Below are 72,089 nucleotides of genomic sequence, written 5' to 3' on the forward strand. Positions count from 1 at the left end.
TTTACCTTCTAATCAGAGGTGATTCTAGGTTCAAACCTTTAGGGGGGCTCAGCTCCCACTCATAATGTCATGCATGCAGTGCCTTGTAATTAACATTAATGGAATATGCTGTTTGCAAATATTATCAGCCCTTTTCACATTTGGAAACCTCAATTAAATTGGATAAACATTACAATGTTACCTTCAAAAGCAACCTAATTAGTTGGATGAACTATTGTAGTGTCTAAGAATAATTCAGAGCGAATAATCAGAGATTTCAGTCTAATCCAACCATTTAGGGTGGAGCCTTTAGTTATCAAACAAAGGCTCAGTTATTAAAGAAGTTAAAGAACTATTTTTGGCAAAGCAGATAAGATGAGAAACATGCATAACCTTATTTCAGTCTCTCAATCACCAGAGTCCACCAAATCATCAAGCACTGAAAGTATTATTTTTCAGTACAGACACTGGAAAATCACCCTGCCACTCCATAGATCTTTACACAAAGGGATGCACAACCATGTCATGTAGCAGCAGATTATTTAAACCATATATTAACCTTTATAGGCTACTCTGTATTGTCTGTAATGGTTAAATCACATTTTCTAGCTTATTTAGAAAAAGAAACGTCCACTTTAATGGAAAAACAAAAACAGCAGCAACGAGAGTCTTATTATGCTATTAATGACAAAATAGGCTGCTGAAGCAGCAACGCTGTGTGAGTGCACTGTAAAACCATGACATCAGCAACAGGGGTGCTCTGATGAAATTCGCCTAGGCTTCAAGTACTTAAAGGTAGGCACACTAGAACAAGTCAGGGTTTTACAGGAAACAAATGATTGTACTGCAAGTACATCTAGGTACTGTGTAGGTAATTCTCAGTAGGTTGAAATATCAAGGTAAATTTGCAGAAAAACAATCAGTATTTCCCCCATCTTACATTGTGAACACTTTTTGGGGCCTAGGTTGTATTTTGAATTGGATTTATTTTGCCCTTTACACCTTTGTGTATGTGTATCATGCACATGCAGTTATTTAATTATTTTACTATGTAAATTTCATACTGAGAAAAAAAAGTTATGTTTGAGCACTCTAAAAAGAAGTGAGATATTATGAAGTTAGATAGGGTTAACAGTAACAGGAAATATTGTTTGTCTGCAGAAAGTACCAACACATCACACAGTAATTCAATTACTTGTCTAGTACTTTAACAAAACCACAAAAAAACCAACCAAAAAAACCCAAAACAAAACAAAAAACTACTTGGTTACGGTATAATTTGTGTTTCCTTTCTTGCATGAATTTATGTAATAGGTGCTACTTACATTTAATTACAGTATAAGTATTTCTTTTTTTCTGTAAAAGCCTGACTTGTTTGAGTATTTGCAGATAAATATAATTACGGTGTAAATGTACATGTTCAAATAAAATAATTGAAATTCCATTTAATTATAGGTGAATTAGGCCCTTAGTCGCAAGCCATTTTATAAAGAGTTACCAAGATTTGAAAGCAAAATTGTCTACCTACTTTACACACTAACATTTTAAAATAAATTAAACTCACCATTTCACAATTTTGAAAATATTATTTTTTTCTTTCAATGCAAAGACAGCTTTGCAGTTACTAACTAGAGTCTAACTAAGTGAATGCAACATTTAGCAACAGAAGGTAACTTTGTGAAGGTTAGCAAATTTCCAAAGGGGCTATGTCTGGCAGTGTAATAGATGGATTTCCTTTGCACACGCTGCATAAATTGTGTGTCACTGAGTGTGTTCCTGTGCCTGATCAGATGAGCTACATAGCAATTTGACACCACTGATTAATTTTCTTCTTCCTGGCAGCCAGCTGTAATCAACAGGAGCTGACTGGCAGATGAGAAAACACGGCAAGGGTCCTGCACTGTTACAATGTGCCTCTGTCAGCCTACACAGCTTTTGTTCAAAGCACGAGAGCCCGTTGACTGGAGAATTCAAGAATGGAATACAGCTGTATTTCATTGTTCCCTTTCTTGTTTTATATATTTATTTAGGTGTTGTGTGTCTGTGTGTGTTTTGGTTGTGCACTCTAACAAAATTCTTAGATTTCTGTTACTACAAGAATTTAAAATGTCTCTGGATGTTTTAAAGTGTTTCATAAGCTTTAATTGGAAAATATACAGTTCTATGCAACAGTCTGAAATCAGCCATCATATCTTTAGAGTTTGCTTCCAGCAAAGCCTTCCTGTGATTTTTATAGTGGTACCTTTTTACGAGCAACCTTTCAGAAAAACACATGATGTGTTCTGATAAATGCCAAAGATGACACAGTTTTGCAGGCATAAAATAGTAATTTGGACCAACAAGGTTATTCCAAAAAAGCTAGTCATCAAAAACTCGACATATTTTGGCACAGTGTGCAGAGTGTCTTTAAAAAAATGGAGGAAAATGGACAAGTGGCACAAATAAAAACAGTCTCTTAAAGTCACGTTCTTCAGAAAAAGAAAAACTGTTCACTAAAGCCCCATCAGAAATGGTTTAAGTGGCAAGAGTGGCTTCCAAGAAGACATTCTTAAGGAAGGAAAACAGCGAGAAAGGCTGAGTTATGCCAAATTACACATGGAGGAAGTTATGAGAGAGGTTCAACAGTGAGTATCTACAGACATCTGTAAAACACACTGGAAGCTCAGTCATGGTTTTGGGCTCTGCCAGTGGTGGTGGTGGTAATGTTATCAAAATTGATGGAAAGATGAACACAGGATCATCAGAAAAGTACCATCAGACAACCACACTGCCAATGCAGTATAGGAAATTCCTGGAAAGAAAGACACACACAGTGGAACAATATCAGTCATGGAATGGCCTCCCCAAAGTCCAGACCTCAAGTGTGACTGTGTGGGATCATCTTGACAGAGAATGAAACGAAAGGCATCTAACATTCAACATGAGCTTTGATAGTTCTTCAAGAAATTAATCCTGAAGACTACTTAGAGAGATTACAAGAAAGTTCAGATGACTTTGAAGTCTTTTAGAATTGCACAATCTCTCCAATGTCATGCATGTAAACATACATGGAAATACAATAAATCGCTGCACCTGTTTCAATAAAGTGCTGCACTCTTTTCCCAGTTTCTTGACAAAATATAAATGTATTATTATTATTATTATTGCTCAAGAATTTTGCACAGTACTGTAAATGTCATCGAGAGACCTCTTTTAGTTTGACTTTTTATTTGATAATCAATGTTCAGTATAACATGCTTTTACTTGCAGCTTGGTGAAACATTGTTGAGTGACTGATGTACTCACTTAAATAACACAAAACCTTTTTTCATAAGTACTCTCGCCATAACAAAGAACCTTTTGTTCTCTATGCTTAACTATGTTCTCTCCATTTTTTCTCATATAAAGACTGTCATGTGTTTTACATCCCCCCATATTTTTTAAACAAAGGACTTACGATCCTTCCTTGCTTAAATACCAAGTGCCTGTGGGCGTATCAAGTAAAGTCCAGATGCGCTTTAATTTAATTGCTGACTTTTAAAACATGCATACAGTATGTGGAGTCATGTTTGCCATTGTCTCTCTTCTTCTATGTGTTTGTGTGTTTGGTATGGGATGGGAGAAACAAAGAAGACGAGAGATGTGTGATTGGATAAAATGCCATCTATCAGACTAAGAGTATTTGCCAGCCTGAGAAAGGAGGAGAGAAGGAGGAGAAATTGCGTTGCCTTGTCAGGGAAAATGTGGTTTTCAGTAACAATGGCATTCGTGGTACACAATCTATCTCACTAGGCCCTGTGGGGAACGTGTTTGTCTCTTCCTCCAACTGGCAGGGGACAAAATCAATCATGACTTATTGTTGGACTTGCCTTTACACTGTCTCTCACGTACATATCCTCAGTCTACCTCAGCCATCACGAAGGACAAACACACAGCGTAACACTGCACCAAAAAAAGAGCAGTGACTGATATTTGGCAAACCATCGATCAGTCCAGCGGAACATTCTGAAAGCTGTTGTTTGTTTTTTGAATGCCCCACTCATTTGAAACGACTTGCCTTTGTTCTAAAATCTTATGAGACATTGACATGAAAAAGCATAATATGTCACTCCTAATTTGTGCCATTCTTTAGATCTCTCTTTCTCATCCGCTATTTTATACCAGTTCCTTCTGGTACCTCACTTTGGCTTGATACCACTCTCCGACTAACATCCAAGTGAAGGTGAAATAATGTATGAGACTGGAAAAGGGGGATCCGCTACACGTCTCATTATATAACACTGACCAAGAAGCACTGAAGAAGAAGCTCTGTATTTTATTCCCATTTTACTGATGTCCTTGAATTTGACACAGGGTTTTTACATGGGCCAATCACTGTTCACTTTAATGCCACACAGGGTTGGGTTGGATTGGATGAGACAAGAGGGAGGAACATAGCAAAGGCACAGGATATAGTATTCATCCTTGAGTTAAAAATGTATTCAAATTCACTTTAACCAGTTGTTTCGAGCATGTGATATATGTAATCATTATGTAATATCACATTAACTGCCTCTTATCTATTGTTAATCGGTCATTTTTCTCTCCCATAGCAAATAGAATGAGATTGGAATCACTTAACCTTTTATTATTTTCTTTCTCTTCTTCCACACTCACACTCACACAAAAGAGGCAAAGATATACCGACCTTTAGTTATATCAAAAGATACAGTTAGGATCAAAAGGTATGATGATTTTTTATTTTTTTTATTTTGCCTCAGCACACCACTACAGTTGATTTTACATCAAACAATCAAGAAGTGATTACAGTGTAGACTTTCAAGTAGAATTCAAGGGTACGTATTATCTTTAGGAATTTAACCCAGCCCTCTAAGTAATAAGAAATTGACTGACAAGTTTTATGGAAGGATGTAGCCTGTTTTCTCCTTATTTCATGACATTCTAAGTAGATAATAGGACACGGGTTGATTCCAAGTGTGTAATGCTGGAACTCTCAGGAAGTTCCAAAGAGAATGTGATTCGGCTATCATTACGTTGAAATGACAAAATAAACCTATCATAGAGATAGCAAAAACATTAGGAGTGGCCAGATCTACAATCTGGTGCAGTCATAAAAAGAAGGAATGCATGGACCAGCTCAACAACACCAAACGGCCTGAAAGAACACAGTACAGAAAAGTGCATCATTAAAGAATTATTTCCGTTACTAAGAAAAAAGCCTTTACAACATCTAGCCAAGACAACTGTAGTTGTCACAATGGAGAGTAATTCTTCAAATTAGCAATAGGTGGATCTCAGCTTCCCAATTTCAATTAAAGTCAAAAACACAAAAATTACAGGAGAGGAGCAAAGTTCTATGCCAGCTGTTTTATTGAACAGTGTAGCTCAGCAAAACAGAAGGAAAAGCAAAGCTCCCCTAGGGTGTTCGCAGTAAGCGCATGCAGGTAGGGACCAACCCCACGGACAGACAGCAGGAAAAAGCCCCGAGGGCTTTCCCAGGCCCCCTTTTAAAGGTACCAGTAGTCCCACCTCCTGCTGCTGAGTAACTTTCCCACGCGCCCAGGAACAGCAGGTGCAGGGTCAAGTACCGGCCAGAGTTCACACGGGGCCCTGGCTGAGGGCCCGGCCCAAAGTGACACCCCTAGGTTAACCCTTTGCTTTACCTTCTGACAACAGGTCACAACATGGTCAAAGGTCACACATTAGTACAGCAAATAGCATAGTTTTTGTGATAATCTTATGATATCCATGTGAATAATACTCGGCCTAACTACATCAAATATATGAGTTAAATGCATAACATAAAAATAAAATACTCCAGTGTAGGTTTATAGTGTGTGTGTGTGTGTGTACAGGACAGTGAAGATATGCCTCATGAGTGTGCTGCATGACTTGTGGGTGTGTGTGTGTGTGTGTGTGAACCACTGCATGCCTAAAACTCCACATGAAAGTTATTCAGATCGATATATAAGTACAAAAATCCATCATGTTAGATTTATAGGTATACATGTCATACAAAAATCCACTACACAACACTTTGGAGGAAAAAGGCATATCGCTGTCAAAGCCTGCAATCAAGAGATACCTTCATTAAGTAAATACACATTTTAAAGCATGGCGCAAATCCCTGGTTACGCTCAAGAAAACATCTAAAAGTGACTGCACAGTTCTGAACAATAAAATGAACATATAAAACCATGATTAATTTGGACTGGAATGATCAAGAGGTATGGAGAAAGACAAGAATAGGTTTGAGACTAGAAGTATATCACATCATCTGTCAAACATGGGGGAGCGTAGGCATGTATAGCTACCAGTAGAAGTGAGTCATTAGTGTTCACTGATGAACTGCCTGCTGATAGAAATAGTAGGATAAATTCTGAAGTGTACAGGGATATACTCTTTGCTCAGGTCCAGCCACATTTTGCAACATATTTATCTACACACAAATGTTCCATTTAATAGCACACTTTCCAGATACTGAAGACAAAACTATAGGATGAGCAGGTGACACTTGACCCACTCCATTGATCCCCCCAGAAGGCCCTCCATGAACTGCTCCAGGACAATGGCATCCAGCAGCCGCACTTCCCGGATGCTGCAGCCACCTCTATGCTGCTCCAGAGCAGCTTTCTACCCACCCTGCACTCCAGGCCCCAGTGGCTACTGAAGTAGGAAAGGCGTGGTTAGCGTGGTGAAAATCAGCTGTCCCGGCTAGCCTTCCCTGGCACTGTCCCCTGAACCCACTGTTCCACCCCTCCCCTGCAGCTGAGCCACAACACTGGAAGTACTGGATAAAGAAGACTATGGTAAATGTGGGATTACATATAGATGTGTATGTTTAGTTTAATTGCAAGAATGATGTCTGAGAAAATTTATGTTTCAACCTTTTATTTTTTTAACTGAACATCAAATTTCATAATTTAGATTAAAGAACCCTAAAGCTAATTTTGGGCTGGTTTGATTTAGCTAGCCTGCATTCAAAATTATGCTATGCACATTTGAGCCATATAGAGGGACTATGTATAAAAGTCCAAAAACTGCACCAAAACAACATTTGTATTTTCTTGTAAAGTAGGTGAGGCATTAAACTGTTGCAAAAGGTTACAAGGTTAGCAGGCCTGTAACGTGCCCAATGGCTAGCTCTTAGCACACCAAGTTTTAACTTTAACTTCCATTACCAGACCAGTTCTTGTAAAGTTTGTAAAATGCATAAACCTCAGAAACTTTAGAAATTACACCCTAAAAATGTCCAAAGATTTGCTGTCAAATCATCAGAGGTGAACTATTTTCTCTGAGGGTAAGTGTTTGAGTGCATATTATGGTTCTTGATGGGTGTGTTATTTTTGTGTCACAGATGTTTTGGAACTCTATCAACTGTGAGAATTTTATCTTTAATTTCTTCCAAAAAGATTGAGGAGTCATGTTCACAGAAAGTTGATTTGATTTGATCTATAAAAAAAAAGACTTCATAAGAGATTGTTTTGGGGATCAGATCATTCTTCATTTCTAATCACTAATTTTGTGATGACATTTTTCTCTTGATTGCTTTTTTCTAGTCTGCACCAATCTTTTTATGCAGTTCAATACAAAGATTGAACTGTCCTCTTCTGTAGGTTTATTTTTGTTACTGTGTGTATTTAGTCCCTTATTTAAACACTTTCTTCTTTCACAGCTATAAGAAATGAGAAATTGAATATTTTCCTACATTATATTTAAAGAACTCGGATTTGTTTATATATAAATTGATTTGAGGGTCTTTTATAGAGAACAATTCCAATTTTTAACTTTAGTTCTCAGTGTATTTCGTGTTTAAGAGATACTATCAACTCATAAATAACATTTTATTTTATAAAGGTAGCCAGTAATGGATTCGGGGATTACTGGTTCTGGTTGGTTTAAACCAGGTGTGCTGAAACACCTATTGACTCTCTATATATCTTCTAAAGTCAGCCTGAATCCATAAAGGTTCCCGATAAAGTGATGTGTGTTCCACCTGATCGACACCTGTCTTTCTATTCATCCAGAATTGTGTTCAAATCTCCCTGGACTACAATTTTATCAGTATGATAAAAGGCTTTCATTTCATCATTCAAGGAGCTAACAGCTCACATTAAATCATTGTTCTGTGGGCTGATATTGTAACCATAAAGCTTGTGGATGATAAAGAATCACTCTTCTATATTCATAACCAGCACACCCTAGTGACCATTTGCATCTTTTTTTTATTAGATATGACCTTTCCCGAAGAACTGTTAAATAAAATAGCAAGTCCCTCTGAACGTGAACAGTGACAGTGAAACATTATTCTTTCATCCCATTGGTTGGACTGGAACTTTATGCAGTGTTCATTTGACTGAGTTCCTTTTTGAAATGTGCTTTTAGCAAAATAAAAAGATTGCTTTTCATTCAGTATTGTTTTAAAACATGTAATATTCAAAATAAAGAAGATATAAAGATAAATAACACAACAGTCAAGAAGACAAGGTACTTGAAGTCTTCACGGTCCCTAATGGAAGCATCTGAAATGAACATTCCCCTTAAATAATCCTTTTTGTGCTAACGATAAACAACATTAGTAAATTATCTTCTTAATGAACTGTCATTTATCATCTGACATGCATTTTCAGTGTTATATAATTATATCACCCAAATAGTGTGTTTTTCTAAGCTCTACTATGTGTAGGAAAGAAAGATGTATGTGTGAGTGGTTGTAACCTGGGGTGATTTTCAGCTATGGCACTGAGATGAGGTGGTGATTGATGAAACCGCAATACAAGGCCTTTTGATCAAGAGCTCTGGCATCTCTATTCTTCTGCTACATTGTGTGTCGTGCTTCCTGTCAAGATCATTTCAGAGGCTAATTCCATCCTCCTTGTATTGAGTGTGATTCTTGGATGCTTTCCAGATTTGAAATACCTTCATCTGGCTTTTTCCTTAAGAGGGATTTTTGTCGGCCTTTGGTGGAACCATTTGCTGCCCAGGCTGCTAGAGTTGATCTTCATGCTTAACCTTGCGGTATAAGTCATGCATCACACAGTTGTATTTGTCTAGCTATTGCCTTTCGGGATATTTCAATACAGTAGTCTGAAAAACTGGATTGTTATGATGGCTGACTGTGGTCCATTTTTTGCTGAGTGGAATTCTAATATTAGTATATTACACAGTATCTGTGTCTGTATAATTGCCTGCTAGTCAAGCTTGCTAGTGATGCCTAACTGACTCCAACTTGTGATCCTAATGTGGTCACTCACCTCGGGCTCTAATAGGAAGCATATCACCACAAAGCTAAAATGGAGGCTCTAAAATGTGAATACACAAACAAGTGGATAACGACACAGTGGCTACATCTGTCATTTGCAAACAGTCTGTGATATAGATTATCTTATTAGATTATAGACTTGAATGAACTTACTCTTGGTTAGTTGGTAAGTTGGTTGGTGCTTCACTTGCTATGGTTTTGGCTTGTGGGAAATGGTGCTCATTGCAGTTGTTGTGTTGTGTTGTTGCAGTGCTGTACTTTTGTAGAAATAAAATGAAATTTTGCTGATATAAATCTTAAATTCTTTTTGCTGGTGCGTCTGGGCCCTTAGGGTAAAAACAAGAGAATTGAGAATGTCCACCGTGGGGAAAGTAATGCTCAATGTGCTGAGAGATAGAAAAGTTGATGTGATGAAAGGTGATATGAGGGTGAGTGGTAACAGTATAAAATAAAATCAAGATGAGGAGAGAGGAAGGGTTTGAGGGAGGCAGAAAAGCAGGGAGGGAGGGTAGAAAAACAAGAGGCAGGTGTGTGTAAATGTGTGGTGCCGAAGGTATAACAAGGGAATGGGGTGACATAAAAAGAGAGGAACAAAAAGTGGGGAGGAAGCAAGGGGGATAAAGAGTAGGGTGGGGATTGTGCACTTTGAAAATAATGGGAGGTGACAGTGTGAATTACATCACTGCTAATTAATCCACGCTTGACCACATGCACTAACGAGAATGCAGAGACTACACTTTATGTACAGACTACAAAAACACACACAGACTTAGCCTAAAGAGCGCATGAACATGTTAGATGATACACAAAACACACATACATACATTGAAATTTGTTTTATCTTTCATCATAGAGTCTTGCCTTGATTTTCCCATCCTGAGGAGAGCACTGAAGCACTACAGATCAAAAGAAGAAAAATCAGGCTTTTCTGAAGCATCTTTGTTTGTCATTGATTGTTGCTACACTCACAGACCTTCACTTGAATTGTAGTTGCATTTGTAAATGCATAGAACAGCATAAAGTAGACTTCAGGTCTGTTGCCACACCGACAGACCTTCACCTCTGAAGTAAAGGTAAAAGTTGCATGCAATTGCCAAACAATGAAATCAATACTTGAAAAGCATATGGAAATGCACATGTACGGCAGCACGGCAGGGGTTAGCACTGTTGCCTGGAGCTTGCATGTTCTCCCTGTGTTTGCGTGGGTTCTCTCTGGGTACTATGGCTTCCTCCCACAGTGCAAAGACATGTAGTTAGTGGGGTTAGGTTAATTGGTGATGCAAAATTGCCCATAGATGTGAATATGAGTGTGAATGGTTGTCTGTGGCCCTGTGCCAAACTGGCAGCCTGTCTAGAGGCAGGTGTACCCTGCCTCTTGCCCTGTGGTAGCTGGGATAGGCTCCAGCCCTCCGCAACTAAGAGTAAGAGAATATATATACAATGGGTGGATATGTAAATGATACAATAAGGAATGAAATGTGTACTGCAAAAGCGTGTGTGCATCATACATTTAAAAGAATCAGTCATGAGATAAAATCCACATCAACAACAGCAGAGGAGAGAGGCTTTATATTTATAGTTCTAGACATTCCTGTAATGTGTGTACATGATTCTATCCATTTTAACCCTATGTCTTAGGAGTCAGATATTAGCTTGGGCTTTTGATTTACAAAGGTCACTTTGACCTCACAATGTATATATCTATCTATCATCTATCTATCTATATATATAGATAGATATATACACATATCTACTGTGAAGCAGTAATTGCAGTTTCCTCTTCTCTACTGGCTGCACTGAAATGTAGAAGACTTTCAAAAACCGCTCTCCTCTGATGGATTCATAAAGTTATGTAGGTAGCATTCAGGAAATTGCTTTTTTCAGTTCAGTGGGTAATAATAATGGATATTCTTTGCTTAAACACATTGAAATGTTGAAATTAAATAAACAGTTTTTATCCTTCACACTGATTTCTTAGGTTAATATGAATGATTTAAGATAAGAGACGGGACAAGCATATGACATATTGTACTGCTATTGTTAAAAAGCACACACACTCACACTCACACATGCACATGCATGCGCACACACACTTCCATGCCTTTCCTGTATCAAAGAAGCCACCCACACCTAACAGGGTTTGGTGTTACTTTAACACTCTCATTCTAGTCTTTACTTTTACCACAAAATATCACATAAGAAAATAAAAAATATTTTTCTTTGGTGGGAACAATTTAGAGTTTTATTCATTAAAAAAATATTCCATTTAATGAAGCGTAGGTGGAGTCTTCAAATACTACAAGTGTACAATTAAGTTGAAATTGGGTCCAGCTATCAGATTTATTTCTCTCCATAATTCTTCTCAGTTGGTTATCAAAGTATATGAATTAACTTTCAAGCATTTCCAGAGTTTTGTATTCTGTTTGTTTACCTCAACAACTAGCAAATGTCAAGATGGGGCTCTTGTGTTGCACAGGCTCATCAGCCTAAGGTTAAACAATAAAAATGTCACTCCCACTCATTGTGCAATGCATTGCCTTGCAAACTTGGATCCAATTTGGGGTTTTATTTAAGGCCAGTGGGTTCTGCGGTTTTTAATTGAATAATAGACTCTGTCTAGCCTAAAAGGCCATGCCCACAGAAAACGCACACAGTCTGTGGCATTTATTCTGGCATTTCGTCTGTCCAGAGTGCCTGCTGAGAACATGTCCCCCAACACATAGCTGTTATACTCTATAAACGCTTGCTTTCTGCTTTCTCCTCTATGTGCTTGCGGTTATTTATTTTTTTTATAAGAGTCATCTAATGTCTATTTACTTTCACTTCTGTGTTCAGAAAACAGATACAAGCTTGATGCGCACTGCTCCACCCGCACGCATCACCACCTCCCAACTTAAACTGCATTTGACTGTGAGTGACATTCAAGCCTGCTGCTCCGGAGGGAAACTCATTATAGAATGCTAAACACTGCTGTCTAAAGGGCCATGCAGTGTTAATGAGTGTTGGCGGACGATACGACACGTGTGTCCTGTCTGCTTACTATAGCACCAACATACAACTCTGCCCACGACTGCAGATTGGTCCCAACACTCACAAACACAATACAACACACTACCATTTTGCACTTTATTCTGGGAGTGAAATATATATTGCTGTATTTTTTTCAGAGACAGGGTAAATGGCTGTCTGTTTTTACATGGCTTTTTCTCTTTCTCAGTCGCTGACTTGGGACAAAAATTACAGTTACTTGTGAATTACCAAGATTAAAGGTACAAAGTTAAAAAAAAGTAGTTTTGTTTCACAAATATATGTTGTGCATTTGTGCTTATAGGAAAGAAAAACATGTAAAAGATTATATAACAAATACAATTTTAGTAATAATATACCTATATTATTTAAACATGTTACAATATCAACCCAACACATACCATAACTGTAAAAACTAAAAATGATCTCTTTTAATTATGATAGCGATAACTTTATTATGTACAGCATGTTGGCATTACTATATAGAAACAAAGCTATCTGTGATGTTCACATGATGTTCATTGGAGTCTTTATGCCATCCTTTTCCAACATTCAGCTCTATATACTTCCTTTGATCTGCCATCTCCTGATTATGTTTTTGCTGTCTTTTCTCATCTCATCTCACAATTTGCAATAGGTTATGTGTAACAGGTACTTAGAGGGCCACCTGAGAACATGCATGCTGTCAGTAAAGATAGTTACTCTGCATATCACCATGCTCATTTGCTCCTGCTGAGGTGAGTGTGTGGTGATAGATGACACGCGTGCAGGAGAGGAAGCACATGTCAACATACGAACATTCAGGAGAGGGTGAAACGCCTTAACCTACCAATTGGCGTACAGTGCTGTGTTTAGCTTGGTTTACTCCAATTCAATCAGGACCCTCAAAGTGAACTCTTGCGTTAGAAAAAGATTATGATCAGGAAGTAGAGGACTTTCTGAAGAAAAGATCAGAAATTACTGTGAAGAATTAACTCTATCTGAGATTTAGAGTTAGATGAGCTCTCATATCGCTAACTCTCACTCACTCCCTTGCCTATACAATCTCTTAGTCTTTCAGGCCTTCAGTCATTTCTCTGTGGGACTTCAGATTCTGCACTTTTGTAAATAAAATGTAATAAATCTTCTCTGACTACTGTTGGGCACCCACACACTCTCTCTTTTGCCCACACATACACAAACACTCATTTGAATGTTCTCAGACATATATCATCAAGAATATTTTTAGACTGATTGTTGGCTCACATTGAAAACCTCGCCATCATCCCTCTCTCCCGTCTCTTTCCCTCACTTACTATATTTCCTATTTTTCAGCATCCAACATTTCAATTCATACTTCCACATCTTTTTCTCCTCACTTTATTTCTATACACTATATTTGAGCCTTTCCTGAAAGCCGTTTGCCCATGAGAACTAATAAGCCTCACCCATTTAGAGCACAGCATATATGCTTTGCTCCCTGTCTTTTGCTTCCCCTCTCCTTAATGTCTCCCACGGGGAAATTATAGGTTGTGTTGACTGGTTGTTGCACTGATATGTGTCAGAGTTGAAAAATGAAACCCCCCCACCCCCCTTTTTTTATTTTCAGTGGGTGATAATTTATTCATTTATTTTTTTCATTGAATTTATTCTTTGGTTAAGAAGACAGGTTGAATTAAAAAAATGTATCTTTGTTTTTTTTCAAGACATTTATGTAGCAAGTATAAACAAACCTGAACACACTTGCTTACAAAAGCAGTCGTACCCAAGGCTACAAAAAGGCTGAGAGGAGGGAGGGTAAATGGCCCAATATGAAAGCGTATAGTAGGATGGAAAAATGGAATGGCAAGGACCTTCTAATCATAGAATCGCTGGATGTCTGCTTTTTGTAGGGAATGGATGTTTTAGAGAGATCATTTAATGATCAGGAAAGTTGCACTTACTCAGACAGACACACATATAAGCTGAAGCCTCTACACTCCACCTCAGGATGGCTAATATGACTTCCTCCTCCTACTGATTTGTTGTATTTTATATCAAATAGCAGAACATTGGTGACAGTTGCTAGTTCATATCTTTTTCCTTCTATGCATGAACTGCTTGAGCAGCAACTTTGGCACAATACTCTCCACATTCTAGCTTAAATGAAAAAGTGGGGAGTGAAAGATGGAAAAAAGTGAATATTGGTGTATCCTGATTATATTATTATTGTCTTTAATTGGCCAAATGTGCATAGTTAAATTAATATGTATGGGATTCAGATATGTTACAGATATGATAATGACTCAGGATTCTGTTTCTGTTCAGTACTGAACAACTGGGAAATCACACTTTTTTTTTTACAAGACCCTTTTGCCCCTCCAGCTATTATCATGATTTCATCCTTATTTTAAAAGCTCAGCTATGCTTTCAGCCAAAGGTTCAACCTAAGCATAAATCTATTAGTGGGGTAATTTTGGTTCTCACTGGAGTTGAAAATAAATTGCTAGAGGCGTGACTGGAGACCCAATGGGAAAGGGAGGGGGATCCCCTATCATCCTACAGTCAAATTGGTTCTTGGTGATTGTTGGACTTTTTTCCTCTCAGAAATTGTGTATTACTGGGCTTTGTGCATAATACCGGTATGTCTGTCTTAACCATGAATCCAACCACAGCTTAATTGGATGACCACACAAGTACAGCAACAACAATTATGGCTGATGTACAGCACTGTTTTTTTATTTATATTTAGGATCACAGCAAAATTAAAAAAAGATATTAAAGAATATATTTGTTTTAAGAGAAGGTCATTGTTATTGTTAATTCTTGAATATAAGAAATGTATTATTAATGCACATAGTAACACCAGTACTTTTCTTCCTATAACAGCCCTTCTAGTATATAAAAGGATTAACCTCAAGTAGTTGTATCCACACAAAAATCTGTTTCACAAGTCGCCATCTGAAGTGTTAGATGTGTAATTATGTATTTGTGAGGATCTGAATATCCAGATGATATTGTGTTATGTTACGCTGTAGATTATTATTCTGTTTAGTGTAAAGAAAATTACAATTCCAATGACTGGAAATATTAAATATAATATAATGTACAGTACATATACAGTGATGCTTTTTCTGCTTATCAGGCAAAGTACAATTTGCCTCTCATTTTCCTCAATTACTCAAACACAAGATATTGATAGTAACACAGAGCCTTTCCTCAGAAGCATATTTTTACATAGTGAAATTTGAAACTCAACCACCTATGTTCAATATATACATGCAGCTCTAATGAAAACAGAGGAAAACTGCTTTACCATATAATTTCCACATTCAGCTGTCAGCTGAGCAGCAAGGCAGTCTCCACCCTGTGTCTTCCAAGTAGCTCTAAATCTGGGATGGGCGAATGACTGGGAGGTAGATATTATAGCTTTAGGTAAGGCCAGTATTAATATTTAAGGTCCTGTGCCTCTACATTTTATTAGGTGCTCCAGCTTTGCACAGTAATTTACTCAGGGCTACAAAATATCAACTATGTCACTGTGCTTCAGTTCTAAATTGCAGAACTTGTATCCTAATTGACCTTGGGAAGAAGATAAAACAACAGCAGTCAGCGAAGGACAGCCAACACAATAAAAGTGAATGAAAGAGCAACAGCAGGATGTTAAGGGTTGTTTCTTTTGCTGCTGAGTTGAATGATCAGTTGATCATTTAGCTGGCAAACTGTGGAAAACCTCAGTACTACTATAATGTTGAAAGAGACACATGGTTACAGAAGCCTCACCATTATTCAAGTCGAAAACAGGCAAGGAAATGCATGTATTGCATAAAGGTTTACTGTATGTAAATGTAGTTAGTCAACATTTAATTAATATTGGCATGACTGAATATTTTCTCTGTGTGTCATTAAAGCTGACAACATTAAATACAATAGGAAGCCTACTGTGGGCTTTAGTAAAAAAGACATTTAGTGGCTAGGATGGAGAGATGCGAGTCACCTTATTTTCCCCGTGTCTTTTTTTAATGCTTTAAAAATGTATCACCCTGTGCTGTCAGCATTGATTCAGACAAGTAACGCACTGTTTAAGGAGAACTGATGGTTTCTAAAAATTGTCTGCACTTGCTTCACACTGGAACATGAAGACTCAGCAATCATCTGAAAGTGGGTTGTTTGTACACTGCACTCTTCCTTATTCTTTTGGGGACCATTGAAACTCAATGAAAGCTATTTGCCCTGTATTGACTCCTAGGTTCAACTGATAGCTCTGGGTGATGACAGCACACACTGAATGGACCTCTGATGCTCTTTAGATTCCCAAGGGAAGAGGCTTTGTGGCTGACGTGCCAACATATTAGGCTTTTTTTTAATATATTGATTTCCAAACACTGTTTACCTTGAAACATACCACCACATCCTAGTATAGCGAAAAAACCTAACCTAATCAAAGAGCATCAGGAATATAAATACTGGTATATTTTTCTATTTAGAATAGTTACACCTCAGTAAAATTAATCTGCATAGTGTTACAGCTCATACAAAACTTGAAAAAAACAAACAAAACCTTAAAGGGATAACTGGTCGAAAAAGAGAGGAAAATAAAGAAATCATGAAATAAGGGTTTTTCTTTTCTCTTTTTTTTTGTTGGTGGCGGTGATTTGCTGCTTGAACTCCCTGGAAAGATTGTATCCTGTTACATATGATGCAAAACTAACACAGCATTTCATAAAAAGAAGAATATCATACCAACAGTCAAACATGGTGGTGATACTGTGATGGTCTGTTTTGCTGCTTATGGACCTGGATGACTTGGAATAACTGATGAACTTTGAATTCTTCCTTCTACCAGAAAATCCTGAAGGAAAATATTTGACCATCAGGTTGTGACCTAAAGCACAATCCCACTTAGATAATGCAGCAGGACAGTGATCCAAAGCAAACCAGCAAATCTTCCTCCGAAAGGCTCAAACAACAAAAAACAAACAAAATGAAGGTTTTGTGGTAACTTAGTCAAATTCCAGTCTTACATCCAGTGCTGCTCTGGGGCTGTTCTCCTGGCATGACCTTAAACAGGCCATTCATGCTCAGAAACCGTCAAATATAGCTGATTTAGAACAATTCTGCAAAGATTAGTGGGCCAAAATCCCACCACAGCAATGTGAAAGACTCATTGCCAGTTACTGAAAATGCTTGATTGCAGCTCTTGCTGCCAAGGGTGGCACCAGCAGTTATTAGGTTTAGGTGGCAATTACCGGGCAGGTTTGGATATTTTTTTTTCCCCTTAATGAAACAAATTATCATGAAAAAATGCATTCTGTATTTACTCAGATTGTCTTTGTTTTATATATGTACATATATATATATATATATATATATATATATATATATATATATATATATATATATATATATATATATATATATATATATGTGTGTGTATATATACATATGTGTATGTGTGTGTATATAAATAAAACAGAGCCTGCACTACACTTTTGTGTTTTTGTTGGACCTTGTTCGTTACTCTGAAGTGGCAAACAGAGAGATAACTCAAAAGATCACTTCCAGGATATTTCCTGTTTTTAGGTTCTGTTTATTCTCTTCTTCTCCCCCATGCCTTAAAACCATCACAGTACTCTAAACTGATTCAACGACAACAACATAAATAGTCATGAAATGTGAAACTTTGTTTTTACTAGAGCCACTAAAGGTTTGGTAGTAAAACCCCCTCAGGCCATTAAAAATAGAAAGCTCCTCTGTTCTTCCACTTCTCTATATGAAATATTAAAATGAGAAGTATGCTTCAGTGGCCTTCAGGAGTCAGTGTTTGTGGTATTTATTACAACTGCAAATGTCTGCAGACAGAAGAGTGACAGATTATGGGAAAAACTTGAACCTTTGACCTCTACTTTGAGGGAACACAATGACTTAACATTTTGCTGGAATTGTTGTGTCCACTTGACATTTTAAGGGGAACATTGACTACAAATCAATGCAAAGTTGTTCTGAGTGATCACCTTTATTATATGAAGATCAATTCTGTTAAATCCAGAATTGAATTCAAAATCCTGCTCCTCACATACAAGGTCTGAAATAATCAGGCCCCATCTTATCTTAACGACCTTGTAGTACCATATCAGCCCATTAGAGCACTTCACTCTCTCACTGCAGGCTTACTTGTTGTTCCTAGAGTATTTAAAAGTAGAATGGGAGGTAGAGCCTTCAGTTTTCAGGCCCCTCTTCTATGGAACCAGCTTTCAGTTTGGATTTGGGACACAGACACTATCTCTACTTTTAAGATTAGGCTTAAAAATTTCCTTTTTGCTAAAGCATGTAGTTATGGTTGGTTCAGGTGGCCCTGAATCCTCCCTTAGTTATGCCGCAATAGGCATAGGCTGCTGGGGGATTCCCATGATGCATTGAGTTTTTCCTTTTCAGTCACCTTTTTCACTCAGTATGTGTTAATAGACCTCTCTGCATTGAATCATACTTGTTATTAATCTGTGTCTCTCTTCCACAGCATGCCTTCTATCCTGCCTTCCTTCTCTCTCCCCGTCCACCCACGGCAGATGGCCGCCCCTCCCTGAGCCTGGTTGTGCTGGAGGTTAAAAGGGAATTTTTCCTTTCCACTGTCGCCAAAGTGCTTGCTCATAGGGGGTCATTTGTTGGGTCATTGTTGGGTTTTTTTCTGTATGTATTATTGTAGGGTCTACCTTACAATATAAAGCACCTTGAGGCAACTGTTGTTGTGATTTGGCGCTGTATAAATAAAATTGAGTTGAATTGAATTGAATTGAATGAAGAATCCTTTCTATTCTGATGAGAGCCGTCTCTTCAAAGATGGCATGGCCACACATATGCGGCATGGGGGGTCACTGAATGGTTTGATGAGTAGAAGGAGGATGTGAGTCATGTGTTATGGCCTTTTAAAGTCACTACTTTTCAACTCAGCTGAACAGCAATGAGAGATTTTGGAAGATCTGTTAGACAGGGGCCTCCACCACCATTGTCAGTGTTACATTTGTTACAGAACAAATGTAACATTGACATTGAAAACACTTAATGCCTCAAAACCCTACTAAGAATTTTCATGTGGTTTTTTTCCTTAATCGATCATCCATAAGTATACTGTTTTGATATAAATGCCACAACACGATATTTCAGATTTTTATTGCATTCATTTATATATTTATGTTGAAATAATACAACAATTCATTATATTTGGAATCTGTCAGCTTGAAACTGTCCTTATACTTACATATAATAAAGAACAATTCTTCTTCTTGCTGTTGCCTCTTGCTGGTACGTTAAAATGGACAAATTATGGCCCATTACAGTACTTACAACCTACAGAGATTTTTCTGGGACTTGAAAAGATGAAAGAACCTTATATTATTGTAAAAAAAGAATTAAGTTGCATCTGATGCATGTTATTGCTCCACAGTGTGAGGTGAGTTTGCCTTTACGGTAACAGAGACGCCCATTTGAAATAAGCAATAGTGGTTTCACTCCTAAGAGTGTCTGCATAAGAGGCATCCTTTGTGTTCACTCTTGTATCTCACTTTGACACTTTTGCCCCTGACTGAGCATGTATATTCTGAATGAAATGAGCTTAGCACAGCTGTCCCTGTCATGCATCATTCCTCTGGCCACATCCTCACTACTTTATCCATCTGCTCAAGGCCTGTGCAGAGTGTGGATGTGTGAGTGCATGTGTGCAAGCACGTGTGCATATGTAAAAGCTTGCAGTTGTAATCCTCACCCCGCTACATCAAACCAGGTCTTCTCTGTTACATCAGCAATACCGAGGGAAAAAAGCTGAAGCTGCGTGTGTTTTTGCTGATGTTGTGTCAAAGTTTGAAAACTGATGGGCTGTATTTTAAAGGGAGTGACACTAAGAATACCCAAATACTGAACTGAAAGATGAAGACACTGAAAAGGAGGAAAAAAATGTTAGACCTAATGTACTCTAAGATTTTACATAATATGCTTTAATATAAGCTGAAACTCTAGTAGGCAGCTGAAAAATATGGACAAATTCACATCAGGAGTGGTGTTAAAGCTCTTACGATGACTGAAGCAAATGGTGGCAATCACAATCACTGAATGTGCACTAAATCAAGGTAGGTTAAATGCCTAAGTCTGTGTGCTTTCCGGGAACTTGAAACCTACTGAAAGAGCACAAACTGTGCAGAGACACTGTAATAAAAGCTATAATGCATATGAATCCATAAAAATAAGAAAAACAGTAATATGTTGTTATACAGGATTGTGGACATTTTGAAACTATATATTATACTCTATGAAGCTGTGAAAAATACAGAATAACTAGAACATTTGATTAGGGCCCTTATTTAATAAAAACATAAACAGGTACTATATAAAGCAAGAATGGCAAGCATGTATCAGTTCCATGGTATGTCAGATATAGATTAATTAGGATACATTATACAAAAGTATCAGTGGACAGTAGAAAAAGTACATTTGACACAACTTAGAGTATAATGTCCAATTGCATAAATTGTATACTTTGTCAAACAGACATTAAAAAAGATGGAATTATTATTATCCATCCATAAATCCATCATTTCTGCCACTTAACCAGGTTGGTATCACGGGGTCAGCAATCTAAGCAAGATGCCAAGACCACCTTTTCAGCATCTATCTCCTCGAGTTCTGCTGCGGGGACACTGAGGCATTTCAAAGATATTTCATAGATCGAATCTTTCCAGCCACTCCTTTGTGGGAATAATGTAGCTTCACTCTGACCTCTTCAAAGCGTCTTTTTTAACATCACGAAATATTAAAATATTATAAATTCACCAAAATGTTTGTAAATTCTTTTGTGAACATTTTGTGTAGTTGATTAAGAACCTGTCAGTTTAGCTAGTAGATTTTTTTTTTTTTAACAATTTTAGATATTTGTAAAAACCACAAGCATGTGATAATGAGATGATTTAATCTATTATCATATCTGCTTCATTGTCGCAGAGTGTTACTATTCATATCTTCATTTAGTACCATTTTTTTTATTTGATGTTGTCACACACTGGTACTAGATAATAGGCTAATTTGACACAGGTTGTGAAATCAAAGCAAAGCTTTGTTTTTGCATGCTAATAGTGAGCAAAATCAGAGGGAGTTTATATATTACATGCAAACTGACTTAGGATATTATAAGCTACTACAATAGGAAATAAATTCATTTCATTCTTTGTTAAAAAAATGATACATTTTAAAAACTTTTTTAAAAGCAAATGTCCTTGCTTTACTACTTCTAAATCGTCTAAATGTCTAATTATCCTGTTGGCTTTCTTCTGCAACATGCGGTGTTGGTTCATACAAATGACTACTGGTATAACATATAACAAAGGGGTTTCTCACCTCCTAGGGTCCAAACTTGTAGATTCTGAAATATTATAATATTATAAGTAATTAAATAATATAGAAAATGAAATATTAATTAAGTAATTCTGTATATTGTTCATTTTGCAACTATGGGTAGAAAAGACTATTTTGGGAACGAGGAAGTGGATGTCATGTGGGTACCACACAAGGTTTCTGGTGACTTCTCAAGTTCTTGAGATTTTATGATACTTGTTGCCAAATGTAAACCACATGTACCATAACAGTTCATCTGTGGCAAAGACTGTTTTTCTTCTGCTTGACATACCTTCTCCCAGCACACTCTTTTATCCCTTTCTCTCTTTACCCTGCACACTCTCTAAGGCAATATCTTGACGTCACAACACGTCAGCACGCATGCACACACATCTGGACCTTTGCAATTTCACATGACAATGCGCACGCGCGCACACAGATGCGCGGACACACACATGCACAAATGCTTGCACAGGCTCTCACTCTCTAGCACACTCACAAACAATTTCACTTGTTCCTACTGTTCCCTGTGGCCTGTGATGGAACTGACACACTGTCTCTTTTGATCAGTGTGAAACTATTGTCTGACATCTTTAGTGGAGATGTCAGACAGGGTGGGAGGCTGAGGGATGTAATGTATGAGCGGAAGTAGATGGGAGAAAGAAGGGAGGAAAGACGAGGGCAGTAGTGACCAAAAGTGACCTAAAAGTCTTGCTGATTTCTCAATGAAGCTAAGAGGATGACTAAAGGGAGGGGCTGTGAGTAACAAGCCCCAATTTAACTGAATGTATTTTCCCCCCAAGGCATTTGATGGTCACATGTGCAGCTGTGATATATATATACACAGTCACACACACAAACAGACACTCGCCCCGCCAAGCTTCATTGGTTTGATAGTTTTTTCTCCACTGGTCTGCAGCTGGGAGGTCACAAAAATGAGACATGGCTTCAAGCTGTTTCAAAATCCAGTCACACATATACGCCTCCTAGGGCCTGTAATTGTGTGTGTGTGTGTGTGTGTTATATCTCTGTGTTCATGTGTGCAGTATGACAAGCTGTGCATGCTTATGGGCCTGTGTATGTGACACAGAGCATTTGCGAGGGACACTATGCCCAATGTTCTGGAAAGGATGTCAAGAACACTTGACTGTGATGTGCTACCATGTTGACCAGAGCCCAGCTGTGGTGGGAATTTAACTGGTTGCCATCATGTTAATTAGTGTTGTCATGATAATTTAAGTATCTGTCTTCGTGGCCACAGATTGCATAACAGGCCTGCAGTCTTCAGGACACATCTGGAACCCCTGATTGCCTTACAATTAGAATAAATAGAAGAACCACTGTCATCAACATTGAATTGCAAAATGTAAATAACATCTATACTGGCCCTTTGAGATGGGAAGTGAAATAACTACTTGTGGCAGAGGGTTTTGGTGTCTGTTAATTTATATAGGGTGGTATTTATTTATTTATTTATCTATGTATGTGAGAAAATAGGACTCTTGAGATTTAAATCTCTTTTATAAACGGTGTCAAGATAAGCAGCAGATTAGTCAGTGGTTGTTACAAACAGAATATGTGTTTGTGACTATTTAATCGTCACAGTTATCTAAGGGCAAATAAGGGCAGTAATGGTCAGTTACGCTCAGTTACAGCATTTGCAGCCAGATGCGACTGTCACCAAGTCATTAAAAATAACTTCTAGCACCATAATTAAGCATAATTAAATCCTAATTGAGTAAAAGCTTTAAGGATAGTTTCGAGGAACAAGTCTTGTGCGCAAAGTCAGAGACATCCTAGTTCGTGTCAAAGGATGAAGGTCTGAAAATAACAGGAGAGTGACACTATCTGAAAACAGCTGTTGAGTTTAACATGCAATCATGAGTTATTCATGGGATGTAATGAATCTCAGTGCACTATGATAGACAGTATCCAGTATTTGTAATCCATATGGATTGTATATATTACCATAATCCGGCATAGATACTGTATGAGGCTAGCAGCAAGTCCATTTTGGTCACAACTCTCCACTGAATGAAATGTTCATATCTTTTCATTTAGGTGCAACTTTACAAAAATGTAGTAGCATTATTACTTGGATTGCATTGTCATTAGTCAAATGCTGGACTTTCACCACAAGGGGCTGTTAACGTTTTTCTTTTAGAAAGCAGCAGCAAGAAAGTATGAAATTAATGATTAACATACATGTGGAACATATATAATCAGGGAGAAAATACTTAGCTGTTGGTTGTTTGAGCATGTTTCATGTCCCCAACAAGTGTTTTTGTTAAAATTGTGAAGTCTCAAAGGCTATGTTGAGATATTTAAGTAATATCTGGTTAGAATTCGGAGGGCATAATATTTTAACCTGATGGAAAGGTTTTGGGTTTTGTAAATGAGGCATTAGCAAATGCAGTATGTTGTCATTCCATGGTAGTGGCGGTTGTCATTAGGAAACTGATTGTCCCCTAGGAAACTGTCAAAATTTTTATTCCCCAAAAAGTCATGTGTCCACCTAATTATGCAGGAGACATGCACACAGTCTAGGGGATGCAGGTGAGATTAGTTGCCACGGTACAGAGAGCAGGTAAATAACTCCAAGACATCATGTCACGCATTCTGGGTGAAAGAGAAGAAAAGGGAGATTTCTTTAATTCCTCCACCAAGGGGTCGATGGTCCATCCACCCGTGTAATGAGGTCTGTTAGCCAAATGAGCAGCCCTTCAAGTGTAAGTGCATGTGTGAGTGGAAATGTGTGTGAGAGGTGCAGAGGAAAGAGCTCACACAAGTGCATTTAAGTGCATGTTAATTTTTAATGTGTGGACGTGCGCACGCTTCTCATGTTGACGTCTGTCATAACGTCAGCCTGCACAGGTGTTCTTCATACTCACTGATGGGAAGCAGTCAACCTTACATATGTTCGCCTCATGAGTGTACGGTAAATGTTGTTGGGACTTGTCAAATGTATGAAAACATCTGCATCTGTCCTCAGGAATCGGTAGCGATATCATTAGACACAGCACTCTGCTAACATACTGGATCCATGTGCTTATGTAGAGCTAGCAGCTGTAACCAAGTGGGTGTTAAGACAAGAATTCTAATGTAATTTTGCATGAAGAATGTTAACTCTTTTAGTTTAAAATCACGATAATTTAGGATAATTAAATTGTTAAATTTTGCTTTGTCATTCTTGTGATTTGCTCCCAAATACTAATAATTTTCCATACTTTTTACCATAATTATTTATTCAACCACTTTCTGGTGGTTATCTGGGTCTGGGTTGTAGGGGTAACAATTTAAACAGAGATGCCCAGAGGTCCCTTTCCCTAGCCACCTCCTCCAGCTCTTCCAAGGGCACCATGATTCAATTCAATTTTATTTATATAGCGCCAAATCACAACAAAAGTCGCCTCAAGGTGCTTTATATTGTACAGTAGATAGCACAATAATAAATACAGAGAAAACCCCAACAATCATATGACCCCCTATGATCAAGCACTTTGGCGACAGTGGGAAGGAAAAACTCCCTTTTAACAGGAAGAAACCTCTGGCAGAACCAGGCTCAGGGAGGGGCGGCCATCTGCTGCGACCGGTTGGGGTGAAAGAAGGAAAACAGAATGAAAGATACCATATTTCTAAGATGTTCAGGGCCGAGTACAATAACCTCAGTTTTATCTGAATTAAGAAGCAGAAAGTTAGCGGCCATCCAGGTCTTTATGTCTTTAAGACATTCCTGCAGTTTAACTAATTGGTGTGTGTTACCTGGCTTCATGGATAGATAGAGCTGCGTGTCATCTGCATAGCAGTGAAAATTTATGCTATGTCTTCTAATGATGCTGCCTAGGGGAAGCATGTATAATGTAAACAGAATTGGTCCTAGCACCGAACCCTGTGGAACACCATAATTGACCTTAGTGTGTGAAGAGGACTCTCCATTTACATGAACAAATTGGAGTCTATTAGATAGATATGATAAAAACCACTGCAGTGCAGTACCTGTAATACCTACAGCATGTTCTAATCGCTCTAACAGGATATTATGATCAACAGTATCAAACGCAGCACTAAGGTCTAGCAGGACAAGCACAGAGATGAGTCCACTGTCAGAGGCCATAAGAAGATCATCAATCAGTGACGAATAGTAAGATGTTCTGGCTTTGTGGAGGGCTTTCTTATAAAGCAGCAAACTATTTCTCCAGGCTAAATGATGATCCTCTAAATTTGTGACACGCCATTTCCTCTCCAGCTTACGAGTTATCTGCTTTAGGCTACGTGTTTGAGAATTATACCACGGAGTCAGGTACTTCAGATTTGAGACCTTAGTTTTCACAGGAGCTACAGTATCCAGAGTCGTACGTAGTGAGGAGGTAAAATTATTAACAAGATAATCGACCTCTGTTGGAGTAGCGTTCAGATGGCTTCTCTGCTCTATGGTACAGGGCATTGAAGATGATAACAGTGGGTGGATTATATTCTTAAACTTAGTTACAGCACTTTCAGAAAGACACCTACTTTGATAAAGTCTACTCTCCACTGCTGTGTAATCAATTATTGTAAATGTAAATGTTATCAGGAAATGATCAGACAGCAGAGGGTTTTCAGGAAACACTGTTACATGTTCAGTTTCTATGCCATATGTTAAAACAAGATCTAGAGTGTGATTAAAGTGGTGGGTGGGTTCTTTTACATTTTGAGAGAAGCCAATTGAGTCTAATAACAGATTAAATGCAATGTTGAGGCTGTCAGTTTTAGCATCTACATGGATGTTAAAATCACCCACAATAATTATTTTATCTGAGCTGAGCACTAAATCAGATAAAAAGTCTGAGAAATCAGACAGAAACTCTGTGTAAGGCCCAGGTGGACGATAGATAATAATAAGTAAGACTGGTTTCTGAGTTTTACAGCTGGGGTGGACGAGGCTAAGCATCAGGCTTTCAAATGAATTAAAAGTCTGTCTTGGTCTTTCGTTAATTAATAGGCTGGTGTGAAAAATTGCTGCCACACCGCCCCCTCGGCCTGTGCTTCGAGGTTTCTGGTAGTTAGAATGACTCGGGGGTGTTGATTCATTTAAACTAACATAATCATCCGGCTGCAACCAGGTTTCTGTAAGTCGATTTGTTGATCAATTATTAAGTCATGTACTAACAGAGACTTGGAGGAGAGAGACCTAATATTTAATAATCCACATTTCACTGTTTTACTCTTTGGTTCAGATGTGGATACTGTATTGTTCTTTCTTTGTGATTTTTTATGTTTAAATTGTTTATTGCTGGTTTTTAGTTTGTTTTTTGTCTGTTTGGGAGCTGACACGGTCTCAATGGAGATGGGTTTTTGGGGGGGTAGCAGGAGGAGAGAAGCTGCAGAGAGGCGTGTAAGACTGCAACTCTGCTTCCTGGTCCCAACTCTGGATAGTCATATTTCGGGGGGTTTAATAAATTGGTCCATATTTCTAGAAATGAGAGCTGCTCCATCCAAAGTGGGATGGATGCCGTCTCTCCTAACAAGACCAGGTTTCCTCCAGAAGGTTTGCCAATTATCTATGAAGTCCACATCGTTTCTGGGACACCACTCAGACAGCCAGCAATTTAAGGAGAACACGCGGCTAAACATGTCACTCCTGGTCTGATTGGGGAGGGACCAGAGAAAACTACAGAGTCCGACATTGTTTTGGCAAAGTTGCACACCGATTCAATATTGATTTTAGTGACCTCCGATTGGCGTAACGGGTGTCATTACTGCCGGCGTGAATTATGATCTTACTGTATTTACGTTTACCCTTAGCCAGCAGTTTTAAATTTCCTTCAATGTCGCCTGCTCTGGCCCCTGGAAGACAATTGACTATGGTTGCCGGTGTCTCTAGCTTCACATGTCTGAGAACAGAATCACCAATTACCAGAGTTTGACCCCGGCGGGTGTGTCGCCAGTGAGGGAAAAGCAGTTGAGACACATTAACAGGTTGGTGGTGTACCTGGGGCTTCTGTTTAGGACTATGCTTCCTCCTCACCGTCACCCAACCGCCCTCTTTCCCCAGCTGCTTGGGGTCTGCCGGGGAACAGCTAGCGGGGCCTACGCTATCTTCGGCTGCACCAGCTACAGGGGACTGGCTAGCTTCGGGTGAATGAAGGGTGCAAAGCCGAGTCTCCAATTCAGTAATCCTGGCCTCCAGAGCTGCAAACATGCTACATTTGTTACAGGTATCATTACTGCTAAAGGAGGCCGAGGAGTAACTAAACATCTGACACAATGAGCAGGAAAGTGCAGGAGGGACAGGTGAAGTAGCCATGGTGCTAACGAGTCGGCTACGAGCTAAGCTAAGCTAGCGAAACAGTACAGAGACAGTGAGTGAATACTTTGGCTATAAATTAGGTAGTGAGCACACAGAAAGGGTGCTTCAGATGAAGCACGTGAAGATTATACTATGAAAAGGAATGTATCAAAAGATTTTAATTAAATTGCTAAGCAGAAAAGCTACTCAGAAACACCACTGTGTTTGAGCAGGAACAGGAAGTGATACTCTACCACAAAGCGAGCGAACACCAAGTGACAGCGCCACCAAGAGCCACTTTCCCTCTGATAATGTCTTGTCATGATGCAGTGAAAAGACATGATCTCTTCAGTATGTCTTAGGTCTGCCTCTGTGTCTTTTCCCAGTTGGACATGCCTGAAACACCTCACCTATGAGGAATTCAGGAGGCATTATGGTCAGATGCCTAGTACACCTCAGCCCGTTTCTTTTGATGTAGAGGAGTGCTGTCTTAAAACTGAGTCCCCGTAGAATGACTGAACTCCTCCTTCTGTCTTGTAAGGTGAGCCCAGACATCTTTAGGTGGAAACTCATTTCTGCAGCTCTCACTCATGAAGAGGACACTGAGATACTTAAACTTGTCCATTTTGGGCAGCAACTTATTCCCAACCTGGAGTGGGCACTTCACCCTTTCTTGGCTGAGAACCATGGTTTCAGAGTTAGAGGTGCTGATTTTCATCCTAATCACTTCACACTTGGCTGCAAACCCTCCCAGTGCAAGCGGGAGGTCATTGCTCTCCTCTCCAGTATCCTGGCAATGATCTTACCTGGGAGGCTGAGGAGTATTATCTCTCTGAAGTTGGAACACAGCCTTCAGGTCTCCTTCTTATAAGAGGCACCACCACTCCAGTTTGACAATCCAATTACTGTCCCTGACTTCCATGCAATCTTGCAGAAGTGTCTTAACAAGGACAGCCCCGAAACATCCAATGTTTAAAGGAACTCAGGGCAAATCTCATCTGCCTTAGGGGTCTGACTACTGTTAAGTTTATTTAATACCTCAGTGACCTCAGCCACAGTGATTAGCTGCTACTTCATCACCATCCCTTTAAATCCTAACCCGTCACCAGTGACGGTTAGCATTTTTAGCAAGGGTGGGCAACTCCAGGCCTCGAGGATCGGTGTCCTGCAGGTTTTAGATCTCACCCTGGGTCAACACACCTCAATCAAATGATTAGTTCATTACCAGGCCTCTGGAGAACTTCAAGACATGTTCAGGAGGTAATTTAGCCATTTAAATCAGCTGTGTTAGATCAAGGATACATCTAAAACCTGCAGGGCACTGGCTCTTGAGGCCTGGAGTTGCCCACCCCTGGTTTAAAGGGTAAATTAGGCTAGGGTTTAAAGGGTTAAAGTATTCCGTCAACTGTCTGACTAGCTCCACCATTGATGTCAGCAACAATCGGTCTCCACCATAAACAGTGTGGGGCAAAAACTGCTTTTCCCTCCCTGCTGACCAAAGGTCTTGCTCCACAGCCTCACTGATGTCCTCACACGCCTTGGACTTTGTTTCAGCTGCTGCCTTCTCTGGGCCTGTCCATACCTTCAAGCTCTCTCCACAGTGCCGTAAGCCAACCATGCTCGATAGTACGCCTTCTTCAGCTTACAGGTCCCTTTACCTCTAGAGTCTTCCATTTGGTTTGAGGGCCATGGTAGGAATCAACCACGTCCGTATAACTTCCTTAGCAGTGCAGTTATGAAAAATGGTCCATTCATACTCATTGCCTCCCTTGTAATACTGTTAAGGTTCTGCCAGAGGTAGAAGTAGAAGAGCTCCTGGTCCAGGTCATTGCCGGATGGTCCCAGTGCCAAACACTTTGAATATGGGGACCCCAGTCCTCTCCAGCATCTTTCTCTCCCACCTGACCCAACTCACCATCAGGTGGCTATTAGTTGACAGCTCAGCTTCTCTCTTCATCCAAGCGTCCAAGACTTACAGCCACAGGTCTGATAATATGATTACAAAATCAATCATCACACTGTAGCCTTTTTGCCAAGTGCATTTATGAACATCCTTATGCTGGAACACACTGTTCATAATGGGCAGTCTGTGCCTAGCACAGAAGTCCAGTGACAGAATACACACTTGGGTTTGGATCAGGCAGGGGATAGTTATTGTAATATCACTGATAATCTGATATCTGGGCCTTTACCCCACTGATTTGTGTGGGGTTGTTTTAAGAAGTGTGAACATCTTGTTCACTAAGATGTTAAACCTACTATCACTTGGCTCTGTTCTCAACTCTAAGTGCCCTGCCTTCTGTTTCAAGTTTCTAATTCTACAAATGGTGAAGGGAAATGCTCACTTGTTAATGCCAGTAACATACTGTACTTGCTTTACTCCTCCACCACCACTCAGTTTATAGAAATTCAACAGTTCTTGTCCAATAAAAGAGAGCTCATTAGTAGATTCTGTAATTTGGTAAATGACAGCAGGCATATCAACTGCATAAAATTTCAAGGCTCACTAGACTGTTGAAAGCTAAAATTATAGATTTTATAAAAAAGTATCATCCATGAAAATAGTGATCAGAACAGACTAAAAAGGGAAAGTGCAGAACTCCTTCAAGCCCAGTGCATTGTTTTACAAATTTAAAAGATGGTCATCTACCCTAAAATTAAAAACATTCACTCACCCTCTTCCCCGTGATTGAATAATATAAGCCTAAGACGGCCATTATTTTGGATATTTCAAGTTTTTTTTCTTTTCATTTTAGGAGCGTGGCTGGCATCTATCCATGAATTTACTGCTCAGAACTGTACCTTTCCATAATCTTTTAGATCAGTAACCTGATTCCGACACTCTGAAGTCTTATTCAAAGTTATCATTAAATATTTGAATACGTCCTGACTAAAATTAAGTTGCTGAAGACATTTAATCATCAACACAGCACCAAAACATACTATGTGTCTGTGTAAAATACTGGAAAACACAAAGGGCATACATTTATTCTTTATACAATGTGAATGTGTATATTTATAGATGTCAGTGTTCCCCACCTTGTATTAGTTTCTGAATTTCCGTTTTGTTTGGTCGATGTGCAGCTGTTTGTGTTTGTGAGTGTTCTGTCGAGGTAAGCAATTTGTTGTGAGACAGCAGCAGGAATGCTCACACCTACACTGAGTCCTAATGAGGATTTTACTAAACCCACAGAGTCTACTGTGTAACTATACCAGCCCCCGTGGAAGCCTGACACTGCAACTACAGCTTTGTAGTGTGTGTGTATGTGTGTGTGTATGTTGCAAGCAGGAGTTATTGATACTTAAGGGGAAAAAGACAAGACAGAAAACGAAAAGTAGGATGGAGTGTAAGATAGGAGAGGATTAGAGGGGATGGAGAGGAAGAAGTGGGATCTGTAGGAAAGTGAATGCTGGATGGAGCAGGGTTTATTAATATCCATTTGGGGGAGACTGTGCAGGGTCTGCTAATGCTTCTCTTGGCATTGACACAGTTTGGCACCCTGTCTGAAAAAGACTTAGAGAGTGCTTTGAGTAACCCTGAAACACCAAGCAAACAGCTCAAACTAAGAGGGAGAATGTCAGACTTTCATTTTAATGTTTTTTACTGGAACATTAAGTGCTGGATAACAAAATTTCAAATGCAGAGATAATAAAATTAGAGATAAACACATCAGTGTCACACTTGAACATAAGAACATTAATACAGGAATTGCTGTGACCAGTAAATGGGTACAGTAAGGCTTCTTAAAATAGCATGAATTTACAGTGCCTAACAAATGTATTAGACCACCTACTATAAAAACAAGAAAACACTAATATCTTAGAAATTTGTCAAAAACTTGTTTAAAACTAAAGATTAGATTGCTATTTATTTGGCAAATAAAAAACTGAATTCATGTTTTTATACCCAGACAGAAAACTTTGATTGCATATTAGTAATAGCACACAGTGGGCTAGAGGCATGGTTAAGTTAAAGACTATAATTTGTATGCAGCGAAAAGAGCATCTGGTCAGCCAATTACCATCTAATGGTTGCTCTTCATCCAGTGTTAACAGTCTTTTTATCTGCACCCCGTCTTAGCAACACACGCAAGCATAGTCAACCATGTTCACATGCACTTTTCATCTTTATTCAAGCCTTCTAGTTAGAGAATTGGCCTTCTCTCACCATGTGCAATGCACTGTACAATGAACCCCTTTATTTCCCCGATCAGCTGGAAGTAAAGGTTCACATCCTGCCTTGCACTTGTTCTCTATTTTTTAGTTAACCACGTCCTTACCAACCACTCCCCTCTTTTCATCTCCATAAAATAATCCTATCCTTTTTGTTATATAACTGGGCAATTTGAGTTACCCTGCTCCAAAGAAACTTCCTAAATAAAGACACCACACTGGGGAGGATTAAAAAAAGAGAGGGGAAGTAAAAGGGAGGGCTGAAGAGGGAGCAGATTCCTTGCAAACTAATGACTTATTCCTGAAGATCAAAAAGGAAAGACTAAACAGATAATTCCCAACCAAAGATACTTAACATTGCATAGTCAGTCTCCCATTCCTCAGCTAATTCGCAAGGGGGGTAATTAAAAGAAAAGCTATGAAAAACACTCAAACATGGACACACATGCACACTGGCGAGCATAGTGCTGTGTGGTGGGAGGCCTGCCACACGTGGCTTTGATAGCATGCGTCTTTTATCCCTTGGCAGCTTACTGCCTGGGTAAAACACATTTACAATGTCAATAAAAACCAATTTTAAATCATTTGCTGGGCATTTGAAAATGTACCGCCTAAGGTGCTGTGACTAACACATTTCCCTTGTCTTTCTTGCTACATTTCAGCTCTTTTTACATACACAGACGGATGGATGCATGTATGAAAACACAAGAATGCACACCTAAAGATGTACACAACAATAAAAGAGAACGGAACAAATATAAATGCTGTAAAATCTGCCTGTGGGTACAAGACTGCTCATTGTGTCATGCCGTTAATGTGTCTAATGTCTTTTACAGAGACATGGATGAAGGTCTTTATTGCTCATTTAATCCATCCAAGGCTGATGGGGGTGTAATGTAGGAGGGAAAGCAAAGATAACAGTGGTGAGGGAAAAAAAAATCCTGTAACATATTGATATTTTAACTCTCCGCAAACACCTACACAAGAAATCTCACACAGACAAGACTGCGGACCCACATAAACAGACTCACCGACAAACACACACATACAGACACCCAACTATACATGTTCCAAAATGCATGCGGAGAGCCATTTGTGCATCTATGCCTCTGCCACTCCTTGTGAAATTGATCACTAAGTGGTCACAGGAGTGTGCACTTGATGAAAACTCAGTTCAACCTGTTCTAATCCCACCTGCTACGGTGATCTCCCACTGCACTTTTGCTAGCAGCTGTTCTCTGTGACTTTGTGTGTGAACGTGAATGCTTGCTGTGGACAGTTTTTATGGTAGAGCACCCTTTCTTTGACTTTTGTTCAACTTGCTATTTACAGAAGAGGCGGGGAATCAAAGACCTACAGAGCAAGTTCCTCTCCTCACAGAGAGGTTTACTGCACCTGAGCCTAAAAACCCAACTGAACCTCAGCAGGGGTGCTAATAGGCCTCCTTGACAGGTGTGTGTGGGTGTGAATGCTTGAGAGAACGACAGAAGGGAAATCACGGATAGAAAGAGAGAGAGAGAGTCTTTGTGTGCTTTAACCTTTGAAAGGCTCAGAATTGTTCATGGTCTAGTAACCATAATGTCATGGCACATTTACTTAAGGCAGTAATTTCTATACCAGTCTTCTTCTCTCTTTTTTTCTCCAACAAGCAATATTTTCAACACGCATACACACTATATGGATATAAGTGTGTGACCTATGCAATTTACTCCTCTCACAAGAACCTGTGGGTATTCACAATGGATGCTAGTGTAATGGGGTTTTAAATGTGGTGGAGAGAAAAGTGGCTCCCATCAAATTAGTCTTCTATTCGTTCCCACTTAGAGTTACAATAGCCATGCCTCGTCTCCTCAGCCAGGATTGCCTCTCACAGCTCAACCACAGGCTCTGCTCTTTGCAGAGCTGCCAATGCTGCAAGCCTAAGGATTTCAAGATACGCTGCCCAAAACATATATAGAAGAATGTGCATTTAACCATTAGAGCAGACTTGACAAACTTTTAATTGGTGTGATCAGAATGCAATAAAATATTAGAAATGTGAATACAAAATGTGTTAAAAGGTTATTGTTTTTGAATGCATATCAGAATATTATAACATAAATAGTTTCTCATCAGTCTTGCTTGATATAATTTTCTCTCGGCTATACTGACTTTTCCTCCTCTCTGTCTGTCTGACCCACTCATTTTTGTTGTTTTTTTATACTGTTATGAAAATGATTGAAAAGCAAGTCAACACTGGCTTCAATATCTCCAACTTGTATTGAGCATACTGTCTGCCCAAAGTTTCTTGCCTAAGGCTCAGACTCGCACCAATCTCTCCTGGCCCTGCAAAATTACTATATATATATATATATATATATATATATATATATATATATATATATATATATATATATATATATATATATACAGATAGCAGGGTACTTCAGAAAATACGGAAACCATTGGCTTGTTCTTATATTCAGTGATCAGTGTTAACAAATCATCAAAAATGTATTGCTTTCAAAAGTCACATGTTATGTTAAACTTAACTAACATTGGTATTGCTTGACATCATAGAGCAGCATAAAATGGACTAGGATTCTGAACTCCAGAGATAGCAAAGCACATTCACATCACTTTTCAAAATAAGACAATACCACTGGATCAAGTATGGCTCTTCTCTTAGAAGCTCTTCTCTTAGAAGAGCTCTCCTTGGCTCTTCAAAGAGTTCTTACTTTCTTTATTGACTAGAGCTGCTCTGAATGAACTGTAACAGCCTAGTTATTAAAATCAATAGCAATGAGTACAATTTCTCCATTTCAGATTGACTCTTGACTCAATCAATAGATATCAAATTACCCTTCCTCTTGAGTGCATAATCTTCATCACAAAGAACAGGGTTAGACCCTGAATATAAATCAGTGTAGAACACAGAATACCAAAAATAATGAAAGAGCTCATTGAAAAATTGCACAATAATTAGTAGCTGCAGTCTTCAGATGCATAAATCTAAAGAATGCTTTAATACAATTCATACAATTTACCTTAATGCAGTGAAAATGCTTGACGAGTGTAAAATAATGGTGGTTGGAGCATGTAAAGAGACGTGACAAACTGAAGCCAAAACCATGACAATGCCCTGTTGCCCTGTGGATGGGGACATAATCATCCAGAACAGCCTGTATGGATTTGCAGTAACGCTTCCCTCTAAGGGGTTAAGTTAGCCAAAATATTTTGGCCTAGTTTTGGCACCCAATCCTAACCATACTGTGAGTGAACACAAAAGTAAATAGCAAGTGGAAACAAAAATCCAAAGATAACACCAAAGTCAATGAAACACTTGCTGAGAATAAGGTGTGCATCTTATTTTATTACTAATTGACACATCTTTGTAGACCAGAGCTTATGGTTTTTGACACTTCCAAAATCCTATAATGTCACTGTATGTGTTACTGCTGACAGACCCCTCTTGCTGACACAGTATGCACCAATATTACCAGTCACCTGAGAAAAAGTTTTCCCATTATTTTTCAACTAACACAGTTATAGAATGTGTACTATCTACCTTAATTTCAGTAAATGTCTCTCCTAAAGATATAGACTGTACAATGCAATGCACCTTTGTGGAAATATCCTTCTCTGGGCTCCTTAGGTTTCTAACAGCTTAGTTACTGGCATGACAGCAGTGTTACTATTCAGTAGACTGAAGATAATGTAGGAATTGAGCCAAAAACTTGCAGGGGGAAAAAGGCTTGTAAACACTTTTTGGGGACATTTTGAAGCCATGATGAAATGAGGCGAGCAGCACACAATATTTAATGGATTCAAATAGAAAAGACCAAACTGCTACAGGGAATTGATATTTTATATTTCCAAGTAGTATACTAGAAAGAAGTTTAGAGGTCTTTAATCTTTATTTCTTTTTTTGATGACAGTCTGCCTCCTTCGCTGTAATACAGTGGTAATTGTTATAAAGCACATACTGCAAAACTACAAATTGCACAACTCATATTTTGAACTGAACAATTATGTTATCAGTTTGAATTATTAAGAAATATTAAGATATGGTGTTTTATTGCTGCTTTTACTATAAACAAATAATAAATTGTATTTAAAAGATAGGCATTGCCACTGGTTTGTAAATTCCTGCTTCAAAGCCTTGACCTAAGCAGTTCTGGTCTTCTAAAACCAGACATCACAATTTTTTATCTGACTGACAACCAAGGACACTGCTCACTCAGTCACAAAATGGCCACACTCCATCGCAGTGACAAACCCAATGCACATATAAAGTCTAGCCAAAACTGCAAGACACATCTGTATTTATATCTGTGTAGTATGGTGTCTGTAAAATGATTGATTGTTATCAGAAAAAGGCACTTTTGATCGTGCATTTGCACCATCTTTTGAAGCTTTTGTAAATAAGTTAGCTTTCACTTAAAGAGGATGTCTGAGTGGATCTTTAGCTTGATTGGGGGAATGTTAGCATTAGCTAATTTCTTCTGAGAAATAATACATGACTCTAGCTGGAGACGCATGAAATGTAGCTGTCATTATAATTTCTATGGAGAAAAAAAATACTAATTTTTTCTTTAGGTAGTGGGTTGGTAGTGCAAGAAAGTAACCAGTCTCTCCCTTTTCACAAATGTTAGCCTTAGCTAATTTCTTCTGACAAATAATACACAGTTCAGCTGAAGCCACAAGGCAAGTAGCGATCACGAAAGTTTCTGTGGAAAACTGGTGGTGGGTTGTCTACTTCTGTGGTTAACTGTGTTTTTCTCCATGCAAGTAAATAATCTGTTTTCTCATTTTTACAATTTTTTGTCTGTATGCTAAGTACATTCTGTAAAAAACCACTATCCCCCTATCACTCCACAGACCTGACCAACCATCTACCAACCAGTCTGAACCATGGTCTGAGTAACCCTCATCATTCAGGCCACTCACCTGGGCTCTATATTAAGACCAAGTCTATTGCACTATTCTCAGCCACTTTGCACACCAATGTGTACCTTTCTATTATATGTCCTTCTCCTGTTTTGTATATGCTCCTCTTGTCTGTTATTTATTCTTGCTGTCCTATTTATATTTTTATTCCATGCACAGATGGTGTGGAGCACCTACAATTTTGTTGTACATTTACAATCACAATAAAATGCTATTCTAGTCCATTCTTTTATATCTGTTATCTTTTAATAACCATACACAATAGTTTCCATTTAAATAGAATAGGGTGTAGAATTTGTTCATGTACTCCTGTACCAAGAGATATCCCTACAAAGTAATGATTAAAAAGTCATCATTAACTTTTTGTGAAGGTTTTCTAGTAGTATATGCTGCTTTATGGACCGGGTATACTAGAGCAAGGGTGTCAACAATACAGTGCCCGGGCGGATTAAAGCTTGTACTGCTGATAAAAACCTCCTTTAATGCAATTTATACGACACAAAGTAATTAAGCAATTTTTCTGGCTTTTAATTGTTAAAAGCCAGAAAACTTTCTGTTTTTGACTTTATGCTATCTAAATTTTAGTTTTCTTACGACTGCAGTTTTTTTTTTTTTTTTTTTTTTTTTTTAAAGAAAAAAAAATCTGGACAGTCTGGGCAATGAGCTACCAGAAATTTTTCTCTTACACATTTATTTCTTAAAATTTATGTCGAAAGAGTCATGCTAAAGGATGTTTTTTTTCTTTGTCACAGCAGCCTTTTCTTTATTATGTCGAGAAACAGTTGAATATGTAACTCTTTACACTGACAAAAAGGGGAATTTCACTGGTCTGGCCCACTTAAAATCAGAGTGGACTGTTTGTGGCCCAACAGAACTGTCTTTACCAATGTCATAGACCAAATAAGTAGTGTCATTTTCCTATACAATTCTGAACAATCAGACTGCAGGCATCGGCCCCTGCTCACCATTATAAAAATGCAGTTTAAGGCACGTCCATGTTGTGTTTACTTTTCAGACCCATATTATATGAAATCTATGAAACAGAAAAGCCTCATTTTTCAGTTTAGTTTTTGTTCCAATTTAAAACAAATCACATCTTCTAGTCATGCACTTCTTGGAATATTCATTCTCTTCTTGGCATATATGGCTACAATGTGGGTCACTGAACTTTGACACCGAATTAACTGCAAACCTTTTGTGACCTGTAATCCTATGAGACAAAATGTAATCGTAAAGGGATTTAGCTAAAGGCGACTTAAAGAAGACAGAAATGTGAAGATTTATATATATGTCTATTTTTGCCTAATACCCTGTTTCAGTAGAAGGGTATTAGTTGTCTTCTCCACTAAGTCAAATTAAGAAAAATGGAATGAGTAATTGGCACTTGCAACATAAACTAAAAAGAGAAGAAAGGGGGAGAAAGAGAAAATGACTCACCATCTTCAGGATATGAGGAGTACAAAGATGTATGAAAGCCAACTGATGTTGTATGCATAATGTGCCCTGTAATTGCTGTACTTCCAATAGTCTCTTCAATTCAAGGGTGAAGAAGACAAATTAGCTTGTTTATTGGCAAATCCTATTGTTTCCTAAGAAACAACCCCATCCCTGAGAAACTTGGTCCTGGCAACTTGATACTTGCAAACCCACACTCAATACAGTCATGCAATATCTGAATGAGTTAGGATTAAGAAAATCCTGCTGCCTTTGGAATACCAGATCAGCTCAACGTGTCTGTATGCGAGTGTGTTTGTTTGTACACACATGTGCCTTTAGACGCCCATCGGGGTGCTTGTAGATAAATGGCCATTTGGTATTGACTTCAATTTAGAAAATGCTGCCTTACACTTTCCACTCTGTGAAACCCAGGGGCACCCGGGGGGAAATCCAGAAGTGATCTGCCAAAGGAAATGCATTACAGAGGGTCACTAGCTCCAGTTTAGGGGATTTACTGTACTCTCAAACACACAAGCACACACAACACACCTACATATACACATAGCACAGAGACCCTTGTCATGACAAACCCTATGATCTGTGTTGAGAACACACTGCTCATGCTGTCATTGTTGAAATACGGCAGTGACAGAGTGACTTAGTGTGACAACGGGTGACTGAAGGCTGGCCACAGGCAAATATGTCACAGCCAGTTTAGGCTTCACATCACAACCCAGTACAAGGTTTAGTTTGGCTTGCATGATTCAACTGAAGATGCATATGTGGCAGTGGCCAAGTCTTTAAATGGATGAAAAGATATAGGTTGATGCTGGACTTGACAGTGGCCACAAGCCAAACCACATAGACCTTGTGATTGGAGAGCCCAGACGGCGCCTACCATGTGGCTGGCTTCTCCACAGAGAACACAAAATGGGTGTTCAGAGAGAGAATTTTATTGCAATTATATTCACAAGAAGATAGACACTTCCTCTTCAATCTGATGTCAGTGGGGAAAAGAGTCTCCCACTGCCCAAATTTCAATCTGCTTAGATATAACACACACATACACACCGTCACACTCACGCACACACACATACACTGCATCACTTCACGAGACATCAAACATTGACAAAGTCCCTTTTTAGTGCTGCCCGTTGGCACAGTAACTCCAGGCTAACGAAGTCACACGCTGGCAGAATATTAATAACAGCAAGCCAATCACCGAGCTGCATGAGGCAAAGTTATTTGCATATGAGAGGTGCGGGAGTCGATCCAAAACACTGCCTTCATACATCTCCAGCATACTGGGATGTGTTTTTGTGTGCATACTTCAGTGTACATTTGCCACGAAAAGGGACTGGTAAAAAATTGGTATGTGACTTCTTTATAAAAATGGTCTTTCTGCTTGTTTTGGCTATTGAAATACTAAAGGAAAGGTCTAGCAAGGGTGTAGATTTGGTTTTGGCATTGGTGGGGACGGATGATTCAACCACCGAACACTGCCCTGTTTCTTTTCTTTTTCCTTTTTGTCTTTGCTTCTTGATAAAAGGGGACAAATATACTTGCCTACATATGCTATTCTACATGCTTTTAAACCATTTAAAATTACAATTCAATATCCAGCGATTCAATAATCACTGGATATTGGTGGGGACATGTCCCTTCCGTCCATGCCAAATCTACGCCCTTGAGGTCTAGTGTCACTTTCATCAAATAAGTACTAATAGTTTCAGTACACAGTGCTGTTGAATCTTTCATGGCAAATAAATTTAATTCCCTAGTCCTGCATGATGAATAACAGCTCTGGCTTTAAGGTTGTGGCCCAGTGTGCAGGGCTTTACTTCAGAGTATTTGAGCCTTTCAACCAGTGTGGCTCACCAGTCTTTTAAATCTGAATGAGTAACACTTCTGTGGGTTTTGTGCAATACACAGCAGTGCAGTTAATGACCAAGATCATCTGCGATAGCTCTAACTAAGTAGCATTTTAAACTCTCACCCACCCGATTACAGAAACATACCAAATGAATATTTATGAATGAAAGCCATCAGTCTGCAGACAATGAGAGCTTTGTCCAGAAATGCACTCTTTGCTCATTGGAATAAAAATGGCTAGGGTTTATAGTTGGATTTGGCAGGTGGGGAGAACGCTGTGTTCTGGTGCAGCAATGCAGCATGAAAAAATGACTTTGTTTGAAATGAGTACTGTTATGATCTCTGTTCCAGTTGACTTGATTTTCTTTTTCTTTTTTTCTTTTTTTTTTGTTTTGTGGACAGACTATGGTCAGCTGACCTCTGATGGGTCTGAGTTTACTACTTTTTGTGGACTTACACGAGCTGTCATGGTTGTTTTATAAACCCTAACCAGAATCACCTTTATAAAGTATAGAAGTGGAATTTGGCAAGTGAACTGAATGAGTGTAACTGACTCATAAAGCTTAAAAGTTTGCCCACAACCAAGATTTTAAATGATTTTCCCCCTGGTACTTATACTCACAACACTATGCTTATTTTTGCAAAATTATTGCAACAAAATTATGCTAAATTATATTTGAATTCTGAATTAATTTAGTGTCAAGTCTCCTATATTGCCTCCTACAAAGAGCCTTTCAGTGACCATTGATACACTACCATACCCCAGTGCAACACAATCACTGTAAAATGTACTGCAAAATACACTGTTTGGCTTGTGTTTAATGTCCTGTTTAACTTTTATATGATATCATACCATGTCTGTATGAAGTAACCAAATAACTTTGGCCGGGGTCTTTCTGTGTGGAGTTTGCATGTTCTCCCCGTGTTTGCGTGGGTTCTCTCCGGGTACTCCGGCTTCCTCCCACCGTCCAAAGACATGCAGCTTGTGGGGATAGGTTAATTGGATAATCGAAATTGTCACTAGGTGTGAATGTGCAAGTGAATGTGAGTGTGAATGGTTGTCTGTCCCTGTGTGTTGGCCCTGCGACAGACTGACGACCTGTCCAGGGTGTACCCCGCCTCTCGCCCTATGACAGCTGGGATAGGCTCCAGCGCCCCCCGCGACCCTGAAAAGGATAAGCGGAAGCGAATGGATGGATGGATGAACTCATCATTTATAAAGCCACTGTGCGATTAAAGCATGAATTAGGACATTATATGTATTATATTTCCAGTGAAAAGTCTCTTGCTGAGCATTTCCTACATTAAATAAATAACATAGTTTTTGTCTCCTGTTCTTTTTTCCTTACATATTTCTCCATCTCTGTTAATGAAGCCACTACGTTAACATCTTTTCTTCTTGGAAAGTAAAGTCTTCAGCCAGCAGACAAACTGTTTTAAATTGCACAGAAGCAATTTTTTGTTTGTTCATCTTTTTGAAGTGTTACATTTAAAATTACCTAAACCTAAAAAAAGAAGAAAAGAAAATAAGTTAAAATTACTCAATTTAGGCTTCCTCATCCTGCAGTGCTAGTTAAATGCTGAAGTACCATGGATAGAACTTTACTGATATTTGTATTAAGAAAGCAAGAATTAAAGAATGTATACAACCAGGGACATGTACTGATTTAACTTTAAGGACTATTAGACTACAACCCATAAAAATAATCTCACTTGACACTGTATTGTATTAAACAGTTGGCCAGATTTAAAACACTCATTAGTGGAAGAGGTCAAAATACTGGTCCTGATCATTTCAGCCTATTTTGCCCCTGAGAATTGGTACTGTGATTCAAACCTTACTACATCAATTGCTGCATTAATTAGACACTAAAATATAATGAAAATGCAAACATAAAAACTCTAAAATCAATATGATTTATTGAGCTGCAGTTCTGTTAATATCATCAGCCTCAGACTGGATATATCAGTATGAGTAAATGAGTCACCATTCTGCTTTCTAATTCAGTATGAAACAATATGAAAATGCAGTAAGGAGTTTAAATCTCTGATGCACCTAATTTTCATTGTCAAAATTTTGTTATGTCTGATTTGTAACTCCCCGTTTCCAAAAATATTTCCCCAGTGTAAAATATGATTAAAGCAAGTTATAATGAAATCCATTTAGAAATAATTGTAAATTTTAAGTGACATTTTTGTTTATGAGTACGCTTCTCATTTTTGTGCAATTGTGATTAAAAAAGTTGGAACAACAGGAAAGGGTTGAGCAAATTGTGATGCAGCCTGTGATGCAGATCTGTCAACCAGAGAAAACATTTAGTGCAAAAAAAGGGTAAAAATAAAAAATAAAACAAACAACAACAAAAATATTAATTTAAACTACAATTTAGTGTTGTTAAATGTGAAGCATAAATAAACAAGGGAAGAGATATGTTTACCCTGTTTATAAGTCATTAAGAGTTTGAGTGCAGATGTTTTATTTTTATCTTTCATCAGGCACAACAGCCAGTTGGCTAAATTGTTCACCAAAATAATTAAAAGATTTTTTTTTTCTTTTACATTTTGTTGCATTTTTCCAATAGTACTGCTGACTTAACAACATATGCCTGTTGTAGAACCCATTGCAAACAAATTACCAGTACCATCTATTGGAAGAAGGCAAAGAAATTCATAAATTTATAGAGTGCCACAAAACCACTAAACCATATTGTAAACGTTGTTTTATAAAATTGGCTTAAATGTTATTTTTTAATAGTGTTTTTTAAAACTAACTTACACATAATCATACACACAGGCAGCAACAGCATTAGAAAAACATGACTTGTATTTAGGATTCAATGTTTTGAAAGAAACACACTGTATATTTTATTTAATTGTATCTCTGTTTGTAGATTTCCCTTTCACAACCCTTAGTGAATGAAAAGGGACCAGATACATTTGTTAAAGATTCATATCAATATTTGAACAGCAGTAGGTGCAAGTTGTCCTGCCTGCGGGACTCCTGGCCTCCTCAGCTCCGTAGCATGTAACTTATTGTCTATCTAGTAAGGTCTTCCACCAATCTTCAATCTCAGTAAATGAAAAAAAAACAAAACGTATGTTTCCACTTAATGTTTGAAATAAACTGTCCTTCAGATAATATAGTCAAGAATAAATATAACTCATATTTAGCCATAAGACTGTTCATTTGCCTTTTAAGAGAGTTCACAAATAGACATAAATATATGTTGATCATCTTGCATTCCTCCAGCCTTGTTCCTCTTTCCGTGGTGTCGAATCACTGAGTGAATTCAGCCCACAGTGTGGGAATCGGTATATCCTGGTGTGAGTCAACTCTCCTCAGACTGTGGGTCGATGGTGCTGACTGAGCCAGGACAGCTAATAAATCACCTCCTGCTGTCCTAAAATGGCGGGGTTGTGATTGGGAAGGGGAAGGGAGCCGTGAGCAAGGGTTAATGAATACAGGCCACATCGATCTGCTTCCACCGGCCTTCTTTCTCACACCATCCACTCCTCTACTCTCAGGCCAAATGCTGCTCCAGCACTTTTCTGACCTGCCACACTAAGCACGGGCTGAGTTGTGAGAAATACACAGAGGTAGGAAACATTGAGCACTAGTGAAATGCAACGGTAATGGTTAATGCTAGCAGCTAATTACAAGTTTTAGCTCATTTGGTAGCTGTAATTACTAAATGAGGTAAAGCTGTGTGGTTCAAAAAGTTACATAAAAAGTTTAAGCAAAGAATTTTAACAAGAGCATTATGCATGTATTATAGTTTCTGCATATTTGAATATGCATGGGTATGCCAGGTTTCAAATAATGAGAAGCATGCAAACCTTTGCGCAGACACCTAGGAACTCTCTAATTTGTTATCAGTTTGCTTTGACTGTGTGACTATGCTAGGTCAAAATATGGAATATGCTGTCCATATGAACAATAATCAAAGTAACTATATAACATACTGTGTCTGCAAATGTCTGTGTTAGTGTCTGAAGCCTTAGTTGACTGGTGGTGACTGAGGTAGTGTTAGCGTTAGCGACTTGCAGTAGCACAATTTGCATCAGCCTGGCAGAGTTTTCAGCTACAGCATATCTGTTTGGTGCTTGACCAAGGGTTCAGCTCGCAGGGACTGTCTCCATCTTTTAACCCCTGCAAAAGGAGCAACTGTTACCAGTCATCATCTTTCAGTCCACATTAAGTTAAGGGCCCTTTATAGTCTGGTAAGAGCAGCAGAGTTAATGAAATGACAGCATTGCTACAGATGATTTGTAGCACACTCAGAGCCACCTAGTGTCATAACTTGAACCTTTGGTGATGTTCGGAGAACCCTCATAGACTGATTGGGCACTACATTTACACTAAGTCACAAACACTTCTGCATCAATAATTAACGTTATGCAACAACCAGTTTCTCCACTAGGATGATAGTTGCTTGTTCAGTACTGACCTGACACATTGTTGTCATTCTGTTATATTTGCACATTCCTCTTATCTGTGTGTTGCACTCCCCAAGACATTTCATGGACTGTATCCTTGTTCTGAGACTTTCTGCAGTACTGAGTCTTGTCTGTCTTTAAACCTCGTAAATAGCTTTTTTCTCTTTGGGGTAATACGGGCCAGAAGATTGCTTCCCTTTTCCATGCAATGACTGATCGTAACTGGGTGGAGTTTAAAGTTTGACAGATCTTGCATGAGAAGAGGGATTAGCCCTGTGTATTTTTTGTAATTCAGGGACTGCCTCAGCAAATATTTAAGAAAGATCTCTGACACAGCTTTAGAAACCATACATGTATGCCCAGCTGTGACTGAACACATCAGAGGATAGCTTTGTGTTTCTGATTACTGTATGAACATTCTAGTAATGTTTCCTGCATGTTTCTATGTTTGCTTCAGTAAGCAAAAGCATATTTCTTAATCACAGTTTTTCCATGTAGTACTGATATTACCATAAGGGGATGGTTTGTTATGGTTATGCTCATAGTTGTTTAGCTCTCTTCTCAAGATTCCTTATTTTTAATTCTTTGAAGATCTCTTTTGAAAAAGAGATTTTAATCTCATTGAGACTTTTAATTGGATAAATAAAGGATAAACAGAACAAAAACAGAAAAAAACAGCATGGTTCTAATGCTTAAGAAGATATATCCTTAAGCAGATATGCAAAATAAAATGTCTAACAGTATATGTTAGTAGTATGTTTAAAATATAAGGCTACTGACTGGCCTCCATTAAGAAAAAGAGCCTACAAAATAACAGAATAATGAAGGCAATAATGACAGTGCATGACAAAAGAGATCAATGCATCTGTGATCAGTGGGGAAATAGTATCTGATTTACACACATATTTGCCTCATTAGCCATGTCATTAATAACTACGAGCCAAAAACAGCTTAACAACTCATAGCTGAAGCAAATAATCTTGGAAAAATGGTGCATGTCCAAACCCGATATAATTTTGACAGTTATTGACCAGTCACTTATTATATGTGTGTTGGACATAATATAAATGTGCAGTGCAAAGACCTGAAAAACTTTGACAAGAGCTAAATTATTAAGGAATGGGTGGGAGCACCTCAGTGACAGCAACTTTTGCAGGGAGCTCCCAGTCAGCAGTGGCGAGAACTGTTTACACCAACAGAGATCTAAAAGGAGCTCAGCCCTGAACCAATGACAATGTGTTGGAAAATGTGCTGGGCTTTTCACAAATTGCTGTGTCTCAAACTCCCAACTTCCAGGTTATAAAGGCTCTGCTGCTTATCCAGTGGTGCCAGATACTACAGAGCTCCTGCAGATGTATATTAGGTGTGGGCAGTTGTGGTATTTCTGGTGTGCACATTGTCAAAAACAAAACACAGACTCTTTACTTAATTCATTCCTGTATAACAGACCCTATCATTTATTTTAGGGTCTAAAATGTCTGTAAAAATATTCACAATCTCTTATTTGAAGGATAATAATTAAATAGATAACCAATTTTTAAAGGGGTTAGGGTTAAAATATAATTATGTTCTAACAGAGCAAGTTATATCTAACTACAGTTTCATCAGACTGCTTATGATGTACTGCACTCTGTATTTTTATTTGCAGATGGCAGTTAATTCTGGATCCAATTTCACATATTCATAGGAAGCAATGTATTCAGCAACTGTGAATGACATTAGCCTAAAAATATGAAACAATATAAACAGATAAAAAAAAGAAAAGAAAAAAAAACAGATGATAAGAGAACCATAATGACATCAGGACACAACATCATATATTCAGTGTCCTAACTGACCTTTCTCTGGCCTTTGTAATAGCATTAACACAGCAGTTAAAACCATGGCCATCAATTATCTGACCATCCTTGTTTGCACCATCCTTAACTAATAGTTTATAATTTCCGCATGCCACTCAACATACTCTTCCTCTCTCACTATTTCTTTTTCACCTCCAAAGTTCGCTTTAAATCACAACATCTAATGGGAATAGAACAGGCGCATGAGCTGCATTTGGCACATTGTTGAAATTCTCTTCCAAGCTACCTGGCTTGTTACCTCCAGAAACACAGATGCGAGTGAGGTTTTTTTTCAGCCTTTGTTTTTTATCTGTTATTCCAGTCCTCTCAAAGTCATTCTTTGATGCATAAAACAAAGTGAGATATAAGTTTCATTTATTCCCTTTGTTGCTCATACAGTGGTTTTACTCCTAAATATTGTAGGGCGATGAAGGACAGACATGATGGTTAAGTTGATAGCATTGGCCTCACTCCTTACAATTTTGTGATGATAAAAATATGAATATATATATATATATATATATATATATATATATATATATATATATATATATATATATATAACAAAATAAGAAATGACATACAATGTGCATACATTTTGTTACTGACATATACACAGCAGTGATTTGCTTAACAGTGTAAACATGAATTGGGTCTTACCCATACCCATGCATATTGTATCCATGTGCTTTCAGTTTTCTGAAATGGAGCAGATAATTGTTTTTATCTTATGACATGAAGAATTAGAATAAAACAGCTGAAATTGAAATGGATCCACTCTTTACTATTTTATTAATAACTATCCAGAAGATAAAGCTGAGCATGATCATTTATTTACTGTGATATTTTATTTATGTTTACATATGTTAAACAGGGGACCACATATAAACACAAACATTAAACCTTTAGTATATTTATGTAAATTACAGCTTGCATCCATTTAATTTATTTATGATTTTTTTCCTCATTATGTTTTAATACATGCGCAAGTTTGTCAACAGCGTCTTAACACGATAAAATGTTACGTTTATTTTCATAAATTGGAATTGACTGTACCTTTTTGCAGGTATGGTGCCCAACAGCAATGTGCATGTGTAAGGATGGGGAGGAAGAGAGAGGATGTGGTCATTAACCAAAGGCAGTGAGGGAGACTCCTTCTCCTGCATTCAAATGATGCTTAATCCAACACTATCAACACGCCTCTCGTACCTCCTACTCCTCACTCATAATCCTCATCTTTCTTTTGCTCCTGCTCTTGTGCCATTTTTCTTAGGAGACTACAGTGCAGTACTTTCCCTCATCTGTCTCCCTCATTCTTCCTCTCTATCCCTATTTATCTCATTTCTCTCCTCTTTCTATAGGCTCCTTTCCCCTATTTCACCAAGGACATGAATATATCTCCTCCTACCCAGCCCCATCTCCCCCCCACTCTCCCGGTAAGTCTCTTTTCCTTCTATCTCTCTGTCTTTCTCTCATCATTCCCAGAGATAACTGCGTGCAAGCGCTTTCATCTTTCTCCTCCCTGAAGAGAAGACTGCCCAGAGAAGCATAGTCAGCGTTTCAGTCCTTTATGATGTCACAACCCCCCTGATCCAATACCCTCACTTCCAAAACACCCACACACATAATACGTCCACACAAGTGACACAATAAGAAAGTCAAACCCATCATAAGAAAACAACTCTGTTTATTTCCCCCTTATGGCATTAATAACAAGTGAGGAAAACGCTCCTAAAACTGTGCCTTACAAGATGGACAGCTGGATCTCCACTGGAAAACTCTGGTGCACTGTTTCGCTGATGAGACAGAGAGAGAGAGAGAGAACTAAAGAAACTCTAAAGTTAACGTAGAAAGTCTGACCATTTGTCTCTAAATCATAGATCGGAATGCAGGATTTTTAATTTTTAACAACTGGCTGTGAAGAGCTGTGTCTAGACAGATGGCAGGAGAAGGGACGATTGGCACAGGTAAAGTGATCCAGAGAGGGAAGAAAGAATGCGAGGGACAGAGCACGTGAGAAACTCTGACACAGAAAGAGAGAAAGAAAGAGAGGAGAAAATGGTTATTGTGAAGGGGGGGAGATGGGGGAGGAGGGGAGGTTGTATGTGTTAATACACAGGAACACTGCATCAAACCAATGCACTGCTCTGAGGCTGGCTGAGCAGCTATGAGGAGTGCGTCAGCAGTACATTCACGTTCCCACTGAAGGACAAAGGGAGGGGGCAGAGCGAGCATCTTAGCTGCCTGCAACACCGACACACATCGAAGGGGGGGAATAGAGAAAAAAGAGAGATTGGAGAATAAACAAGAAGAGGAGATGTGGATTAGAATGCTGCTCCTGCTGTTTCTCTGACGGTGGGCTGCCTGTTAGAGCGCTCGCGTGCCTCTCCATCTCTCTCTCTCACACACACACTCTCCTTCGCACACTCTATCTTTTTCTTGCTCTTGATCTGTCAGTGGTTCTCTCATTCATTCTCTTTCGGTCTCTCTTTCCCCCCTCTTTCTCTCTCTCTCTCTTCTACTCTGGCTACTGCAGTAGTCCACCAGCCAGCCGCAAGTCTGACAGCCACACACATGGCTAACTGCCACAACTTACTACCTCAGTCCTGGAGAAAAAACTAACAAAAAAGCAAGCAGAAGACCACTGCAGGACGCAGCCTGGGGGACAAAGAGCAAGCGGAGAGAAGGATCCTCAACACCATTCTCTGCTTATGGATACAGATACGGAGCCCACTTCCACACACATCCTTCAAGCGTAATCCTCTCTGCATTCTCTCATTGCAGAAGAGGACAAGAGTGCTCTCTCTCTCTTCCAACAGCCTTTTGCGAAGCTCCAACAGCGCAGCGTATCCTCTTCTACACCCCCTACACAGCGCCACCATCTCTCCCACCACCCCCAGCCCCCCTCCCCCCAGGAGGAATAGACGGATTACTGCTAGCTGTGCACACAGCAGCCTGCAGCTGCTCTGACCAGGGCCAGCCCAACATTGGGAGGAAGCAAGAGGAACACAGAGGAGGAGAGGAGAGGAGAGGGGGATGACTGTGCCGGGAGTTCTTTAGCCTTTTTCTGTCTCTCAGTCTCTGTCACAACAGGGCTAATCAGCGACCGACAAGCCCTTGGCAAAGTCACAGTGAGGGAGGTCTCTCACCCAAACAGGCGACCAGCCGGACGAGCCAACACATGTATCAGGACCTGACAGAACTGGGGATTTTTATTCATTTCACTTGGTCACTTCTTCTCTCCTCTTCTGTCGTGTTTAACTGCGTTATGGATCGTTGTGATTTATCTACAGTGCAGCTGCATTTTGGAGTCTGCTGCCTGACAGGGGGACAGTTGGTGGGGGCAGAAGGAATCTGGGCACCTGCTAAGCCTTCATGGCCTTACTGCTGTCTGTGAGTGTTTTCCATGCTGCTCTCAGTCTTTAATATCAGGAGCCATTTTGTACCCTTGGCTAATAGAGGGCCACACTACTTTCTTAAAAAAGGAAAAAGAAGAAACCATCTATCTCATGCCATTCTGTGGAGAGGAATTACACATGAATGCTGTATGTGACTGTTGTGCTTAACATTTGGAAAGAGGCAAAAAGGAGGACTTTCAAACTAATGAGGTACGTCACTGAGACTGTTACTCAACCTATTTCTTACATTGCTGCATTGCTTTTCTTCTGTTTCTTCTCTTGTATTAATCTCTCTCACTCTCTCTCCTTATCTGTCCTCCTTTTTTTCCCCTTCATTCCCTCACACAACAATTTTGATGCAGCATCTCCCTGCACTGTCGATGGAACTTTGGAGCCTTGAGTTGCTCCAGCCAGGCTAGGGTGGTCTGTCGTTTGGTGTGTGCCATATCCCCCCACCATGCAGAATAATGAGCCCTCCACACCATGAGTCCTCTGGGCCAGGTTAGTGTGCAGCCTACCTGGAATGCAGCCCTGCTCGCCGTGCTTTCCCTCATGGTGCCTGCCTTCACTATGTGCCAGTCCACAGGCCCTGAGTTCGGCTCAGCTAAGCCACAGAACTGTCCAGGTGTGTGCTCCTGCACTAACCAGCTCAGCAAGGTGGTGTGTACCCGCAGAGGGCTGATTAGGGTTCCTCCTAACATCCCAGCCAACACCAGGTACCTGAACCTGATGGAAAACAGCATAGAAACCATACAGGCAGATACATTTAGACACCTGCATCACTTGGAGGTACTACAGTTGGGCAGGAATGCTATCAGGCAGATTGAAGTGGGGGCCTTCAATGGCCTGACCAGTCTCAACACCCTGGAGCTGTTTGACAACAGACTGACAGTCATACCTAGTGGAGCTTTTGAATATCTGTCAAAGCTTAGAGAATTGTGGCTTAGAAACAATCCCATTGAGAGCATCCCCTCTTATGCCTTTAATCGTGTCCCCTCACTCATGAGACTGGACCTGGGAGAGCTGAGGAAGTTGGAGTACATCTCAGATGGCGCTTTCGAGGGCCTTCACAACCTGAAGTACCTGAACCTGGGGATGTGCAATCTGAGGGAATTTCCCAATCTTTCACCACTGGTGGGATTGGAGGAGTTGGAGATATCAGAGAATGTTTTCCCTGAACTGAAGCCTGGAGCATTCCGTGGCCTCAAGAATTTACGTAAACTATGGATTATGAACTCTGCCATTACTATGATTGAAAGGAATGCATTTGATGACATCACAGCCTTGGTGGAGCTTAATTTAGCCCACAATAACCTGTCGTCTCTCCCCCATAACCTCTTCACCCCCCTGCAGTATCTGGTGGAGCTACATCTTCATCACAACCCATGGCGATGTGACTGTGATGTAGTGTGGCTCTCTTGGTGGCTCAGAGAATACATTCCCACAAATTCCACCTGCTGTGGACGCTGCCACACTCCAGTCCACATGAGAGGACGCTACCTGGTGGAAGTTGATCAAACAACCTTTCAGTGTTCAGCACCATTCATACTTGATGCTCCAAGAGATCTTAACATTTCAGCAGCAAGGGTGGCAGAGCTTAAGTGTCGCACAGCTGCCATGAGCTCAGTACGATGGCTTCTCCCTAATGGAACTGTATTGACCCATGGCTCGGCTCATCCAAGAATATCTGTCCTTAATGATGGAACACTTAATTTCTCCAATGTTCTCCCATCAGATACAGGTGTTTACACTTGCATGGTGAGCAACATGGCAGGAAATTCCAACGCCTCGGCCTACCTAAACGTCAGCAATGCTGAACTCAATACATCTAATCTGTCCTACTTTACCACTGTAACGGTGGAAGTTTTGGCGCCCACAGTGGAGGAGACCCCTAAACCCAAGCCCACTGTCCCTGCATCACCCTCTGTATTTCAACCTGTCTTTATCTCCACACCTACTGTGCTATTTCAAAACACTCAGACTCCAAGGCAGGTATCAATTCCCACTGCCAGAGTCCCTCGTGAGCCAGCTGCCAGCCTGGATGAGGTGATGAAAACCACCAAAATCATTATTGGGTGTTTTGTTGCTGTTACCTTGCTGGCAGCTGCCATGTTAATAGCGTTCTATAAGTTGCGCAAGAGGCATCAACAGAGAAGCACCGTGGCAGCAGCCAGGACCATAGAAATCATACAGATGGAGGAAGAAGTTCCTCCTGTTCCACCGCCCACATCTGGATCTAGTGGCTCTGATGACACAGGTTTAGTACTGCCTACACTGGTGGAACACAACAGCAACACCTTTAAGCCTGGGTATGTGTCCTCCTCATCCCGCCAGGGCGGTTACGGTGCCCATTGGACTCAGAACAACTCTCTTCACCGCTCTGTTAGACAGCATCACAGCCACATCAGCACCATTGCTGATCCCTACGTCATTAAGACTACTCATGGCAAGGACAAGGTTCAAGAGACCCAAATCTGAGTAACGCTCCCTATGGATTTATGTCTGACTCTGCCCGAACCTCTCCCCTCATCTCTGCTCACCAGTCCATGCAATAGAATGCACAAAGAACAGAACGGTAACTTTCTTTTGTACAGAAGTGCAAAACAGAGACATTTTTTGTTTCTTGTACATGCCTATACATAAGTATATAAATATGAAAAAATAAATAAATAAATAAATATATATAAATAAAACTACCGTCAGGCAGTGGTGAGACATGCAAATTATATTAGAAAAGAAAGTAATTTGAAACTATTTTCTAATAACTGGTGACTTCTATTTAAAAAATGGATAATTAATTGCTTTTTTTTGACTGAAAAAAGGAAAGTTGTGATGTCTAGCATAGGAAAAGAGGCATTTAGTTTGTTTTAGACCATATTTAGGAGGCAGTAAGAAGCTCTTTGCAAAGGCACCAGTTTCTAAATCCAGCCCCAAATGGAAGCTCCAGTTTTAACTGTGCCAAATATTATATGCAATAAAATGGTATTTCCAAACTAAGGAGTTTAAAAACACACAAAGCAAATTCTAGATAGATACAAACATTTGTCCAATAGCAGCATAATGGCACAGATAGATTGTGCTGTTCAGTAGCTATCAGCCAAATGCTTTTGGACTGCAGTGAATTTCTGCAGCTAAGGTTTAACCCTCTGTTCGCTGGAGTTCAGCTGCGTTTATTTGACAGTGCCAGTGCTTCTTAGTTGTAGCGTATCTAAACATGTTTATTTAGTGTGCACATGATTCCCCACTGGTTTAACTGGCAAACGTGGAATGCAGGCTAATAACAGTTGTTGCAAATATGTTGATCTGTTATTGTTTGCATTTTGTATTATTTTTTCCCTTAGGTTTTGACATGCTTCTTATTGGCTTGTGTAGTGTTTAGGGCTAATTTAGTAATGCATTACAGCAGTTGCCTGACTTGTCTCCGCAAGGGCTCATTCCGATGCTAATTTTTCAAAGGAACAGACATGTGGTGCAGTGATACAGGGCTTTGCTGACCATTCTGCTTTTGGAGAAAAACAAAGAGGGTTGAGGTAAAACAAAATGAATGTCTGATGATACCGGGACTTTTCCATGGACTACATCGAAACATTACTTTGTGTTTCTTTTTCTTTAATGTTTTATTTTTAGCAACACTATTTTTATGGAGAGGCAAAGGAGGCTATGAAAAATAAAATCTTTGGTTTGTATTTCTCTAATCAGAAACACTTTCATCTAATGTTTTTCTTTTCTTCTCTCTGAAAATATTTCCATTTGTGTGTAAGTTGTTTAATCGTAAAGGCTGGAGGTAGTATTGTAAATCGTATCTTAGCCAACACCCCCATCTTACGGTCCTATGCATTTACTTAGTGTCTGCATGAATGGGTCTTTAAGTAACTGGTGTACAATGCTGCATTATACCCCACAGTGGGGCTCTATGCAGGTCAGATAGGCTGTTGGTCTTTGATGCCTCAGCTTAGTTCTTAACATTGATTTCTCAGTGACTGTGAAGGGGAAAAATACATGTATCCCACAGTTCTACGGTTCGTGGGTTTCTTTTCCTTACGCATTCATCTGCAGGTCATACTTCTTACCTGAATGTGTCATTTATGGAACAAAGAGAAAAAATATTGGGGGGTTTTAATGATATGAGTCCAACATTATTTTTCCTCAGCAAAACAAGTATTGCATTCCAAATGCAGTCTCAATATATCACTTAAAAATGAGAAAGCAGGCATATTTTTAGTTTTTTTTTTCTTTTTGCAGATGCTGTATGTGTCAGTGCATTTCTGAGCAATCTGGTCTTGACATCACGCAGCTAAAAGGCCAGCTACCATAAATAAGCGTGGGCAGTCTGTGGTGACTGAAACGGCTTACCCATGATGTTATACTGTTGCTCTTCATACAAACACTCATCAGTCCTCCTTATTTCATACTGATTTTGACAGATGCTGTTCAACCCTCCACATTTCTGGTCATTTCAGAGTTTTATGTTGCAGTGAAAAAGTACTCCTGCTGAGACTATTTAGGGATGAAGAGGAAATTAAAGTATGACCCTTCTGATAATTATGGTGCATGTTGAGTTGACAGGAACACCAATGCTTCATTTTAAAGCTCCAGGCCAGCCATCCAAGACACTTAATAATTGGTTTTAAAGGTACTGGGTGATGTAATATATAGATACTTAATTTACTATGACATTTACACTAACGTGACTGCATTACAGTTTATTTCTGGTGCAGTAAAAGAAAACAGGAACAACAGCTATGCATGGTTTGAAATATAGGTTGATTGAGAATGAGTTTTCTAAGGATAAACTCTTGTAAAGGGAAAATTTTTTAATTATACATGTTGTTGCCTCTCATCCAAAGTCGAGCCTTTAGCCCCCTGTGACCCTGAACTGGATAAGCGGTTAAGAAAATGGATGGATATAAATAACGCTGTACAATATGTTGCAGGTGTTGTTTAAATACCTACAAATTTTTGAAGGTTTTCTAAATTCTCAATGAACAGCGAGGTGTTTTTGTTTTCTGGCAGCACACCTGACAGTGTGCAAGTAAGGAAGGGCCTCAATAAGCAGATGCAACTCAACTGTTTCTTCACTTTCCTCAAGAAAATGCAAGGATGATCGACTACTGAATATTCAGTTGCCAAACAGAATGTGGTGGCTGTTTTTTTGCGCTGGCAAAACAGAGTGTTCTTGGTTGTTAGAGTATGTGTGGGTTGAAAAAGAGCAGACTCTTATTATTTCCCCCAGCACAGCATGGTTCTTTGGCCGTGCTAGCATCTTCATAAGAGGCTACTGGCTGTTTGCAACGCCTTTAATGTGCCTGATAACAAGGCACATATAAACATTGACAACAACTTCCTTTCTTCTTCTTTTCTTCCTCCTCCGTCTCTTCAGTGTTAAGAGCAAAAGCAGAGAAAAGTCAGAAATTAACTTAGTACTATCAACTATTCAGTCAGTTTAAGTTTGCTTCCCTGTTGAGTGTGAGGGGCTTAGGGTGGAGTGGAATGGCCAGTGTGTTAAAACAGGGATCGAGGGATTTAAAAAAAACTTTTTTTTTTCTGTATGTCGCCTTGTTGTAAATAAGATAGGAAGATGGCCTGCCATAACTGCTGCCATCTCTAACTGTTTTTCAATTAATGATTCAGTATGAAATAGATCATGTTTGAAGGTTTGTAGGCTCATCTGTTTGGTACACAGATTTGCATACGTCCTTTGAACCCACTTGCTTTTTCCCTTCTTCTTTTTTATTTACTAAAGGGTTAACGATAAAACGTCAAATATATGATTACTTTTTTTAAGGAAACAGCGTGTCACTAGCTCTTGTTCTTGCTTTACACTTTGCAGGATATGGAGGTAAGTAAAAAAGAATCTGTAACTTGCCACCATATTATTCCAGCTTGATAGGATCTGCAGAGAAACAACAAGTAAAAGGCTTGGATACGGCTCTATGGCTTGCATTCTATGAGGTTGAGGGTTTGTTTGGAACACGTCCTTGAGCCCATAGATCCATATCTGTTGATGAAGTCTCTTGCAGAAGAAAAGTGTTGGTCAGGTGGCAGAAATGTTGCCACAGTCTCTCCGTTGACTGATGCCTTTTTGTGCCCACAGAGGGATTGTAATGATCCATGGTACCCTTAGAAGTGAGAAATTGTCAGGACTCATCCCTCTCTCAACGCTTGATTGGACTCTTTTATCATACCGCAAAGCTTTGGCCTGTGTCTTTGTTTTTTAAACGTTTTTTTTTTTTTTAACTAGGGCAGAATGTGCACAAATTCAAAAGATTAAAAAATGTAAGAGAATGAATAACCTTGAATCACATTGTCAAAATAATATGTACAATGTTTTGCAGTTTCACTGGCTATTGGTGTTGGATCAAGGAAAAATTAATACTGTTAATACATCAAACAGAAAATGTAAATGCAAGAGGAGACATAGCAGCTTATATACATATAACCACATAAATCTACAGTTAGTTGACAAATAAAAGGCAAGTGCAAAAGTTTGATTTTCAGTTTTTTAGTTTTGCTAGACTGTATTTTTTGTTGCTGCAATTTTCTCAACTTTTTATGAGTAAGCAAAGTACTGCAGGTACATTTAGCTATAAGTAGAGCCAATCGTAAACTATATTTTATGATTCAACTGCCAAGAAATTGTTGAAATTATTGATGAGCCCTCATACCTCCACTAAATGAAAATCTGAAAATCTTCCACAAGGATATGTGGATCTGGATTTTTTTTATTACATATTAATTTATTTTCTTGAGAACACCAAGATCTCCTGGATTTTACCTTAATTTGATATGTGTTTGCATATGAAACAAAATTTCTAATTTACCCCATCTCACCTTACATTTGTGAATCATATTCCATATACTTAAGTTTTTGATGGTTTCTAATTCCTCCACGATGCTGTGTACACCAGGTGAGTGGCCTTCTTCTTTGAAATAATGAAATAATGCTCTCAGTTTTACTAAGCCACTATGAACAAATTATTCCAGGTTTCTCCTATGCACTAGAAACGATTTGAGACTTCATCAGAGAAGGACATTCACTCAGTGTTGGTCTGATTCAATGAAGAACATTAACATGTAAAGCCCTTGTGATATCTATACATATACTAAATAAGATTCCACAAAAAGGAAATAAAAAATAAAACATAAGGTAAGGTGTCACTACAATTATATTGCCTCAAAGTAGAGACGCAGTTTGCATCCTACTGAACTGCACTGTATTGTATAAGTCAGTGTCACTGGAATGTAGGCCACAGTGCTCTCTTTGAACCACTGCAGCTCAGGATAAGGGATGGCAACTGGAGGTTGTTCCTGAAGGTTTAATTCTCTGTCAGTCCATCTGACACGCTTTATATTTTTCGGAGGGGTGTATGAGTCTGTGCGTAAGTGCCTGTGTGTGTGTGTGTTTTTTAAGTGTCTTCTATAGCAGAGTCCTTCATGTTATTTTAATCCCTCTCATTCATGACTATAAAGGTAAAAGTGGAACTCATGCATGATATACTGACAAGCAATGTATGCTCACAGGGAATCCTAAAGCAAGCAATAATGCTAAAAAAATATCATATTTGTAGAAAGGCTATATTACATCTACAGATATGTAGATATGATAAGTAAAGATTTGGAGGCTACAGTTTGGACACCATTTGACTGATTTAATCAAGTTGTGACTTTTATGTCTGCCACAGAAAATAGCAAGGTGTATATTACAGGTATTGTTCACAGATCCTATCTCTCTCTGAAAAAGAAGCAAAACAATTACATCTACAAATACAGTAGATCTTCTGATATCAAAAATAGAAAGCAAACTACCTGACATGTGTACCCCTAATCTTCTTTATTCACCACCAACTGACCCACACACAATGTGTGTGAGTGTATTTGTTTATGAGAGTATTAGAAACAGTTATCTAGGGCACACAGTATATTATGATTACCTATTTTAGGGCTTCAAATCACTGCTTTACGTAACTTTCCTCTGGCAGTGACTACGTAGCACCGAAGGAAGAACTGGGCTGTTACACAGTGACTCAGGGATTAAGTAAAATTAAAAGAAGAATGTTTACATTTGAGATTACATCTCCAATTGAGCCCTCACAATACATTGAGATTTCAGGTACTACAAAGCTAAATCCCTTTTGTTAGCTGGTCCTAAGACTTACTGATCAAATAACTTTATACCATTCAACTTCAGACCAAGACTGCATTCTAACCCCTAATCCAAAATCGTTGTTTTTTTATCTGAAGCATCAAATAAACTCAGGACAAAGCTGGGAAATTCAAGTAGGGACACTATCTGCAGTGGCCCTTACTCACATCTATGATGTGTTCTCTCTGCTGAAGAAAAAGAAAGAAAGAAAAGTGGAATGGAGTTAAAACTCTGTAGTATTGCTAGGTCAAAGACAGTTTAACGTACAAGCCACATGAATCAGAAATTTGCGTTATCACAATGTGTGCATGCATGAAAATGTCTTTAGTGACTATAATCTAACCATAAAGAAAAGATGTTAACCATCAGATCAAAGAGTTTGTATCCCTGCACAACGGGTCAGGTAGAGACAAAACTGTTTTTCCTCCTTAAGGTGACAAATAGTATTAACAGCATACCTTCATGCAAAAAGAGGGACACAAGTCAAAGCACTAAAAAATGATTATCTTGACATAATCTGTCTTACATATTTAAAACCCACACACATACTAACAGAGATTTGTCTTTCTTTTCATTCATTTTCTTTTCATTTTAATGTGGTTATTAATTTTATTTTACCTAATGAGTTGTGTTTTTTTCTTTCCCTCCTTAGTTTTTAATTGCATCATCCTTCAAGCTATGGCAGTATTGTCCACCTGACGTTCACACCAGAACAAACATAATGAACTGAGTTGAGAAAAACAAAATGTGATAGTCCGAGCAAGACAGAGAGAGCAACAGAGAGATTTTGGAGAAAGTTCAGTTGGTACAGACTTTTTGAGCTGCACCAAAGCCAAAACGCCACTGAAACACTATCTATTTGAGCTTATAGGTTCATCAACAGACTCACTGTCACATCTTCACAGCTCAGCAACAGTTCTGGCAGTTGCATAGATTCAGTTGGCTTTTTTTTTCTTCTTTAAACTTGACTTCCGCCTCTTTTCTCTTTCATTCTATCGACCCTGCCAATAACATCCAAGGCCCCAGGGTTGCTATGGTTTCCCTGGATTCCAGTGCAATGGTGATTGGCTGTTGAGGAAATTGTGGTAGACATGGAGCTGTGTGAATAGGGAGCTTACTGTGACCCTGACAGAATGCACTGTATTCATATTTACTTTGAGGACCTTGGTTAAACAGCCACTCGAAATAAAGCTCAATGGGCCTACTCACTGGCTGGTATGTGCTGAGTTCATGTTGTGGCAGATAGAGGAGAATGATGTGAAAAAGGAAAAAAATAATTATTTATAATGTTTTTTACAAATCGCAAAAGCAGAGCTCTACAATTCATTGTTATGTGACACATAATAGAAGGAAGCAATTTACCAATTTACCAATTGTGTTATTTTTATTTTAACAAAGTAATGACATTTACAGTAAAAATGCAACATACAACACTATAATAAAGTACGGATGTTTTCTGTACTATCTTAATAACTAAGAAAACACACTGCAATATGTGCCAGCAAAAATGGGATGTATGAGACTCAAGAATATTAAATTGTAGACAATAGCTGAAAGAGGAAAACAAAGATCTCTTTGTTAATACAGTCAAGAGTGGAAACCAGCAACACACTGTAACCTGTGTTTCTAAAAGCTGGAACTCCGTAGTGCATAGGCTGCATTCTGCAAAACTGGATGTGCGTACGACTATGTACTCCTGCTAAATTCTCTAAATTGTAAACTGTCATGGGAAATTGATAACAAAAAATTGCACTGTGCTTGTGCTGTGTGTTCTAAGTGTATTATATCAGTACTGGATTTTGAATGCATTGAATCTAAACCATCTAAGCTGTAGGATGAGGAATGTGTGAAAGTGACATGAGGCAGCACTCTAAATAAGCCGAGGCACACCGATTTTGCAAAACACACAAATGAAATATATCTTGACTGTAATAACACAAACTCTAAATATGTAAAAAAGCAGCGGGCCAATTTGCTGGTACTGCACCTTGAAATATTGAGTTATTTTTTGTGTATATAATGTGGGAATTATTTATTTATTTATTACTTACATAACAAAGTAGCTCCTGACTCAAGGACCACTTACTATTTTACGCGTATTCCTCAGTAGATACCACGGTGAGTGGTGGGACACTGATAACCACAATAATCTCATTCACCTGTAAGCATAGTTACATGTAGCATAGCCCATATGGGTGCATCAGACATACAAAGATGGCTGCTAATTAGTAAAATACAAATAAATACTTGATCAGTCTATTAGTACATATGTAACAAGTCATACAGTACATGGGAGGTAGCTGTATTGAAAATGCTAAGAAAGGAATCAACACCACAAATGGTCAGGATGTCCAGTTCAACTGATCAAATTAGATGAGGTGCCTTGCAGAAAGCCACCAGTTGCAATCAAAGTAGCCTATACACTCAGCCACTTTGTTAAGTACACCTTAACAAAGTAGTTCTCGGGGTTTACCTCCCTTTGCCTTCAGAAGTGGCTTAATTCTTTGTAGCATAGATTCCACAGGGTGCTGAAAACATTCCTCAGGGAGTTTGTTCATTATTGACACGATAGAAACACAAAGTTGCTGCAGGTAGTCAGCTGCACATCCACAATGCATTCAGATTGAGATCTGGTGACTGTGAGATTATCCGATCTTTGTGACGAGCTGGAAGCAGCCCTCATAAGATGGGAGCATTGTGGTGATAAAGAAATGGAATTGGTCAGCAACAATACTTGGGTAGGCTGTAGCATTTGCTCAGCCGGCGCTAAGGCATCCAAAGTGTTTCATGAAAAGATGCCCTGCATCACTACCAGCCTGCACCACCTAGCACCACCACCAGTGTGAAACATTGATATAATCTTCATGCTTTCAGGTTGTTTCCGGCTATCACCCAGATGTTGCAGCAGAGATCATGACTGATCAGACCCAACTGCAGTTTTCCAGTCTTCTGCCATCCAGTTTCACTTAGCCTGTGGGAATGGTCGCCTCAGTTTCCTGTTCTAAGCTGACAGGAGTGGCACCCGGCGTAGTCTTCTGTTGCTGTTGCTAATCTGCTTCAAATTGAATAAGTTGTGCATTCATAGATGCTCTTCTGCATACCTTGGTTGTAACAAGTGGTTATTTGAGTTGCTGCTGCCTTCCTATCAGCACAATGCACTCTGACCATCCTTCTCTGACTTTTTGCATCAACAAGGCATTTTTGCCCACATAACTCCTGCTCGCTGAATATTTTTTCCTTTTGGATCAGTCTCTGTAAACCCTAGAGATGTTTGTGCAGGAAAATCCCAGTAGATCAGCAGTTTCTGAAATACTAAGACCAGCCCAGCTGGCACCAACAATAATGCCATATTAGAAGTTACTGAAATCATCTTTCTTCTCATCCTGATATTTAGCTTGAACTGAGCATGTCTACATGACAAAGTTGCTGCCATGTGATTGGTTGATTAGATGAGGACTTGAGCAGCTGTAATTAACGAAGTGGTTGTTGAGTGTATACAGTGTACAGCATAACAGTCGGCCTTTGTCAAATTCAAATAATTGCGTTATGAAAAAAAAAGATGAAAATACCTGCCAACTTTTCATGAAATTTAGAAATACCTGTAGAGACCAAAACCATGTATTTTCATTGTACTAGGCTGGGGGTCTGCATGCAGTCATGCAGCTTGACCTTAATGTGAGCATTCTTATTATTTTTATTATTATCATCATCATTATTATTAAGGATTATTATTATTATTAGTAGTAGTAGTAGTACCCCACCCTGAGCATCACTAGCAATATCACAGTCAAACCTTATTTAAGTATGGATGTATGAAATAAACAGCACTTAAACTTGTTACACAGTAAAGAAAATTGCAAAAAATTGTATTAAAAAAATACAGTCAAAAAATACAGTTTATTCACATAAACACATTCATAACATGTATACTAAACTTGTTCAGAACGATTGTCAATCAGCACTGTGCATTATATACACATGCTTGAGTGCCTGTGTGTCTGTGCTGGCCGGTGTATGTTAGAGCGAGGCCAATCATTCTGTAGAATGAAAGCCTGATAAATGACAATTATGCTTGCTGTGTAATTGAAAGACATAGAACCCCAATTTGTTTACACTGAAGTAAAAAAAAAAATATCAATGAGAGGTGCAAGCACAGGTTTTATTCTGTATGTGGGATAATTATGTGTTCTTAAGAGAAGCATTTATCTTAATACACAGAAGATTACCCTCCAAATCACTCTCACAAATTCAAGCTATCAGCTTGGAAATAACCTGCTGACAAGCACGGGGGGCATAAATGTGTTTTTATTTCAACACTAATTCTCTGTTGTGTTTGAATTACGCAGACCATTAGGACCGGCAAATGTGCTCCCGGCCAGTGTGTGTGTGTGTGTGTGTGTGTGTCTGTGTGTCTGTGTGTGCGCGTGTGTGCATATTTGTGTATAAACGAGTATGTTGGAACAAGAGTGTTCAGTGGCGTGTCGGTGGTATTAATAGGAGGATGTGAAGATGCAGTTGTTTTGCCTTCTGCATGTGCTGTACATTCACTACCTTATCACTTCCAAACACTCTGGTGCTGCTCTGTCAACTCAAATGAGCTAATTGCTTTAGTCTTCCACTCTTACTTATTTTCATTTTGGCTCCCTCCCACTCTTTCTTTCTACCCACACACAATGGCCGCTGACTCGCTTTCGATTCTCATTGTCCCTTACTCTCTCTCTCTCTCTCTCTCTCGCTCGTACAGTTTCTTAATGCCTTTTTTTAATTTGGATTCTGTCTAAGAATTGCACCTTGTCCTAATTGCCTTTGCAGCTGAGTCATAGCCCTTCTCCAAGCTATTTTCTTTGAGTGACTCCCTTTCAGCACGGCTCACCTCTTTTAAATATATTCTCTGTTCATTTTTTTTAGCGACCTTTGCAATATGTTGATCAGCTAAAACTGTAGATCTATTAAGTTCTGCTTTTTATTCCTTGCCTTTTCTTGCTCTTCTCTCTCTCTCTCCCTCTCTCTTGCTGAATTTCCTCTGTAGCCTCTCAGAGAGTAAGGATGGATTATAGTGTGACAAAGAGCCATGGTGCAGTAGAGGGGGATTTGGGAACGCCAAGCTCTCTGTCATCTCAGGACTCACTCATATGCCTCTGCACTCCATTATTGTCCCACTGACGCATCTGTCTTAACAGAGAGCAGGGAGAGAGTGAGAATTAAGTGAGGGATGATATATGTGTGTATGTGGGTGGCTGGGCACTAGCCTTAATTGACAGGACAGTCCTAGTATTCTTGAGTTTCTTGGACAGTCTAGATGGAAACTTTGCAAAAAGAAAGTGGTTTCTTGGACTTTTCCATAGCATAACACCTTGATATTAAGTGACATGAGATTCAAATGAAGAGAAATGGAGCAAAGTGTGGCTTATGTTTAAGTATGCACCATTCTAGTCATAATCTGAGGTAAATGTCTCTGCTTGCACAGTGATGACTAAATCACATTAACCACATTACTGCTGGCTACAGCATAGACCTCTCTTTCATATAGCATGCTGCACAGCTAGTCTCAGGTTGAAACAATGATGAGATCATTTGTCTTAATGAATTACAAAAATGATCATGCATGACTTTGAGGTGTATGGTTGATTATTATGATTATGAATATTGGATTTCACAGAAACTGAGTACATAGTGTGCTCCTGTTTGCCTGTATGCTGCATTCACCTCATTGTTTCTATCAACAGTCAGTTTAGAAAGCAGTATATCTTCAGGAATCGTGTAATCTGATAAACTTTATACATTTGAGAGAAGACCGATATTTTTAAATCTTGTGTGCGTGTGACACCTGGAGTGCATAGTGCAATGATTTGATGCAGTAAGCAGTGGCAGAGGGACTGAACCAGACACGCACGGTGGTCTGAAAAGAAGATACCGGCACATAGTATTGTGTGTCTGTTTTGGAGAAGGGGTTGGTGGGTTGGGTTTGGGAAGCTTTCCTACAAACAGGTTAGGACTCCCAGGAGCATCAATCCTGCTGCAAACTGCTTTGATCAGTTTGTAGTCTCAATCCAATTTAAGAGTTTGCCCCAAGCAAGAGTGTGTATGTGTGCAATTTTGTTTATAAAGTGTAAACTGGTGCTTGGCCCATGGCAGGCAGTGACTGCGGGCTACAGCTGCAGAGCATGTACATATAGACATATGTATGTGTGTATGCATGCATGTATGCATGTGCTCTTTGGAGGCTGTGCTGTGGGTAATCAAGCATCATTAATATTCCAAGTTACTTGCCACATTCAGGAAATAAGGACCAGCGCATGAAACACAGCCACCCCTTTGTAACCACTTGTATCTGTCCCACTCAAAGACACACATGCACACATCCATAAAGCTAATACACACTAGCACATCACCCACTTTTTCTGAATACGTTACTATGTTCAATATTTATTGTTCTAAAACTGCGGCTGCTCCGATTAGCATTTCACCCTAGTAAAAAAATAAAATAAAACAGTATAAAATATTCAGCTTCTGGAAGTAAGAGTCATGGGAGCCCTGAGAGTGTTTATTCATGTTGCACCCTGGGAAAGCACACAGGAGCACGTTGGAGAGAACACTTTACAGAGCACAGCAGAGCTCATCAGCTGAATATATTACTCTGCTCCTGAAGGCAACGCTGTTCACTCTGGACTCCAGCAGAGTGAACACTGCTGATCAGCAGGACACACACACTCAGACACACTGATTCTGTCTCCCATTTCACACCCACCCACACCTCAGCCTCATCTCCCCCGAGCTGCCCTTTCTTCCATCTCGTTCCTCAGCCCATAATGGGGAGGAGGAGAGGATGTTAATAGGCAAGAAAAGGTCAAGGACAGCCACTGATATCCTGCTTAAGACACAAGACCGTTGTTAACAAGAATGAAGCACTAGAAAGATTTTGTAAGGTGCAGGTACACAAAGAGACCTTGATGGATACATGCAGTGGTTAGCAGTGTTCAGGATAGCATGTTGCAAAGTCATTACGTATCGCTGTAATGATATCACATTAGAACTTGTTCCTCTTGTTAATTTCAGAAACTGAATTAAAATTACTCAAACAATAATGTCACTTGTGTTTCATAAGTCACCTTGAGTGACTGTGTCTCACACACAATGAGCAACAAGATTCAGTTCAATAGAGCCCAGCCTAGCGGCAGTGAGAAAGATATTTTGCTTTCTTTTAAGATAATGCCGCTTCCTTTCAACTCCAACATGCAGTCCCTGAATATCTGAACATCAGCGTCAGAGACAGAGATCCTGACCCCTTTGTCTTTAAGACTTTGCATGAACTATAAAATAACAGTATTTTGCTTGTGGCTCTTCAGCGTGGACATTTGGGCAGACTTCTTCTCATGAACTTCTTCTTAGATATAATGGGGGTAATATGGAGAAATAATAAAAACATGAAATAGTCTGATTCATTTAGTGAGTATTTTAGGTGTATTTGATCTGTTAAAAGTCACTTTACACAACACTGAAATATGCTTCTTGCCTTAAGTCGTTTGAAATGATGCTAGAAAGTCTCTGTTGTTACTACAACAAAAGGCTTTGTGTAAAACACACGTTGGACTGGTTTTCATCAACTTTGTAGTTTAATTTATCAAAAAGGATAAAAGGAAATGTGTGAGTGTGTGTGTGCATGTGTGTGTGTGTCTTATTATTTTTAACAGGAAATTATATGACAGTGCTTCCCTAGCAGTGATGTGGAGAAATGTAACAAATAGTGTAATACACTGCTTTCTAAAAAGTAAAAATAAAAACAACAACTAAAGAAACTAATGACTAATATATGTAAAATATGCTGCAATTGCAGTACTGATGATTAGCCGCCTTAAGTGGATCTGGAGCTTGAGCAGTTGCAAATGGCACAAAGAAGTGACAGTGGCTCTCAGAAAGTGCTGATACATGTCAGAGCTTCCTGATTCATTAATCAAAGCACACACCTAACTTATTAAAGCCAGCAAAGAGTATCTCTTATTTTATCACGTCTGCAGTTTTCTCTTTTCCGCTGTGCTTTTATCCTTGATTGTCTGGCCGATCATGTAAAGAGAAAGAAGAGCAGAGAGAGAGAAACCTCACTAACAAGGCTCATGTATCTCAATCACCTCAAACAATATCAGTTCCAGCTAAAATATTCAAGGCAACACTCCTCACAATAGCAATGCCAGGGGGCACAGTGGCTGGCATTTCCTGACAAATAGACTTAATTTAGATGTAACCCTGTTTTTGTGCTGTTAATTCTCCTTTCACCTATTTACACATATATGTGCACACAAGCAAATCCAGCCTCTATTTTTCATTCATTCCCTTTGTCTTTTTGCAAGTGATAAGGTTTGAGCTCTGACTGACAGGCGACTGCATCCTCTCCCCCCCTTTTCCCTTTTCAACCTCTCATGGTCTCTCCATTTTGGAGCTTCCCCTCTGCTCTCATTCTGCCCATCAGCATTATAAAGCCCCATACCATCATACCATTCATGCACATACACAGAAACGGTAAGGAAGAAATTATGAGGAAAGGAGAGCGGGCGAAAGAAAGCCTTGAGTTTTAGCTGACACAGTGTCTCTAAGCAACTCTAACTGATTTTCTTTTAACTCTCTGGTTAATAATACAGATTCGACTGCTGACAGAAAAAGTGATGACTCTTCCAATGAGTTATTGTATTTTCTCTCCCTTAGTCACTTCTAGGTGTTAAACAATAGTCATATATTAAACTGACAAACGACTGCTGAGGCTGTTGGATGGCTTTAGAAGCAAAAGATGGTAAAGTGGGACTAATCTTTACATCAAATAACCCTGTGATTGTCCCTCTTTGTAGCCTCATTACACAGAGTATTTTTTTAAGTAGTAATTTTCTACATGGGCAAAACTAGTATACAGTACCTGCCAAGAGCTGCAATAGTAACCTGGAATCTACACAAAATGCAAAAATAAGAGATGCAGACTCTTCATGGCTGCTCAAAATTATGCAAAATTATCTGTGGCTGAATTTAAAAGTTTACATAGCTACATATTGTTTTCATTATCATTCAGTTTGAAGAATGTAATAGGATTTTATGAAAGTATTACTCTCTTAAGGTGTTTTAGCCTGACAGCCAAAGTTTATTTGTTTGCAGTTTGTCCTGTGAAATAACAATAACAGTCCCAAAGACTTCAAGGTCAGTTCAAGCAGACAGCTGTTGTTGCACTGCTACACTCACAGGTGACAAACACTGGAAAATGAATGCATGGCAAACATTTGGCAAAAATTATATATTGAATGTTTTCACTGCAGTTGCTGTTGTGTTGCTTTTAATTCTTATAGCATTTATATTAATGATAAATAGCAACTTAGATGCTGCCATTTTTTAAAGGACAGAAGCAAAAGACAAGAAAACAAAAACAAAAGAAAAACAAAGAAAACGGTCAAGAAGCAGCTGTTACTAAAGTCCACTTTTAGAAAGTATTAGTAGTACAGAATTCCTCTCATATGCTGCACAGTTTTTGTTGGATAAATAAATTTATCTGGTGTCTTGTATATCTGACAGTTTTGTTTGGCTTAGCTCTTGTGTAATAGCGCTCTTCAACTACACACTGAACAGCGAACATGAAGTGTTTACTCTCGGGCTTCTTCTCACTCTGATTTCCAAGTGACTTGACTTGTTGATGGTACGCAGCAAACAGCTCCAGCCACGGTGAAACCCGCCTACACGCGAAACAGAGCTGTTGTGTGTTATATCTTCAGGTGCAAGGGGGAGGGAGAGGGAGAAGAAGGGAGAGAGCGAGAGTTTGGAGAATCGTGTGACTGTGTGTATCGTGATGACTGCTGCTGTGCATGCCGTCACTCCAAGTTCAGACTTGTGCTGCTGTTTTTCTGCTGCACTGCAGAGGCCTGCGTTGCCTCTTGCTCACAACTTTAGACTGGTTTCCCCGGCAACCAGGGTGTCTGCACATAGACAGCAACCATCTTCCCCAGATGAGAGCTTTTGTCAGTACAGTCACGCTCACTAGGACAGAGTGAGAGAGAGAGAGAGAGAGAGAGAGAGAGAGAGAGGGAGACAGAGAGTGATGAGAGAGCACATAGTAACTCTTACCCATATATCACTTATTTATCTGGGTGAGACTTAAATTGCTGTTTGTCCAACCAAGTACTCAAACCTTTTCAAGTTATAGCAGCATAACATATCTCACTTTTTCGTCTCTCACACACAAACATCCTCCACAAGTTTTGCTGGGACTTTTTGCTTCTTTTAGGTACCAGGGAAGTGAATGTCAAATTTACAGGGTAAAATAGCCCAAGATGAAAAATACCTGAACTAGTCTAAGTTTTATTCCAACTGTGCCAGTGCATCTAAAATTTGAAACTTTTTTAGGCACTTGAAGAAAAGAAAAAATGTCACATGTGTTGAAAAACAGTACAACATTATAATGATTAGGTTTAACATAAGTTTACTAGCTAATGGGAGTGTTGATTTTGACATGAAATTTTGATATAGTTTTTGTCAATTTAGGCAGTCATTTGGTGTTGGCTCTCTCTGTGGTACAGTATCACTTCCTGTTTCTGTTACGCACAGTGGTGTTTTGTGTAGTTTATCTGTGTAGACCATTTATTTAAAAACTTTAAGATAACGTCTTATTTCATACCGTGATCTTCACCGGCTTTATTCAAAACACACTCTTTGTTGAATCACTCACTATTATATTCACAGTATTCATGCACAGTGTCTTTGGGGATTTGCTGGCTTGGCTTAGCACGTAGATGAATCACCAGCACAATGGTCCCTTCACCTGTCCCTCAGCACCTACCTGATCAGTGTATAATATGTTTTACTCCTCCACTCTCTACTTTAGCAATAACGATAGTTGTAATAAATGTAACCTCTTTAATTCAATTCAATTTTATTTATACAGCACCAAATCACATCAACAGTCGCCCCAAGGCGCTTTATATTGTGAGGTAGACCCTACAATAATACATACAGAGAAAAACCAAACATTCATATGACCCCCTATGAGCAAGCAGTTTGGCAGCAGTGGAGAGGAAAAACTATCTTTTCTTGGGAAGAAACCTCCGGCAGAACCAGACTCAGGGAGGGGCGGCCATCTGGCGCGATCCGTTTACAGCTCTGGAGGCCAGGATCACTGAATTGGAAACCTCACTCTGCACCCTTAAAACACTTAAGTAGCCAGGCCCCTGTAGTGGGTGTGGCCACCGTTAGCAGACTGCCCCGAGCAGCCAGTGGGTGTCATCAGCTGTGTCCCCTCTCGGCGATACACCCGGTGAGGAGCAAACTGTGGTTATTTGCAATTCTGCTTTGAGACGTGATGTTAGAGACACCAACAACCATAGTGAGCAGGTGACAATGAAGGAGCCCTGAAACTGCTGGCCTAAGATAAATGTAAAAAAGTGCAAAATAATGACTCTTATAATGACGCTCACTTACGTTAACAGGAGGTCACTAAAATTGTGGTATTTTAGTGACCTATGTAACTTTGCCAAAGCAATGTTGGACTCTGTAGCTTTCTCTGGTCCCCTTTCCAACCAGACCACATATTCTCCTTAAATTGCTGTCTGCCTGAGTGGTGTCCAAAAAATGATGAGGCTTTATAGATAATTTGTATAAAACATTGTATAAAACATTATACATGCTTCCCTTATGCATTATCAATAGAAGGCATAGCATACATTTTCACTGCTATGCAGATAATGCACAACTTTATCTATCCATGAAGTCAGACAAAACACACCAATTAGTTACTGCAGGAATCTTTTATAGACAAAAAGACCTGGATGAGCTCTAATTTCCTGCTCATAAATTCATATACAACAGTGCTTTGTAATTATACTCGGCCCTAAAAGTCTTAGAAATGTGGCATTGGCCTTCTTTGAGGAATCCACTGTGAGGAATTTTGGATTCAATTTTGACCAGGATATTAAACAAAAACATTGGATTGCTTTCTTCCATTTGCATAACATCTATAAAATTAGAAACACCCTGTCTCAGGATGATGCTGAAAAACTAATTCATGTATTTATTAGTTCCATGTATGGCTGTAATTCATCATTATCAGGATATCCTAAAAAACTCTTTGAAAAGCATTCAGTTGATCCCAAATGCTGAAGCAAAAGTGCTGATAGGGACTAGAAAGAGAGAGCATATTTCACCCATACTGAGCTCTCTTTGTTGGCTCCCTATTAAATCCGGAACCAAATTTCCTTCTCATCACATACAAGATCTTGAATAATCAGACCCTGCCTCTACTTGTGGTTTCTTAGTGTTTCTGGTTCTGCTGAAGGTCTCTTCCTCTTAAAAGGTTTTTCTTCCCGCTGTCGCCAAAGCACTTGCTCACAGGGACCCAGCTGGTTGTTGGGGGTTTCTCAATTTCTCAAATTTGTCGGTACATCCTCCTGATAACCAGCCTCAGGAGCAAATGTCCATTATAAAGGACATAAATGAATATTTATGTCCTTTATAATGGACATTTGCTTTGGTCTATATCTTTTGACTTTCATTGTGCTGCCCTACTAAGTCCTGATGAGTCCTAAATAGAGGACACCCTGGGCTTTCCATTGATATCTCATGTGTTTGGGTGGCCTCTTTTAGCTCCAAAGAGGCAGCAAATCACAAAAATAAGTTCAATGGGAAGATTCTTTTTGCCTCGGTTCTCAGGAGGATTGAAAATTGAATTGAATTGAATCTAAATTCATTTCATTTTAGTCTAGCTTTACTTCACTAAATATCATAAGATTATAGTCGACTAAATCTAAAGTTGACTAATGTATAAAGTGTAAAAGTTTGCCATGTTTATACCAGTGAGTAAAAATATACAGTTTCTTGAGGCAGGTCACATATGCATGTCTAACCTTACTGCATAAGGAGAATATTCCTCAGTGTATCACTTCCAAACTCGTCCCACCTTTTTAAAGAACTTAATTAGATTGGATCTGGTTTTTCTTATTTTCATCTGATTTTTATTTATTGATGACAGTGTTAATACATTGATGTAATTGTTAATATAAACTATGAAGAAAATTATTAGTAAAGGAAATTACAGTAGAAGAGGAAGAAACTTGGTGTTCAGTGTTACAGGGAACATGGAAAGGCCAGGGATTTAGCCACTAACCCTCCAACTAGTTGACATTCAGCTTTACCCTCTGAGCCACAGCTTCAGAGGCTTGTACCTCAGATCCTGGAAGAATCATCTGTCTTACACCCTTCTTGTGTGGAGTTTGTATGTTCTTTCTGTGCCGTTGTGTGTAGTCAGTTACTGAGGCCCACAATCCAAGAGCATTGTATATTATGCTATGTTATATGTGAATTCAAAGTAGGTACAATACATAAATGTATACATTAATAGGTCTAAAAATCTGAACTTGAGTTGTAAATAAACACCTTTCAGCTCAATAAGACCAGGAAAGCATTATACAAATGTCACTAAATAAAAAGTATCCTAATGCTGTATTAGCACTGAAGTCCCCGTGGTAAACTTCACTGTAATTAGAAAAAAAATCTTCACAAACGATAGAAGTATTACTCAAGATACAATTTCTTTTTCAATGATTTGAATAATTATGGAAAAATATATCCGAGGCCCGCGACCCGGCCTCGGATAAAGCGGATGAAGATGGATGGATGGATGGATGGATGGATGGATGGATGGAAAAATATATTAAACAGGCCTCAAAAGGGCATTTTGTATAATAAAGTCATGTGGAAAAGTCAAAATTAAGTTGGCAGACAGTGCAGATGTACATATATATGTTATTCCCGGTCAGTACTCCAAAGTGCTCAGCACCAACAGAACGGTTACATGTGCTGTTTGTATGTTGCAAGCCCTGACTCTTCTGTAGTTCCACAGCTGCATTCAAACTTCATTGTACTCCTTTATTCCTTTTAGAGACTAAAAAATCTGCAGAACAATCTACCATTTTGAAATGGTGGAATTTTCTATGCTATATCTTATGGATGTTCTGCGCATTGAATTCTACTATTTAAAGTTTGTGAAAATGCC

The 72,089-nt window shown here is 39.0% G+C and overlaps 1 protein-coding gene across 1 annotated transcript; it reads left to right on the forward strand.

The window, feature by feature from the left end:
- Positions 1–49,031: 49,031 nt before the first annotated feature.
- On the forward strand, positions 49,032–53,579 carry lrrc4.2 (leucine rich repeat containing 4.2). Its single transcript, XM_031737310.2, has 2 exons — positions 49,032–50,145; positions 50,298–53,579. The coding sequence occupies exon 2, from the start codon at positions 50,419–50,421 to the stop codon at positions 52,411–52,413; it is 1,995 nt and encodes a 664-aa protein (XP_031593170.1). The 5' UTR covers positions 49,032–50,145; positions 50,298–50,418; the 3' UTR covers positions 52,414–53,579.
- The last annotated feature ends 18,510 nt before the right edge of the window (positions 53,580–72,089 follow it).

This window comes from Oreochromis aureus, linkage group 7, assembly GCF_013358895.1.
Source record: "Oreochromis aureus strain Israel breed Guangdong linkage group 7, ZZ_aureus, whole genome shotgun sequence".
NCBI lineage: Eukaryota > Metazoa > Chordata > Actinopteri > Cichliformes > Cichlidae > Oreochromis > Oreochromis aureus.

What these genes read in the sequence shown, in the direction of transcription:
- lrrc4.2 (XM_031737310.2), top strand. Translation starts at nt 50,419, where the DNA reads ATGAGTCCTCTGGGCCAGGTTAGTGTGCAGCCTACCTGGAATGCAGCC.